Here is a 72,089-nt window from a genome sequence, read left to right on the forward strand (position 1 = left end):
TGTGCACCACATCACATTAATGATATTAAGTCACACTAATAAATGAAGCCATGTGTAAATAGATATGTAGTCTGCTCATACATGAAAATATGAAAGCCAAAATTATGCTACTCCAGTTTGAACCCACATCTTATCAAACTGTAATCAGGATATCTAATCAGCTGCATTCTAATTTCCTTTAAGTAAGCCTATGTGATCCCTTCTCCCTCAGGACCAGATCCTGAATGCAGGGGAGTCATTACTCTATTGGCTTTGTTCTGTTGTCTGGCCAGAAGCATTGCCGTCTTCATAAAGTTTTGGAGATTTCCTTTGTCAATCATCCCATTTGCTTCTGCTACTGACAACAACTTGTGTCCGATTTCAGATTGTGGTATGCATGTGTTGTCAGGAAAAGCAGAAGTAGCCATTGCAGCTGTGATTGATGTTACTATCTGGGAAAGGTCCATTTATACAGTCTGAAGAGAAGCAGAGTATAATAGGAATTGCAATCTGATTTTATTTGCTTGCTTTGACTTTCTCCTTTTAAATATATATTTGAAGTGTTAATAGCCTTGCAAAATATTTTTAATGTTTCCATAATGTTCAACTGACCTATTGTTCTAGCCAATCACGCTTAACCACTTGAAGTATTTCCTTGAAGAACCTAGTTATAGGAAATAGTGGCCCAAGAACATTTTGCTTAGAATACAAAACAGGAAGCACTATTCTACAGAAGCAAATGCTTTGTTGGCATCAAAGAACAACAGGGTAATTGGTTTGCGGACACTGGTCATAGAGGTTAGAATATTGTTGAGTCTACGTAGATTCAGGTTAGTAGATATGGCATGAAGTGGGATTAGGGATGGACTGAGTACCCAAACTAGCCTGGGCAAATTTTGTCAGACCAACCCTGTTATGGTGCATAGACAGTACTGCGAGTTAGCCTGGCCACTGAAAAAAGGGTTGGTAGGTTCTCCCCCCAAGAAAATTTGGGTAAAATTGGTGCATTCTACAACATGTTTCATTATGTATTTCATTGGACTACCTTTTAATGCATGGTAAATTATGAACTTAGAATGGACAAGGATTCAACCATCTTTGTTGGGTTCTTTAAAGATTCCCTCACTATCACCTTACAACAGTGCCTCTCATCTCTCCATGGACCCTCTCTCACATGATTTAATTTGCTGTATAGCACTCTCATACCAGTGCAGGGTGTCAGAACACTTTACATCAAACACAAATACAGAGATAATGAACAATAGACGTGTACATTACGGTATAGAAAATGTTACAATGACAAAGGGAAATACAAAGGGTAGGATTCAAATGTCATCCATACTGGTAGGAATTTTTTAAGAAGGATGGGTATGGAGAAGCACAAATCCAGGATTCAGAATGTAACACAGGGGTTATGGTTGGCTTTACTACTAAGAATGTATTTCTACCCAAACAAACCCTTTTTATCAACATAAGGGTAATGAAAGACTTGAAAACAAATATAACTTTTCAACCTGTACCATGTAGTTTGCATGTAGCTCTTTGATGACACATAATAGCCTAATGTGATAGATATGATTGTCATGTTTTAACTGCACAGTAACATTTGAGTATCTTTGTCAAAGTAGTAATCGACTCTTGGAAATTAACCTTTCTGTAGGGTCACTCTCAAAGTTTTGCCTTCCTCCTCTCCTATTTTGCTGAATTCTATTTTATTGGCTTTACTATTCTGGACACTTTACCACTGTTAACCAGTGCTAAAGTACATGTGCTCTCTACTTAAAACATGATAGCATTGGCTTGTCCACAATTGACATATTTATTTACTCATATGCTCCCTGTAAAATAAACTACATGTTCCCCAGGCCTTTAAATTAAATGCTATTTGAGGGCCTGCAGTACTGATTGTACCACCCAATTCAGTAGACCTTTAAACATGCCTCAAGCCTGCCATTGCAGAGTCTGTGTGTGCAATGTTAAACTGCCATGTCAACCTGGGAAGCTAACAGTCTTGCCAGGCCCAAACCTTCAATTTTATTACATATAGGTCACCCCTAAGGTAGGGACTAGGCAGCACCAAGGGCAAGGTGCAGAGTATTTTAAAAGTTGGGCAATGTACCTTTGAGTTGTACATGTCCATGTAGTGAAAAACTCTTAAATTAGTTTTTCACTACTGCAAGCCTATCTCTCCCATAGGTTAACATTGGGATTACCTTATCGCTTTTTATCATTGTAATTTTCATTTGGGAAACATCTATATTTCCAGTTTGGTGTCTCTGGATTCACAATTTTCAATCACAACTTATGGTAAAGCTGGATTTTAGGTTGCAAATCCGAAAGTGGCACTTTTAGAAAGTTAGCATTTTCTTACTTCAACTATTTTGTGCCTTCTGCCTGTCTCGGAATACACGTCTGGGCTGGGTGACTTTGTACATTCCCTCTAGACTGCCACACACAATGGGTGCTTAAGTGTGACTTGATGAGCGTCAATGGGCCGTTACCTGGCTCGATGGGGGCAGAGCTAAGCACTACCTCACTTACAACTGAATAGGCTATGTCCTGTCCATACACAATATGGCTTATTGACCCTGCATTGTCACTCCGGCCAGCTTGGAGACAAGACAGGGGAGGCAAGGCATCTGTACACTTCAAAGGCATGCCTCGAGTAGTTTCTCCTCACTTCAAAGGCAGAAACACCTCGAGACCACCACTTCAAAATACTTCTGGACCTGTGGCTACTCTGCCAGGAAACAGGACTGCTGTGCTGCTACAAGGACTGCTGCTCTGCCAGACTGCTACTTTTATGGACTCCTGTTTTGCTGTGCTGACATGTGCCTGCGGCCCTCTTGCCTGGGTGGGAGAAGGCCTGAACCTGCAGCTCTACAACCCAGAACCCAGAGTGACTCCAAGGGTCAGCTGGCAAGCCACCTGTTTTTGAAGTCTCAGGGATACAAAAGACTTTCAACCAACACACACCTGGATGCTGCCATCTGGAGTCTGCCTTGCCAAGTGGTACTACCCCAGTCCTGAACCCTTGGAAAGGAGTGTAGGGTGCTCTGCCCTCTGTGGTCCTCATCAGAACCACCGCGAAGACTTGCAAAGTGCCACTACACAGAACACACATCAGGATTTAAGGTACTGCGTTCAGCTGCCCTAATGGGTCCCTGTAGCCAGTCCGTACTCCATCGTGATCAGCCTGAACCTTTGACTTTGACCCCGTCCGGCACAACCAGATAACCACAGTTGACACTTTGTGCTTTTATGCACTATTTCCACCAAACCATTACAGAAATCACGTTTAGAGATCCACTTATTGGATTTCTGCATTTTGGTCTTGCTTTGTTCAATAAATTTAGCTCTATTTTTCTGACCTGGTGCAGATTTGTTTATTTTGGTGTGTCTTACTGTTTTTCTGTAATCAGTGCCTCCTAAGTTAAGCCTGACAGCACTGTGCCTAGTTCTGACTTACATTGACTAGAATTTTCGTTCCTGCTTGGACGGGGTGCTACTTCTGCCAACCAGAAACCCAATTCTAACATCCACTAAGCTATGCACATAAAATATTGTTCTGTGATCTGCATGGTGGAAGTCCTTGGCTTCAGGAATATTAACCCTCTGCGCTACCTTAGATGAGTCAAAGTTGCCACTACACAAAAGTCCACTTTCTATCCAACAGTTCCATTAATCACCATAGTTAACTTGAAACTTTTAATGTGCCCTGAAAATTACTGAATATACAAGGAACTCTGAAGCGGCAGTTTGCACAACTGCAGCACTGCTAGAAAAACTGTTCCCAATACCAAAACCGACCTTCCACCCTTCCAGCTTCCCGGGGAAACATCTGATGTAAAGTACAGCCAGTCCAGCCTGAAATGCGATTGGTCTGTTGGGGTCAATTTTGTCAATCTATGTCTATCTATGGCCTAGGATCTTATGAATATTAGGTGATCCCATCAACAATTCTCCCTTGGTTTTCCTTCCTTATGAATTAATACAATCGTCACTGCTCTCCCATCCTTAGGAAGGATCCCTAATTCTCATGACTTTAAGAAAATGTTCCGTTGTGGTTTTGTTACTTAATCTGCTAGTTGTTTATGGCTATCTTTTGGTATTCCATTGAGACCAGGTGACCTACTGGGTTGGATATGGGTCAAAGCAGTCCTTACTTCCTGTACTGTGAGCATCACTTCTAATTTGTGACCCACAACTACAGTCAACCTATGAGTTAGGTATCAATGAACAATCTAATGTGTGAAATTGGGTTGTTGGGTGAATAGGGGGTGGCTCCAACAGCCACAATCCTTGTCAGGGGACTGTTCTGGACCTACCTCCGTTCCTGTCTCGGCCCGGGACTGTTGCTGGGGGCCGGCTTGGGTGCCTTCATCATTTGCGGAGCGTGGGGAGGGCTCTGTGCCCGCGACTCCTGTTCTTTGCGCCGGCTGCTCGCGGGGTCGCCCTGTGCCTAGGGACTCCATCTCCCAGGTTCCCCCGAGCAGCGCACACCACCAACATCAGCACAAGCGCCTGGAGGCACTTAAATCACACCGGCACCTCCCGCAGCGCGGTACTCTTCTGGACCTACCTCCGTTCCTGTCTCGGCCCGGGACTGCTCCTGGGGGCCGGCTTGGGTGTCTTCATCATTTTCGGAGCGTGGGAAGGGCTCTGTGCCGGCAACTCCTGTTCTTTGTGCCGCTGCTTGTGGGGTCGCCCAGTGCCTAGGGACTCCATCTCCCAGGCTCCCCTGAGCAGCGTACACCACTAACGTCAGCACAAGCGCCCGGAGGCGCTTAAATCACACCGGCGCCTCCCAGGTGAAGCCTGGGCCAAGGGTGGGCCTGTCTGCGCCCGTCAGAGGCCAGAAGAGGCCGGGCTGGGCCACCTCCTTAACATCGCCTAGCAGTGTCTGGTTCTTGAGGTACTGTTGACTCTCTTTTTCAAGAAAAAGGAACAAAAAAAAAGAAAAAAAGGTCATATTGCATAGACTCCAGTACCCTACTGTACTTGGGCTATTACATTTTTTATTGGTTCATAAGTTAATAGTCTATTCATTTTGATATCTGGTCGGCCCTAGGGATTACAACTGTTTAATACAGGGTCCATCTAGTCTTTGCCCCCGTTAGATGATTATATCAGTAGAATGGGAAAGAGGGCCTGTGCTGGGAAACAGCAAAGTTCAGTCTCATCAATAACCAATTCTAAACCTACTTCCATTGATATAATGCTAGAGAAAGCACACTGGGAGTGGTGGCATCTGAAATAGAAAGTACAGAAAGGCGATTATCCATCACCCCAAACCTAGCACCAAGCCCATTAGTTTGTGAGTTATATCCCGATATAAGACCAGTAAGCTTAGATTCCACAAAAAATCAATCTACAATGGTGGAATCTTTATGTCTAGAACCTCACAAGGCTACTACTTCTAGGTGCCCAGGAAGAAAATGCAAAGCAAAGCAAAAAAAATTAAAAATGCCTGCAAAAAAGAAAAAAGCACAGGAATTAATCATGGAAATAGGTAATCAAGGGGAGAACCCCATTGAGGCTAGAGTAGAACACACTAAAGATCAGCCTGCGTGGGTATCACTGTTGGTGACAAATCTCCAGCAGCAAATGAGACAGATTGTTAAGGAAGAACTATCCTCTGTACTAGTTAGGTTAGATGGGCTATCAGCAAAACTGAACGGATGGCTAGACAACAGAGAGACCACCAAAGCCCCAATTAAAACAGTTAACATGTTGTGCCCACAGGCCACTATTAGTACTCCACAAAACAGCACTCAGGCCACTACGGGCAATCCGAAAGACTGTCCCCTCCCAATTCCAAATGGAAGTGACCACCAGACAAATGACCATAGGAAGCAAAATGAAAACTCGTTACCGAAATAATATTTAGCGTTAACTAATTTGGCAAATTTGGCACCCCTACCACCAGTAAATAGAGGGGATTCTAGGAGTAGCCCCAAGCAGAGGGAGAATGTGAACTCCCCTAATCAGGATCGCAGTGATTTTGAACGTAAAAATGTAACATATTGTCCCCCAATTATAAATCTAGCTCCGGAGTCGGCCCCATATGTACTGGTGCTTGCTGGGGTCCCGGAACTAAGAAAAGGATCATCAGAATCACACCAAGAGTTAAAAAACAAAACTATCCATTGGTTGGTAAATCATAGTAACTTTGGTTACAACAATACGCATGAGATTCTAACCACAAGAAGGGTGGGATGGATAGGCGAACGACACAAAGACATCCTAGGAGACTGCGTGGTAATCAATTTTAGAAATCCAAGTATAATTAATTATGTTTTAGCTTCTAAGTATGGGAGGACTATGAGTAGTACTGTATTACTCTCCTTAGGGTTCTTTTATCCCCCAAGTAGACCTTATCGAAAAGGTTACTTTTACGAATCAGGACGGAGATTTGCCCCCAATAAAACGGCATCTCCCTATCCAGGCCAGCTCCTGCAAACCCTTCCCATTATTAATATTCCCACTTGTAACAGGTTTAGCCCTCTCGAGGGAGTAGATTGACTGAAGGAACCAAACTTAATCGATAAAGAGGTAATAACCCCTATAACATCACCCCCAGAAAGACAGGGTAGCCCTGTAGATTTAACTAATGAGACCGAGGACGGTACAACCAGAGGGAGCATGAGCGGCTCCCGCTGTATTAACCGCCTCAAGATCATTGAACATACATTGGACCCAGCACAAAAATAAGCGGACACTATTGGATCCATCAAAGAGCCCCTAAAACAGCCAACTGTAGAGCCCCCAAATAAGAACCCACCGAACCCCCAGGTAACCAGGGTGCTCTCCTGGAACATTGCAGGTCTTAACAGTAAATTAGATGATCCGGAATGGGAAATGTTTATTAATCAATTTGAAATCTGCATGTTCCAGGAAACGTGGGTAAGAAGAGAGGTCCCCAAACAGGGTTATGCAACCTTTAATATTTTATCAACATCGAGGGGAATTGGGAAACCATCTGGGGGTCTCACTACTTGGGTGGGGTCACACCCTCCCATAGTCTTAATAAATGTATACTCAAAATCTACTGCTAAAGGCAACAAATCCAATATGGTGGAAGAGTTATCTACCTTTCTGTGTTCTATTGTTGATAGTTATTTGCTTATAGTAGGTGGGGATTTTAACTGTCAGTTTGAGCCACTAGAAGGATTATCATTTGATAGCCTAGATGATGAGGAGCATTTTCTGAAAATCCCTGAGTCTTGATGTCCAATAGTTAACAAATGGTCTCCATTGGTAATCCAGATGAGCTGCCTCACATTAAGGCATGCTTTACGAGCTTGCAATGGGAGAGCCCAATCTGGATCATCAAATGGGTATACGTTCTACAGTAAAAATCGTGGGTACATACAAGACTATATGTTTATCAATTCACATTCCTGGGATAGGATGTTGGATTTTAAAATTATCCCACGATCACCATTCGCTAGTAGTAGAACTTAAAGCTTTGACCACGGGAGGTATGTCTCCTTTAGATAATCCTTCCGATTCTAGGGTGGTGGTCTACAACTGCAGGAAAAGAGTGAGATGGTCTAATTTTAGTCAATCTGAGGACAAAATGAGTAGTTTATACGAAGTCTTGGTACCTGTTCTCGTTGAGGCGTCCACCTTATGTTGCCCTAGTGAGGACGGTATAAACTTGTTGCGGGCAGAAATTATCAATTATAAATTAGGGAAAGCCACATTTGACGTTTTTTTATCCAAATAGATGCATGAAGCAGGATAGGTGGCCCTCCCACCCATGGTATAATGTTCCTTGTCGCACAGCCAAAAAAGCTCTAGTAGCATCCATCGAAGCTAAAGACCGCCCTCTAATAAGGACAGCTAGAGCAAATTACAAAGCGGTCATATTATAAGCTAAGAAGAGATGGGAAGATGAAAATTGTACCACACTGAAAAATGCACTAGGGAAAGAGATATGAGGACTTTCTGGGGAGTGGTAAATACAGGATCGCCACCCCCCCCGTAGTGCGACTGAACCAAATCTGGATGAGGAAGTCTGGCGGGAGCAATTTGAATCCCTATATGCCAAGGAGCAATTGCCCGGAGCTGCTCTTGCCAATAGCTGCGATATGTTAGTGCCCTACCCTACAGTTAAAAGGGGTATAACCTTTCTGCCTGACAGTGCGGTGGGTCCTAGCATAAGCTTAAATGAAATAAAGGGCACTTTGGAGAGGATTGCCCTGGGTAAGGCTCCAGGCTTAGATAAGATACCTGGAGACCTTTTTAAGATTGAACCATCCATTTGGGCGCCATATTTTTGGATGCTTTTTAATGCAATCATGCAAGGTATGAAGATTCCCCCGAGCTGGCTTGGTGCAGAAATAATTCCGATTTTTAAAAAGGGCTCCCCACTCCTCCCTACCAATTACAGACCAATTAGTTTAATAGATATTCCGCAGAAAGTATTTGCACGTGTTTTACTCCTTAGGCTACAGTCTTGGATGGAAGAGAAGGGGGTACTGTCAGCTCTGCAGGCTGGGTTCAGGGAAAAGCTGTTGACCCTGGACCAAGTACTGAGATTGCAACTGCTGTACTGGAAGATCGTTATCTTGCAGGGGGGCAGTCTCTACCTCATCTTGGTAGACCTAACGTCTGCATTTGATCTAGTGCCCAGGGAGAAACGTTAGATGGTCTTGAACGAGATGGGGGTCCCTGTATATTTAATTCTACTTTTTAAACGTCTACATGAATCTAACTATGTGTGCATTAGGCATAGCAAGCACGGTAACCTTACAGCACCTATAGCCATTAATCGTGGGGTTGTGTGCTCGCGCCAACCCTTTTTTAGCTTCTACATTAATGGCTTGATTGATGCCCTGCTTGCAGAAAAGGATTTGGATGCCCCAAAACTAGCCTCCCGTAGAATCTCAGCAATGATGTTCGCGGATGACACTCTACTGATAGCCAAATCGCCAACTGGCTTACAACGGGTTTTGGACAAATTTGAGTCGTTCTGTAGGGAAAGAGGCCTAGAAATAAATCTACAGAAAACAAAATTCATGGCATTTAATTGCCCAAAAAGTACACAGCCTAACCCATCTTTAAATGGCATCCTACTCGAGAGAGTGTCCTCCTTTGTGTACTTAGGAATTACAATTTCCGAATCTATGGAATGGGGGCTCACATCACGAAATCCACGCTAAAATTGGCCCAAACTTCAGGTGGCATCATGAAGGTCCTTAACAAGTCTAGCAAAAGAATAGTTAGTCTGGCGATAGAAATGTATAGGGCACAGGCTAGAGGTGGGGCATTATATGGTGCAGAGTGATGGGGACATTTAAAGCTTGACAACTTAACTCAGGTGGAGAACCAATTTTTACGACAGTTATTTAGATTGCCACGCAGCACCCCGCTGGTCCCACTACGTCTAGATATGGGAATTTCACCAATTGCTGATGTGGCGATTCTTAAACCTATAATGTGTTTTGCCGCCTGTGGACCACCCCCAAACTTACATCTTACATGGAGGAATTGTTAGTGGTTTTGAGGGCTAGGGCCGCAGTAAAGGTCCCTTGGTTCAGCCATATCAAATCCTTGCTAAATGGCATGGGCCTAGGAGATTGCTGGTCAGAACCAGAGTCAGCATGTTTTTTAACATATAGTAATAAAATGAAGGCACTTTTCAACGAGTATAGATTGGCCCAACTCCATATTTCCTCCAGTATTGGAAAACTTACCAGAGTCTTTTTAGAAATAAAAGATATCCCCTACTTTGAGTCAGTAATAGACTTAATCAATCCTCTGGCGGCTAGGAAGCTTTACCTCCAGTATAGATATGGGGTGCTACCTCTTCTCTCTTTCACATCTAAGTGGAGAGATCAGCAAATGCTCCAGTGACCAGTGTGTGCCCACCTCGAGGAATCTGAGCTCCATGTTTTCTTTAGCTGTTCAGGCTATCAGAAGGCAAGGAAACGCTGGTTGGTTCAGATCTGCAGAAATCTTGGTGATAGGTGCTGCCTTGAAGTATTTAGGATACTGAAATCTGATTCGAGTATCCCAATAGTTTATTCAGTTGCTGGCTTTTTGTTCTCCATGTGGTGCACCGGAAGTTTTTTTTTGAAATCTTGAAAATGCTGTACTGATCCCGCCATAACGAACTAATAGTGTTATTATAGCAAGCTGGTTTAATCAGTTGTAGCCTCCTTTTTATATTTTTTTAATTGGAGGTTTATTGTACTCCTTGTTTTATCATGTTTGTTTTAGATAAATTATATATTTACTAATGTACTACGCACTTTCCAATATTAACTTTGTGTCCTTCGTCTAGTGGCAACACACCATTAATTTGGATGCTCTGAATGAAAAATATGTGTTAATTACTAATGTGATTCTTAATCATTATTGAATTTTCGATGTACTTTAAACTTGTGTGATTACTGTGTATTGTACTTTTTAGGTCATTCTGACCGAAATAAAGTTTATGAACTGAACCATTAAATTAGCCTGTGCTTAACCCTTCGTAGCTTGGCACAAAAAACAGTCATGCTTAAGTTAGAGGCAATGTGTAAAGTATTTCTTCAACACACAAACAGTATAAATGTGAAAAAACAACAGAAGAAAAGTTGCACATCAATTTAGAATAATTGAGTAAATTTTAATGAAATATTTGATACCAAAACTACAAACATCTTATCATTAGAACTGGAGTTAGGAATTCTTAAGGTTTAAAGTAAAAACCAGTGCCAAAAAGATCAAAGCACCAAACACAGGCATCTATGTGGACGAGACTGGCTCAAAGTTAAAAAATCATGGCCGACCGTGATGGAGCACCGGTTGCCTGATTTAGATTTGGCGGACAGGTTACTCCGTCACAAGGTGACCGATATTCTGCCTGTTGAATTATTAATCCCATAGGATATATGTGATTTATATTTTGGCGGATAGGATATCAGTCACCGTTGTGACGGAGTTACCCGTCTACCAAAATCTAAATTAGGCCCTTAGTCTCTTTTTTGAAAATTGAAAATCTGATGAGGCAGAAGGCTGCAGATGATCTCCAGGAGGCCAGATACCCTTTTGGCGAAAGACTTCTGAAAAAGATTTGCTGCTGTAGAAAAGAATGTAGCAGGAGCTACAGCAAAGTCAGGCTGACCGGTGATCCTCCTGGTGCAGATAGATCAGCAGGTTGGTCTCAGCCTTCTCTCTGCTCTCAGGGCAGTTCTTTGCAAAAAACGTTTTGAATTTTTGCTATCTGGGCACTTTTACCATCAATTCAAATGGTCCAGAACTAGAGGGGCACCACTTGGGAGACAAGGCTCACTCAGGCTGGGTCCAGTTTAGGTTCAAGATGGTGGAAGCCTTTTATGTACCTGAGGCTCTGATCAGGGGGCCAACAAGCTAGCCATTGGATTCACTCTGGCTATCATGAGTTCAAGTGAGGAAGCAGGGCTCAACCAGCAGTGTTGGCCTCTGAGGGCTTAAGGCAGGCTCCAGGTAGCAAAGCAGTCCTTCCAAGTGCAGAAAAAGCAGTCTTGTGTAGTACACAGCAGGCCAAACTGGCAGACAACCCTCTGAGCATTCTTACACAGGTCCAGAAAGTGAACTCAAGAGTGGGTCTGAGGATCCTCGTTTTAATACAAGGTGCCTTCTTTGAAGTAAGAGAAATGTCCAGAGAATTCACTCTGAATTGCTTGAAGAATCCTGACTCCCCTACCCTCTCTTCAACCTGGCTGCATGAACAATGCAGGGGTGTCAACCTATTCAGTCGCAAGTGGACTTATGCCCAACTCGCCCCACCCATCTTGACAGTTGATGGCCCATTCTGGGCACTCCTAATCCCTTAATTGTGTGTGTGTATGGGAAGAATAAACAAATCCCAACTTCTAACAACAATCTGTCATATGACTCAGGACAGGCTGCAGGCACCAAAGACCTTAATGCAGGAAATTGCCAAATTTCTTAAAGTGCTACGTAAACAACTGATGGACGGAATGCTGAATAAATAATACATTCACTACCAGTCAAATGATCTGGGTTAAATGCATCATTCTTTTGCTCACCATGCCACCCCAGGTTAGACCCAGCCATATGCAAATCAGTCTTGACCCGGTGCCTCATGGGAAAAGTCCAGAGGGAACTGCTAAACAAGGTCCTCCCTGGACCGGAAACAAGCATCCTGGGACCGGTTTCTGGGTATTACCCTTCATCAGCCAGGCTGGCTTGAATCCAGTGTCAAAGTGAGCAAGGAACCCACGTCTGGGCATACCCATCCAACTTAGCATGAAAAGTGCTACACAAACAAATGATGGACAGAATGCTGAATAAATCATACATTCTCCCCCAGTCAAAAGATCTGGGTATAATCCATCGTTCTTTTGCTCACCATGCCCCCCCAATTTAGACCCAGCCATATGCAAATCAGTCGTGACCCTGTGCCTCGTGGGAACAGTCCAGAGGGAACTGCTAAACAAGGTCCTTCCTGGACTGTAAACAAGCATTCTGGGACTGTTTTCTGTGTATTACCCTACATCAGCCAGGCTAGCTTCAGGCTGGACTATTCCTATTGGCTGCAGGGGAAGACTGATTTGCATATGGCTAGGTCCAAACTGGAATGGCATGGTGAGCAAAAAAACAATGGATTTGCGCCCGGATCTCTGGCCTGGGTGAATGTATGACATTGTTCTGCATTCTGTCCATCAATTGTTCTTTTTGCAACTTTCTTAAAGTGGCATTTTCAAATTTTTAACTTGAAAGTCAACTTTACCATTAAAGAGGATTTTTCATTACAATTTTCCAGACACCATACATGAAATGTTTATCTGTTCTCAGTCAAAGGATAGCTGTTATTAAATGTAATAAGGAAACCCAATGTTATCCTAAGAGAGAGGTAGGCCAGTAGTGAAAAATGAATTTAGGGTTTATCACTACCAGGACATGTAAAAATTAAAAGTATATGTCCAATCTTTTAATTACCATGCACCCTGGCCTTTGGGCTACTCAGGGCCTACTTAGGGGCGATGTATCTGAAATAAAAGTTGAGTTTAAGGCTTAACTAGTGTCTTAAAACTGCACTCAGGCTGCAAAGGCAGACCTGAAACATGTTTTAGGAGCTACTTAAGTGGGTGGCACAATAGGTACTGCAAGCCTACTAGTAGCATTTAAATTACAGGCCCTGGGTAGATGGTATGCAACTCTACAAGGCAAGGGACTAATAAGTATTTTACCATGTTCAGGGGAGGGAGCACAAGCCCTTTAGCACTGGTTAGCAGTGGTAAAGTGTACAAAGTCCTATGACCAACAAAACTAAATTTCAACAAAAAGTGGAGGGCAAAAAGTTTGGTGGAAGACCACCCTAAGGCTGACAGGTGTACCACTCATCTAGTTCCTAATTCTCACACTCAGCCCTAGCTGTATAAAAGTGTTCAAAGTGATCAATAAATGTCTCTGCAACAGCAGTGCTATCCTATACAACTAAATTATTATTTGTGCGTGTGTTTTTTATGTATATTTTACCTTTCTCTCATCTGCCCAACATGCAAGGAATTTTCCAGCTATACCACGTGTTTCACAAAGTATATCATTTTGGCCCATGTGATAGGTGTGTGCCTTGTTAGGCAATATTCTTTTTAATTACACCCTTTTTGCCTACAGCTCCCTTGTCTTTCTGGTGTCTGGCTGATGCACACATTCCGGTTTGAGCTCAAATATGTGCAACTCAAGTACTCTGCTTTGCCCTCTCTCACTCTCAGCTGCTGACCCTGAGATCAGATGCCGCTGAAGTATTGTTTATCTAGCCTACCAATTGTTTTCACTGCTTTTGATATCCCTGCTGGCCAACAGTTGATTGTGGGTATATGCATTATACCTTTAAAACAAATGCTCAGAGTTGAATCATAAGTACTGTTTATATGCCCCCACACCATCTCTACACAGTCTTTGTGCCTTTATTTATTTTTAAAGCAGGATATTGATCCTGTCTGCAATTCATCTAACACCTCTGGGTTCTGTAGGTGCTATGTGTCTAGTTGCCACTCTAGATTAGGTCTCCCAGGGTTCAGTTTTAGTCTTATCATCAAGAAGGAATGATCACGGAGCCCTCTAGCAATACTGTGGGTATTATTGAGCCTCTACCTATGGACCTATTGGGCAAAGATTAAATCTATTCTGGAATAAGTATTATGGGCCTCTGAGTAAAAAGAGTAACATTTGTCTCTGATATTGAGTTCCATCCAAAACATCCACCAAACCTATCACCCCAGTAAAACCCCTAGTTGTTTTAAAACGTAAGGAAGTATACAAACCGCTCAGCTCTCCACAGGGCTTGGTCGCCCCACTCACTGCTGCCGCTCCTGCCTGCCTTTGCCGCCTCCTGCCTGCAGATTCCTTCGCTCGCTGCCCGCTGCTCCTGGGAATTTCCCGCTGCTCCTGGGAATTTCCCGCTGCTCCTGGGAATTTCCCGCTGCTTCTTGGAATTTACCGCCGCTGCCTCCCTGCGGCCCTGCCCCCCTGTGATTCCATTCGCCGCCCCGCTCCCGCCACCCAGCTGCTCCTCCCTCCCGGCTCCTTACTTATGACGCCCCCAGAGCGACCGCGCAGCGGACGGGCGCAGCGGGAGCGCCGATTGAGCGCCGAAGGTGCGCCATAGGTAAGCCCGTCTGCGCCCGTCCGCGCCTGGCCCGCGCCCAGTGCCAGGACCCCTGGCCCTCCCCGCTGAGGCAAGACGACCCGACTGACCTACGACGCCGCCACTCTCAACGCACTCAATGCCGGCCGGACCCACGCCTGCTGCCGAGCCACCCCGAGACGCACCCACGGACCCTTCACCTGCTGCACCTGCAAGTTCACCTGCCTCCGAACCTGCCCCGCACCCGCCAAGACAAACACCAGCAGCAACCACCTCAAGTGCATCCTGATCAACAACCGCTCCGTCCACAGACACGCCGTGGAACTCTGGAACCTCCTCGATGCTACATCACCGGACGTCGCCTTCCTCACGGAAACCTGGATGTACGCCTCCTCTGCACCCGACATCGCCATCGCCATCCCGGACGGGTACAAGATCATCAGGAGGGACTGCATCAACCAGACCGGAGGTGGCATCGCCATCGTCCACAGGAACACCATCCGCATCACGACCGACGCCAACGACTCCTTCGCCGCAGCCGAACATCTCCACTTCCAGATTCACACCGACCCTAAGACGACCCTCAGAGGCACCCTCATCTACAGACCCCCGGGACCACGCACACAATTCAGCGAAGACATCACAGACTTCATCAGCCCGCACGCCCTCCCCTCCACCGACTACATCCTCCTCGGGGACCTCAACTTCCACCTGGAGAACAACAAGGACTGCAACACCACCGCCCTGCTGGAAAACCTCACCAACCTCGGACTCAAGCAACTGGTCAACACCCCCACCCACTCCGCCGGCCACACGCTTGATCCCGTCTTCTCTTCCAGCAAGTACATCACCTTCAGCCACGCCACCGGACTCCACTGGACCGACCACAGCTGCGTCCACTTCAGCTTCAAAAGATCCACGACCCACCACCACCACCCGCAACAGGTACCTCACAGGAATTGGAGCAAGATCACCGCAGATCAGCTCACCAACTCCCTCAGCCAGAGCCCACCCGCCAACACAACGGACCCTAACGAAGCAGCCCGCAACTTCACACAGTGGGTGACCGCCTGCGCCGACGACCTTGCGCCACTAAAGAACCCTCCCAGCAGACCCAGAAGCAAGAAGGCATCCTGGTTCACCGACGACCTCAAGGACTCCAAGAAGACCTGCCGCACCCTCGAGAAAGCCTGGCTCCTCGACCGGACCACCGACAACATGACCACCCTTAAACACGCTACCCGCAAGCACCACCAGCTCATCCGCACCACCAAGAAGAAATCCCTGAAGGAACGACTGGACAACAACGCCCACGACAGCAAAGAGCTCCTCACTATCGTCAAGGAGTTCTCCAACCCCAGCACCGGCACCAACGACATCACTCCGTCACAAGACCTCTGCGACTCCCTCGCCTCGTTCTTCCACCGCAAGATCGCCGACATCCACAACAGCTTCGGCGCCCCACCCACGCACCCAACCGTCGAACCAACGCCCCCCACGCCACCCTTCGCACCTGGACCACGGTGACCACCGAAGACACAGCCCGCACGATGAACACCATCCACTCCGGATCACCCACCGACCCCTGCCCACACCACGTCTTCAACAAGGCCGACTCCACCATCGCACCCCAACTCCGGAACATCATCAACGCCTCCTTCAACACCGCCACCTTCCCGGAGAGCTAGAAGCACGCCGAGATCAGCGCCCTCCTGAAGAAACCTACAGCGGACCCCACCGATCTCAAAAACTTCCGCCCCATCTCGCTCCTCCCTTTTCCTGCTAAAGTCATCGAGAAGATCGTCAACAGACAGCTGACCGCCTTCCTCGAGACGAACGGATCCCTCGACCCCTCGCAGTCCGGCTTCAGAGCCAACCACAGCACCGAGACCGCCCTCATCGCAGCCACCGACGACATCCGGACCCTGCTCGACAAGGGGGAAACAGTGGCCCTCATCCTCCTGGACCTCTCCGCTGCGTTCGACACGGTCTGCCACCGCACCCTAGTCCAGCGCCTCAGCAACATCGGTATCCAAGAGAAGGCACTGGAGTGGATCATCTCGTTCCTCGCCGGAAGAACACAAGGAGTCCGCCTCCCCCCGTTTCGCTCCGAGGCCACCGAAGTCATCTGCGGCGTCCCGCAAGGATCTTCACTCAGCCCCACCCTCTTCAACAACTACATGAAACCTCTCGCAGCCATCGCACGCCAGCACAACCTCAACATCATCTCCTACGCCGACGACACCCAGCTGATCCTCTCCCTCACCAGTGACCCCGACACCGCCAGAACCCGCCTACACGAAGGGATGAAAGACGTCGCCGAGTGGATGAAGGACAGCCGCCTGAAACTGAACTCGGACAAGACGGAAGTCCTCATCCTGGAATCTTCGCCCTCCGCCTGGGACGACTCCTGGTGGCCCCCAGCCCTGGGCACCGCACCCAAGCCAACCGACCTCGCACGCAACCTGGGCTTCATCCTGGACCCCTCCCTCTCGATGACCAGACAAGTCAACGCCGTCTCCTCATCGTGCTTCAACACCCTGCGTATGCTTCGCAAGATCTTCCGCTGGATCCCGACCGAGACCAGGAAGACTGTCACCCAGGCACTCGTCACCAGCCGACTGGACTACGGAAACGCCCTCTACGCCGGAACCACGGCCAAGCTACAGAAAATACTCCAGCGCATCCAGAACGCCTCCGCCCGACTCATCCTGGATGTCCCCCGACGCAGCCACATCTCCAGCCACCTGAGGAACCTGCACTGGCTCCCCGTCGACAAGAGGATCACGTTCCGGCTCCTCACCCACGCACACAAGTCTCTCCACGACCTGGGCCCCAAGTACCTCAACGACCGCCTGACCTTCTACACGCCCACCCACCAGCTACGGTCCACCAGCCGCGCCCTCGGAGCCGTACCACGCATCCGAAGAGCCACCGCCGGAGGAAGATCCTTCACTTACCTGGCTGCCAAGACTTGGAACTCCCTTCCCATCCACCTTTGGCTGACCCAGGACCATCTCGCCTTCAGGAAACAACTCAAGACCTGGCTGTTCGAGCAGTAGCATACCCCTCCCCCCAAGCGCCTTGAGACCCTCCCGGGTGAGTAGTGCGCTATACAAATGGCATGATTGATTGATTGATTGATACAAATGTGGGAGCCTTCTTGTGAAGTTCTATGTGGTCTGTCTTTTTCCCCATTCTTTACAAAATTATAATTCACTAATAACAGAAATGCAACTATTTGTTCAGCGATTAGTGACACAAAGGGTTTCAGCGTGCCAATTGGTAGACCAGCAGGTAGACACGCATTAATAAGAATAACATGTTCCCCTTTCCAATATTCTGGATACAGCTACATATTCTTTCAAGTTATCTGTCCAGGTGCACTCCAGGTGGAAAGTTATCAACTTCATTAGTATTACCACTAAAACTCTGGATCCAGTTATGCGCTCAGAGTAACATAGCACCATAAATCTTTCTCACCCAATAAACTGATAGATAGATCAGCCAATAAGTGGGTCTCTTGGAGGTATAGCACATCTACCCTGTGCCTGAGAAGTTCCTGTTGTACCATTCCCCTTTTAATTTTATTGTCTCATCCATTGACATTCTGTGTCTGCATGTTGATGTCGTCGCCAAACACTAAAATATGAAGAAATCAGGTCACCATCCCTTTCAACCTGTAAGCCATTTCTAGCACTCCCATACTATCTAGACAGCTTATTAATTCTCTTCAAAGTCAGCTTCTATCCCTCCTCTTTCATTCAGCGTGGGCTAATGCACCCTTCACACCCCCTGAATTTTCTATAGACGTCTTCCATCATATGATGTGCTGCCATCTGGTGTGAAAACATGGAGTATCCCTTCAATATTTCTGATGCTCCATTTGTCTTGCACATAGGGCAGGGAGACTATGGGCCCTTTGATTACTTAGTTATCTGTTCTCTATGCAGATGCGGGAAGGTCTAAGTCTGAGTTACTTTCAGGTGTTCCATCAGTCCAGCCAATGTCACATATCGTCAGTGCAATGGTTTCCTTTCTGCTACTAAGCACAATTGCACATGAAAGAGCACCATATATTACAAGTCCCTCTCTGTCAGGACATGTTTTACCAGATCAAAGAGGTGTCTTAGCTTTTGAACCTTCAATGTGATTTATGGAAATATGTGGATGGTGGATCCCGTGCACTGCATTGGGCCATATTTCCTGGCTACATTGAGTATTTCATCTTTATCTCAATAACTGAATAGGCCTACTATATTTCCCCTTGAGGAAGCACACTATTTTGGCAGATGGTGGGGTGCTTTATGTGCTCTTTTAACAGAAACGAAACTAGAAAGTAAGTTGGGATTGGGAACCATTTTCATTCACTCTTCTACAAACAATTTGGCACTCAGCACTTCCGCTCTTTCCGAGAATCCAATTAGTCTTATATTAATTAGTCTTGAGCTTCCTTTTGGATCTTTCACTTGGGTATGTAGAAGCATATTGTCAATTTTTCAACCACTGTCTTTGGAGATTTCACCTCACTTGTAGTTCCAAGGAGTATTATTTCGAGAGTATTAATTAATTAGTTTTCACATATCAACCCTCGGTAGGCTCATTTCCATGTTCATGGAGTCTAATGAATTCTCCATAGTGCTTTAGTGTTGTTGTTGTTGTATGTACTTTATTCGATAACATTTTTATCATAAAAGTATGCACATCCTCCAATCATAAAAACAATCCAATTATTCATCCAACCAGTATACAAGACAATAAAATACAATGAAAAGAGTATATACAATAAAAACAAAGAGTCCGAAAGTGCCGCTACAGTATATTAGAGGTACAGCAGTCTGCGTAGACCTGCAGTCTCCTAACTCATATTTTTCTTTAACAACTTTGTTCGGGTCTGCCAGGCACTACCCAAGTACTTTGCTACCCCACAAACAATGGCCAAAGACGTAGTGTCAGTTGTTAAAATACGTTGAGCCATCCTGTGGTGTCTAAACCCTAGTTCTCTACAGATTGGTTTCAGCCATATTCTTCTCGCCACCCTATATGCTTTACATGCAAAAAGAAAATGGGCTAATGACTCCGTAGGAGCTGTACACCCTGGACAGGGAACTGGTGGAGAACCAAACTTTTTCCACTCTGCTGCGATTTCATTAAGCGGGAGGGTCCCGAATCTCAGCTTTAAATAGAGTGTCCTGTCTCTGGGATTTTGAATGAAGTCGACAAACAGTTCGAGCTTCCTAACAGGTTTATACTCCAGAAACTGCTTGGTAAGGGGCCCCCATTTGGAACTATGTAACTCCTCCGCCTGCACCCAATCCCAATATATTTTCTTAATTGTTTGTTTGGGTGGCGAGCAATGGCTGGCCCATGATTCGCTCAACCCTATATTTGAAACAACCTGTCTCAATTTGCTTATCCACTTGATCTTATTACAGATGTTCAATTTAATGAGTTCGTCTTAGCCAGCCACATAATTTGCAAGTTCAGGCGTCCTTCTTAAACGTACCCAGAATAATAGTGGGCGAAGACGAACTATGTCTTTAATCGAGCGTTTACCCATGTCCTGACAGAGGGGCTTTAGAGGGGTAGAGACTGGTAGGGAAACCAAATCTCTAAGGAACTTATTCTCAGATCAAACCAGGTTAGTGGTGTTCTCAAACCCCCGTAGTTCAGACCCGTATACTGCTGAAGACAATTCTTTCCCCTCGTACACCACAAGGGCCGGCGCTATTGGTTTACTAGTAGACCCCCGCTGTTCTCTTAAAATTGCTCCTAACGCTCGCTTGTGGTTGAGAAGCCTTTTGGCCATGTGGGAGTTCCAATTCATCATGTTGTTAACCCTGACTCCGAAATAGTCAAACGACTCAACCACCTCTAGTGGAGTACCATTAAGCGAGATAATATTCCTGAATTTTTTTGAAGGTGACAGGGTCATCAGCTTTGTCTTGGTGGTATTGATGGTTAGGCCCCTTTCCACACAAAACAAGCTAAACCTATCCAGCAATTTTCGGAGGCCTGTTGAGGTTTTAGACATCAGGAGGGTGTCATCGGCAAAGAGCAGGGTGGGTATTTTCTCCCCCGCCAGGACTTGGGCATTGGCTGGGTCCTCTCTCAAATGGTCTACCACCTCATTAACAAAGAGAGAGAACAAAGTTGGGGCCATCACACAGCCCTGGCGAACCCCCCTGTTCACAGCCACCCTCTAGGTCAACTGTCCCTGATCCCCCCATCTGATTGATAGTGCTTTAGTGGCTTTTACTGACAAGAGGACCTCTCTAAGTTTTAAGCGCCTGTCACCATTCAAGCTACTATCTGGCAGGTGGTCATACCACTGTTTCAGACTTATCTTGTGTTTTGCTATACAGGAAAACATAGTTGTAAAGTTTGTGTTATTGAGGGGGTTTGGCATTCTCTCTGCCCACAGTCTTTTGTTGTTTGTCCAGCACAGCTGATGTCCCTGAATTTTGACATGGAGTATTGTGTTGACGCATTGGGACAGCTCAGGTGATCACCAACTTCCTGCTTACCCAGCTGTTATGTTGGTGATCTGCTCAATCGAACTGATCAAATGTGCATCTCTATCATAGCGGAAAATCTGGGTAGTACTCACTGCTGGCTGTCTGTGCATGTCTAACTTGACCCTGGCGGTAGTCCCACTAGTTTGCCACTGGAATAACCTTTTTGGTCCTTGCAGCTGATGAATCTCTGGCAATGTGTCTTGTCTTGACACTGGTGGGCACATCATGGATTCATAACATTGCGGCGGGCGGTGTTCACACCTGCACCCGCCGCAATGTTATTAATGCATGGTATGCATTTGCATACACAAAGCGGCAGGCACCGCGCGGTGCCTGCCGCATTGTGTATGCAAATGCTGGGGGGTACCACAGATGTGCACCCCCACCTCGCCTTCACCATGGGGGCCCACAGGGGGCCCCCAAAGTAAAGACCGCATGCCTTTCCAGGGCGGCATTGCCACCATGGAAAAGCATCTCCCAAAGCCCATCCTATTATGCCTGGCGGTGTCTGATAGACACCGCCACCAAGGCGACCGGGGCGGAAAAGTTGCAGACGGTGGTTCCATCCACCGCGGTCTCCCCGCCATAGTAATATGGCATGGGGAAATGGGTGTCGGGTGGGCAAGGATGTCGGGCGGATCGCCACCACCTGCATGGGGTGGTGATCCACCTGACATCTTAATGGGCCCCTAAATTTCTGTCTTTTAACCCTCAGCCTCTCTTCTTTAGCTTACTTTCACAGCAAAACTTGCATTTGCTTTCTAACTGATGTTGCCCGCGGAGTTCTGTCTAAAAACATATCATCCAATCCAATGGCTTCCAGATATTTCTTGACATACGCTATCCAGGGGATCAGAAGACACTTATCACGTGATAACCAGTTTAAAATTATCTCTCTAGTTAGTTTTGCTTCTTCTGAGCTCCAGATAGATAGCCACAGGAGAATTTGCCAGCTATGAATAAAATCACTCACAAATTCTAATCTTAGTTCATTGTGGCAAATAAAGCTAGCTGTTGACCTGGGGCAACAGAATCGATTTTCCTCCCTTTGAAGGGTAGTCATTCACCCAAGTCCCATATACCTGCACCATAAGTTGCTAAGGGAACACATTGTACTGAATATATTTGCAAGAGGGGTCATAGTAAAAAATCAAGGACTTAGAAGGAATAAACCATGATGATGCAAAACACACATTCTGAGTCAATGAGTCCTCAAGAAATTTTCAGGCCCTTTCGGTCAAGCTAATGGAGGAGTTCCTGCTTAGAAAGCCAAAGCAACTGACCCGAGAGGTGGTAAAACCAAGGAATATGGGCCAGTCAGGCCTCTAGCGGTTGCTAATGGGTGCCAGATGGGCCTGCCCATGGCCCTGGCTTCTCCTCGATGTTGCCCACTTGAGTCCCTCGCAATGGAGCTGCGAGGATCGTTTTATAGAGCTAGATGGAATGTAGGTGGCGAAAGCACCAGAGAACGCCTCCTGGGACCCTGATCTGCTGGATCCTGTAGTCCCCCAGATAATGCTGCAGTGAACAGTATCCTGTGCAACAGGACTGTGAGGAGTGCCTTATAGTGCTAGATGGAATGCAGGTAAAGGAAGCACCAGTGACTGACTCCTGGGACCCTGAGCTACAGAATCCTGTAGTCCCCCGGAAGAAATTACTGTGGACACTATCCCGCATGACAGGACTTCGAGGAATGCTTTATAGCATTAGATGGAATGCAGGTGAAGGAAGCATCAGGGATCGCCTCCTGGGGCCCTAGACTGCTGTTTTCTGTTTTCCCCAAGAGAAAGCTGCTATGGACGGTATCCAATCACTTTAGTAAGCGAAGCTTTCTTCTCACTGGCATGGTGCCATCACCGTGATAGAGTAAACTATGATCCTGCCTAGACAGGAAGTTTTTGGAACCTTTTAATCTCTCTTAGAGGCTCAGGAGTGGACATTGGTCTTTCCTTAAAGTCACTATTCTTGGAATACAAGTTTAAACCATATGTTTGGGGTGAAAGCAAGCCCTGGCATTGACAAACTGGAGCAAATTCGATAGAGGGAAGGATCCATGTGGTCTGGCTTATAGTAACTGGAAGAAGCTGAACATTCTTGCCATGGTTACTCCTATTTTATACTATAATATAACACTTCATTTGTTGAGCAACTGAATAACTGATAAGTAAATGATCAACCTCTTTCTGGCCCTGCCTTTTTTTGCAAACGTGCGCAATGCTTTCTGCGCAGATTAAGACCTCTGTTCCTGGTCTTGGCAGCAGTAATGACGTTCCATACATCTGTGTGTCTTGCTTGATCACCTCTTTTTTCCAAATTGAACTTAATCATTCTCCTCTTGGACACATTTATACAAGATTAAAGCATACAAATGATAATTGTACAGGAGTGGCAGTATCAGGGGGGCAAGCAGGGGCACTGTGACCCACTTGACCTTGTGGGGCGTTCCTAGAGAGACCCCGAGGCAAAATGTAATATATTTCGATGGAACACCGGAGCATGCTGGCTTTCTGCAAGAGATCCTAAGGATCAGAAAAACATGTATTTTTTGTAAAGGGTTATTGGTGTCTTTGGTGGATTGGCTGCATACTGTTGATTAGGTGCAGGGCCCGGAGTTTGGCCATCTCGGCAGTGCAAGCCTGCCCCAGGGAGGGTTGACCAATGTACTGCATGGTTGGCATAGCGACGTATTGGTAATAAAAACATATATTACTGTAAAACAAACCTCACTGAATAAAACAAAGGTTAAAGTGTGGTTATAGCTAGATGCTTGAATAATTTTGTACTTTCCTTTAAACAAAAACCTTAGAAATTCACAAAAAAAACTAGGGTTAAAGTGGCATTATAGTTACGTGAAAATGTCAGTTTAAACATAGCATTTCAAAGTTAAAAAAAAACAGAAATTCACCGTTATGGTTAAGTGAAGTACTGTAACTCACACCCGTGCCATGCACTGCTTTTGACGTCACATATTACAATCATGATATGTTGTATGACACCGTTGATAATATGACTGATGACATCTGACATTACATCATGGATGCCATACGTGTCTATAGCGATGGTGCGCTTTGTATTCACAGCTTTCATCAGTTGAAGCCCCGAAAATGTCATAAAGAATAACAAGAACCTTTTCCGATTTTTTTTTACAAAAATAAAAAAAATCTATTTCTGATAGCTTGCACCTAGAAGACACAAATGTACCTTTCCTGGTATATTTTCCCGTGTGTGAAAGCTATGCAGCATATCGAAACTGGTAAAAGTAGATTATTCCACAGCCCTGCTCATAAAAGAATTGATGTGTTTTATGCAGAAAGCAGTGCTTGTATTTTACAATTTCCATCACCCCGCCAGCACAATGCTTGGCAGGGCGATATTCCGAAGCTGTTGAATTATTTAAATGTGCTAAATGATTTGTGCAAGTCATTTTGAAAAGGCAGACAATAGAACAGTCCCCTTCCAGGAAAATAAATGCTTAGCATGTCATCATAATTCGCGAAAGCTAGCATTCCTCAGTGAGAAAATTCTTGCACAGTAAATAATCACCACCTTGTGATAACATCAACAAAACAACTACTGTTTTGGCAAAATATTACATATTCCACACACATTATCCAATGTTCGTTTACTTTTCCACATACTTTCCCATAGAGGCAAAGAAACACAAAATGGTCTTTATTCTACTGAAACATGATTTGTATCTTGGAGACATAGGTTGGAAACGCATGAATATTTATGGAGGCTATTATTATTGAACATTTTGCATGCAGGAGTCCTGCGCCATTTTAGATCAGCTGGTCTCTCTTCGCTCAGCACCGTGCTGATGATATTCATTTGATGACCATGTGGAAGGAATGAAAACCCGTGTTCCACAGTATGATTCTAACAAATTCAATAGTAAACATTCAACGGCAGCTTGCAAATGTATCATCTTTCTTTTGGGGGGGTAGCCTATCGTACAGGTGCATACGTTTGTCTGTTCTTCTCCATGCCCAGTGTTTTCAGTGGAGATAAATATGTGGGGGGGGGGGGTCTAAATGAGTCGTGGCTCAGAAGCCTAGCCAGGAATCCATTAACAGGGATATCGCCCATCCAATGACTTAAAACAGGTATACTAACATTGTGCTTCTCACAGTGTGCCACCTGACTAGTGGCGGCCTTTAATGCGAGGTAGAGGTGGGGCAGACATACACAAAACATGAACACTCACTCACATCCATCTGTTCACAAGCGTGCCCAATACACCCATCATTCACAAGTGCACACACACACACGCACAACCCATTCATAGCACACATACATAGTGAGAGTTGCTATCTCTGTGACATGGTGTCATGCTAGACACTCAGCCCTGGGCAGTTCACTGCTTAAGCCAGGCACCCAGGACTGAGGTTATCAGTGGCACTCCCCCTCCTCAGGAAAGGGAGGATCTTGCTGTACTTTGCTGGGCAGAGGAAGTCAGGCCCACAGGACTGTGAAATGTTCAGCCTGGCAAAGCGTGGCTCAGGCTGCCAGGCGTCTGTGCATTTACAACATGTATAGCTCCTGGCTGCCTGTCTCGACCATGAAGAGTATCTGCCAGGCTGACCTTTGCTCTAGCAGACACTCTATATGCTTTGCAAAAGGGTGGGACCCTCCGCCCTTAATGAGAGGCTGCCATTGCATGGAACAAATATTTGGGTGTTTCTCTTTGAGGTTTGTTTTTGCACCAAGGCAGTATTTATGTCTCCCAATATAAATACTATCACAAGTGATTTCACACTCATTACTCAACAGTATTCTCCGAGCTGCCTTCTTTCCTAATCCGCCTTCCAACACATTGGTCATGCACACTATCATGCACTGTTCTATAACACCTTCCACACTGTCCTTTCCCAAGTACTTTTAAACTGGGATGGAATATACATGGCTTACTGACAAGTTCATTTGTCCAGCATTGACATTTTGCAAACTACTGTCCATACTTTAGTATTACAGTTGATTCTAAGATAATCTGTGTTTCAATTTGAGGGTTGATACTCTTCGAATCTGTGTTACACTCATGAAGCTACATAATACTCTACCTAGGACTTGGGTAAAAAGCTATATTTAACAACTGGACCCCTGAGGATTTTGTTAAAATCAGTAGAAAATTATTTGAATGGATCCCACCTAAGATCAACAAGATGCCTTCAGAATTGAATCCATACAGATTGACATCAGCATTTTACTATTCACCGACAGCAATACTCTATGGGGCACATGGCTCAAGCTAATTACCAGTCGCAGATGGACCGATTCGCAGAATCGGCCCCTTTGTGACCAGTAATTAGCCATTTGGGATGCATCAAGCCCAAACCCAATCGCAAATAGGTAATTGCAAAATATGAAATTACCTATTTTGCGAATGCCTTTAAGGAATCGCAATTTGTGATTTCTAAATTGCAATGCAAGAAGCATTTTGAGATTGCGACTTAGCATTAAGGAATCCCAAATTGCATTTTTCTAAGTGCAATGTGGCGCACACACATTCCCTTATGGCATGTGTGCTGCATATATGCACACATGCCACTTTTGGGGGTGAATGAGGGTGGCCTTTTGGCCCCTATAACCAATGAAATTGCAATCGCAATTTGCGATTTCCTATTTGGTAATCAAAAAATTGCGAATGGTTTCCCATTCATTCCCATGGACCTCTAGGCTCATAGGAATGAATGGGAATGCATTTCCTAATAGCGACTAACAATTTGCGAGTCAATATTAGGAAATGTGTAGGAATCGCTATTTCTTACATGCAAAGGCAATTGCGATTCATTAATAATAGCGATTCTTTAATAATCACTATATCAGAAAATACAATCAAAATAGGAGACACAAAAGAAAGCGTAGGAACAAAAATTCAGAAAACAATAAACCATACTACTTGTACGTGATCAGCAAGAGCCTACATGGAATCTAGGGCATTCTGAGGAGGGGGAGAGGCATGAGACCTTACACCAATGGGACGAGCTGATCCCCAAATGAGAGGAGTGTTCCGAGAGCAGAAGAGGTGTGGCATGAGAGGTGGGCCCACCCAGCAAACTGACAAGCGAGCATGTGGGTGAGTGGTTCTCAAGCCCCATGCTCACCATATCTTGGTTTGCTGCATGCTCTGGAGTCCCTCCAGTGTGTTTGCGACTCTCTAGCTCTGTGCCCCCGCGGCTCTGCAGCTGTGGTGCTGCAAAAGAGCAAGTGTGAGCATGAGTGGAAGCACAAGGAGAACTGCAGCTGTGGCACACGGGGCAGTGCAGATGGGGCAATGCAGGAGTGACATAGATACTAGACAGGCACGCTTTGTGAGAGGAGGCAGCTGACACTAGGTCGATGCATCTTGCTTACCTATGGAGGCCTGTGGTTCTAAAGGATGCTCTCTTTTTCCAGTCTTATATCTATTGATCTTCCAGCTTCAGCGCTTCATACCTCCATTTAATTTGTGCCAGTGTTGCTGTACTGCTGTATTGTGCTATGGACTGCAGTGTCTCTTGACATTCAAGTCTATGCAGGGAAGTGTTGGGGCCCTCTGGACAATGAATTCTCACAGTACTGGCTGGACAGCAAGAAAGAAGGAAGAGAGATTGTACTCCTGTGAATTGCTCCTAACCCTTACTGCATCTGTGTTCTCTTTGAAAATTACTATTTCCACAACAAGTCTTCATATTGGATAGTGCATACAAATACTTTTGTTTGCCACAAGAGCAGGGTATGTCTACAACTCCATCCCCTGCTCTTGGATAGAGAGCTGCCATTCCACAAATAGGCCTAACTAGCATGCGCATGCTGGTTTCCTGTGCAGTTAATGGTGTGGTACACAGTGCCTAATAGGAGGTCAGGTGGTGTTACGACTTACAGCTCTAGCATTCTGGACACACAGGGGCCGATTACGATGAGGCTCAGAAAGCCTCATCATGGTTTCAAAAGTAACAGCCTCATTACAATAGATGCTGTCAGTTTTGAAACTATCCAGACATTTTGTCTTGCTTCCGACTGGCTCAAGGAGCCTGCCTGCCAGTTAGAGCCGGCATGTAATACCTTTGGACGGATTTCACACCGACAGGATTAAGATGATCAGTTTCCGACAGGTTTTCCATGCCCGGCTTTCTGACATAGAAAGCCTGTTGGAAAGTGAGTTTGGGGGCCACTAGCAGGGCCCCCTTCTTCCTGCGGCCTCCAGTTAGCATCAGAGGGGGCACGGTTGATCCCTCACTGGCACCTTGAGGCGCCTGCCACACGTTGCAGGGATGAACACAAACTCCCTTTTCTTTATGAGAGCTTGTGCTGCGGCCCGTTTACGACTGCAGCACAAGCTCCAATACAGAAAAGGGAGCTGGTGCAGTCGCATCATAATTCAGGTGTCAGGACAGCCGACTGGAGGACAGTCAGACACGTGTACACAATGACACTTTAATATGGCCCCAGTGTCTAATATCGCACTAAGTTCCCTTCTTGAGTTCCATAACAAGGGAATTACGGAATCCTGGTGTTTCATAGGCTCAGCAAAAGCTTTTGAAAACAGAGGTCCAGTCGGAGTTAGTGTTCACTAAATTGTAGGGTGCAATGACAATCAGGAATAGACACGCCAATGGGAAGCAGGTGATACAAAGATGCTCCCTGAGAGTTTACAGTAGACTAATTATGACCATTCCAAAGAGAAAAAGAGTACCCCTGAAGAAGACTATGGCTCATTTATGGACCTCCAAATGCTCACAGTTTAATTCCCAGTTGCCCCCAATACCACACCTAAGCATATAACAAGTTTCTTCCAGAAGATTGTTAAAGAAGTAGCACCCCCCTCTAACATCAATCCCGACTCAGCCAATTACGCATTGGCAGATATTCTATCTGGTAAAGAGAGGAAGCCATTTTTCCAAAAGATTATATATAATAGTATCTGTGACAACTAAAAAACTGGGTGGAAATCACACATATTTTGTACATCTGCCACTATTAGTAAAATTGTGGAAATCAACTACAGTATGTCTATGGGAGCATCAACCAATGGCTCCGCAGGGGCGAGCGGCGCGAGACGTCTCCCCCTGCGGATTTTTGCGCAGATGGTAGGGTCCAGGAGCGCGAGGCAGGGAGAGCGTTAGGGCAGATTAGACGGCGTTTTTTAGTGAGGAGAGCAGGCGTAGGTAGATAGAGAGGGCGTTTTTTCAGTAAAAACAGAATAGTGAGCGTAGATAGTGTTTATATTGATATTACGGTAGAAAATAGTGTATTTAGTGAGAGAAAGGGAGGTTTTTTGTTGAAGGGGAGAAATGGATATGAGTGAAAATTTAATAGCTGCCTTAAGGGTAATACAGCAGGAAGGCAGGGAGGACATGCTGACACAAGCAGCACTTGAGGAAATGCTTCCCCCGAAGCGCCCACCACGGAGACAAGCGGCAAAAGGGGTTCAAATTGCCATTGAAGCCTGTCAACCGGCTTCTGTCAAGAAGAAGAAGGTGAGAGCTCGGTCTTTGAGCGCGGGTGCGGAAGCTGCCTTAAGAACTGTGGAGACAGAAAGGGGTACAGAGGAGCGAAGAGCGTCTTCCCTCACACGGCAGAAGGCAGCAAGTGACTTTGGAGCTGAGGTAAATGTGCAGGTGGCGGGGGTACCTTCAGGAGCGGCGACGAAGGGTACACAGGTAGCACCGAAGAGAAAAGGGAAAGAAAAAGCGATTAAGAAGGTGGCCCTTACGCAAGACAGAATAGGTGAACAGGGGTTGGCATTACTTTCCCACCCCTTTAGCTGTCTTCCCGTGCGGGATGCGACGGGCAAGGACTATATGCAGAGTTCTGCCAGTCAGAATTTCATCATGAGAGGTGGGTTGGGTTCTTTAGTGGCGTATTCAAGCGACAGCGAAGAAGAAATAGTTTATGACACGCAACCCACCAGTGCCCCCCTCATTCAGCTGATTCCTATCCCTATACCTCAGAATAGTGCCAGGTTGACAAGAGTGGTGGAGACTGGAGCGAGGAAGCCTCCATTGGATTCGGCGGTGGGGCATCAGACAGGTCAGCGAGATGTCTCAGGTCAGGGGAATCAGGATGTGAGTGATTCTGAGGTAGAAGAAGAATATTATGAAGAGACTGACTCAGAAGTAGAGTGCGAGCAGGACCAAGGACATGGACTTTTGTCTAGGGATCAAGACGCCGGGCAATGGGACACTCGATATGTTTTTCCATGTGCACGCCCTTCACCATATGGTATTCCACACAGGAAGAGCGCGCGGGGCGAGAGCGGAGACGGTCAGTTGCTTTGGGTGGAGCGCCCAATGTTCACTGACAAACAAGATGTGCGCCATGTTTCCACACAGGTGGCTAACTCGAGAGCACAGAGCGACATGGTTGAAGCGCAAATGGTGAATTCTTTGAATGGGCCAGTTGTTAATGCGGCTGCCCCTATAGTGTCAAGGTATACTGGGGAGCTTGATCAAGTTTACTCTAGCGAATCCAGAGCGGATTTTGTGCGATCAGATAGGCCTCAAGAGCGGAGTTCAAGTCTGATTTGGTCACAGTTTGATGGGGGGGGTGGGAGACGGGGCTTGCCCAGGGACTAGTGCTGGTTTTCAAGGGAGTGGTGAGTTGGTGAGTTTAGTCAGGCATCCAGGAGTCAGGCTAGGAATTTCAAGAAAAGCAAAAAGAGTGTAAATTCAAAACAAAGTGTTGTGGGCAATGTGGGGAAAGAGGTCAGGATTGGGGAGGGGGCAACGAATTCTTCTTTGTTGTTCCAGAGGTCAAGTGCGGACTCTTCGGTTCAAAATGTGACACCACGGGACTATCAAGAGCGGATGGCTCCGATGGAATTACAGCGGCGGACAGGACAGCTACCATGCGGTAAGCATCAATGGTGGGCAGTGTGGGATGAGGGAAGGAGCGACAGAGTGAATGTCAGGGAACTACCTGTGGTGGAGTTAGTGGGGGGAGGAGAGGGCAGAAAGATTGTGGTACCGCGTGCCGCGGCAGTTCCAGGTAAGCTGCCGTCCAGTGCAGCAACAGGCACGCTAGATTTACCCCAGGAGTTACCGGTCGTGGTGGGAGGGAATACGAAGGAGGGTCAAAGAGTAACTGTTAATGTTAGGCAGAAGCTTCCCTATATGGGTCTGGCGATGCCTTTGGGTTCCCACTTATCAGGTAAAACTAAACAGCGAATTTGGAATCACGAGTTTGTGGACATATTCAAGTTGCTTCACCGAGATCTACAGGCCAAAGAGGGGTCAAAAGAGGAAGAATGGGAGTTGGCGCGACGTCCCAGGGTGCCTCGCACGATTGAGAACTGGACCTCAGCTTTCTTGATTTATGCGAGCATCTACTGTGAAAGGTATCCTGAAAGATCTGTGGCCTTGTACAAATATATGGACATAGTTAGGAAGGCACATTCACATTTTGGTGGATACTCTTGGCTGAATTATGACGAGGAATTTAGAGCTCGTATTAGCATCTGTGTAGAAAAGCCTTGGGGTGATGTGGATTCAGAGTTGTGGCTTCAATGGATGTCCACGTCTCATCCATCAGCTACGACGCATACAGCGAGTGGCTTGCCAGTCCCATACCGGCCCTTTCTATGGCGTCCCGCTCAATTCGGAGCGGGTACAGGGGGAAGAGGTTTCTCTTCAGGTACAGGAGCCTGCTGGAATTACAACAGGGGCATGTGCAACAGGCCATTATGCCGTTTCAAACACGACTGTTCCCATTGTGGGGGACGGCATCCGCTTACGCAATGTAATGCACCGGCAGGGAATTTCGGTGGGTACAGAGGCGGTGACCAGCAGCGGTTCCCAGAGCAGGGGGGCTGGGCAACAAGAGGCAGAGGTGCCCCTTTCCATACTTTCCCGAAAGGCGCCTACTCCAATTAAATTGAACAACTTAGTGCCCTGGTTGAAAAGATATCCTGATACTGATTCAGCAGCTCGATTGTTCTGGGGGTTTCAAGAAGGTTTTAAACTGGGATACCAGGGACCCAGGCGCTAGAGGTGGGCTGACAATTTACGTTCGGCGAAGGAATTGCCGGAGGTGATCCGTAAGAAGCTTGCGACTGAAATCGAAGTTGGTAGAATAGCGGGCCCTTTCCGGCATTGCCCTTTGCCGAATCTGATGGTCTCCCCTCTTGGAGTTATTCCCAAGAAAGCTGCTGGAGAATATAGGATGATACAGCATTTATCCTGGCCAGAGGGGGGATCTGTCAATGATTTTATATCAGAAGTCGACACATCAGTATCCTACACAACAGTAGATGAGGCAATGGAGCTTGTGACGAACATGGGCAAGGGAGCTGAAATGGCCAAATGTGATATTCAATCTGCTTTTCGTTTAATGCCAATTCACCCTACTGACTTTGAACTATTAGGAATGTTCTTTGAAGGACATTATTTTGTCGACAAGGTATTGCCAATGGGCTGTGCGGCCTCTTGTGCGATTTTTGAAATGTTCAGCACATTCATACAATGGATTTTTTCCCAGACGTGTCCTGAGAGTGTCAGTTGTCACTACTTAGATGACTTTCTGTTCGTAGGAAAAGCAAACACTGGGCAATGTAAACAGGCATTGATGCATTTTCAGAGATGGGCCGAAGTTTTGGGGGTCCCGTTAGCACCAGACAAGACCGAGGGACCGGATACAGTCATAACCTTTTTGGGCATAGAGTTGGATACCACACAGATGTATGCGCGCCTACCACGGAGTAAAATTTTTGAAAGTAAGGCTTTTCTCCTCACGATTATGGATACCAATAAGATTGAAGTGAGGCAGGTGCAGCGTTTGTTGGGTTATCTGAACTTTGCTTGCCGGGTGGTGAGGGCAGGGAGGACGTTTTGTCGACGTCTAGGCATGGCTTTATCGGGAGCGTATCTCCCACACCACAGAGTGCGAGTGACGAAACACATCAAGGAAGATTTGCGAGTGTGGCTGTGCTTCCTGGACAATTTTAATGGTGTACCTTTACAGTTTGTGGATGACAACTTCATTTGGCAAGTTCAGATATACTCAGATGCAGCGGGATCCAATGGTTTTGGTATCTTCTGGGAAGGCAGGTGGTGTGCAGAGGGTTGGCCAGTACATTGGAAGAGTCAAGGCAGGAGCATAGCCTTTTTGGAGCTCTTTCCACTGATTGTAGCATTGCTAGTGTGGGGCAAAGAATTTCAGAACAGGTCAGTGTTATTTCATGTTGACAACATGGCAGTGGTGAACTTGATAAATAACCAAAAGGCTAAGGATGTTAGAGTGTTGCAACTACTGAGGATGTTTATGCTGTTAAGTCTGAGTTTCAACATGATGTTTAAGGCTAAACACGTCCCAGGGGTTAATAACTCCATCGCTGATGCTCTTTCCCGATTTCAGTGGCAGAAGTTCCGCGAGTTGGCGCCAGGGGCAGATTTCCACAAAACATCAGTGCCGCACAACATATGGGCCCTAGGGGAGTGAGGATACGTCAGATAGTCGAGCAGTCCATTGCCCCTTCGACAAGAAGAAGCTATGTGCAGGCGTGGCAAGAGTTTGTACAGTACACACAGAGTTTGGGCAGAGCTGAGTCAGTGGGGAAGGTCAAAGGTAGTATCTGTGATTTTGTTTTGACTCTCATAGATAAAGGTTTGTCACATACAACCATAGCAGGAAAACTGTCAGGTTTATCATTTTACGGTCAGTTGTTCTGGGGTTTTGACCCGGTTGAGGACAGTTTAGTTAGAAGAATGTTGAAAGGGGTACAGAGGGGGTCAAGTGTTGTTCAGCAGCCGCGAGCTCCCATCATGTTTGACTTATTGCAGAAGTTGTTAGATCAGTTAGGTTTAATTTGTTATGATCTTTGGGAGGTGGGGCGTTTTAGGTTAGCTATGATTTGGATGTTCTTTGGGGCTTTCAGGGTGTCGGAAGTTTTGGGGGTGGGAGAGGACACAAGTTTATCCAGTGCTGAGATTTCGGTAAGAGAACACAGATTGGAAATTTGGGTGAGGAGGTCGAAAACAGATCAGCTAGGCCGAGGGACGTGGGTCTTTCTGAGCAAGAGTGGGGTAGCAGATTGTTGCCCGGTGCAAGAGTGGGTTCATTTTGCTTCTGGGGACAAGTTTCAGAGGGGACCGATTTTCATACATGAATCTGGGAGGAAGATTACAAGTTCTCAATTCTTAGCGGTGTTAAGAAAAGCGCTGACCTTTATGGGGGAAAACCCGCAGTTTTTTGCCACACACTCTTTTAGGATAGGGGCGGCTACAGAGGCTGGCAGGTTGGGTTTAGGTGGGGATGTGCTAAAACGCATAGGCAGATGGAAATCTAGCAGCTACAAACGTTATGTTAGAAAATGATTGTGCTGTTGTTTTAAAAAAAAAAAAAAAAAAACTGATAGGTTGTGTGGGTCTAATTTTCATTTCATTTCAGGTACAGTGCGGGGTGCAAATTCGAAGTTTAAGAAACAGACCTGGATGGTGGGACATTCGTTTATAAAGTGGGCAGCCCTGTTTGCGGAGAAGCAGGTTTATGGACGGTCATTGGGTATCCCTAGCGCGACGCACGAGGTAGTATGGAAGGGTAAAGGAGGAATGAAGTGGGTTGATTTGTTTCCTACTCTATCGCAAATGTTCCACGTACGAGGATGCCCGGATCAACTGGTAATACATCTGGGTGAGAATGACTTGGTTAAAAGGTCAGGACTCACGCTCATCAAGCAAATGCAACTTGACTTGACAGTTTTGAGGATAAATTGGCCGACCACTCGTGTGTTTTGGACTGAGTTTGTTTACAGACAATCGTGGTGGCAGGCCAGGTCCCATGGAGCAGTCGAAAAGGCCAGGAGAAAACTAAATGAAGCCATGCAAGTTTTTTGTAAGGTTATGAAGATTGGGGTTTTGCGACATGAGAGCATCTCGGGTAGCGAGAGCCACCTTTTCCGGGATGACGGGGTCCATCTGTCCCAGATAGGCATGGCCTACTATTTAGTGGAAATAAGAGACGTGCTTGCACAAGAACTACAGGTCAACATTTGGTGCACTTCCAAGTTATAAACAAGATGTTTGTGCTATTTTAGGTGGGGACAGGAAAACTCGTTGGTTTTCCTGGGTGGCATAAAATCCACAGGGAAGAGAAGCCTAGAGCGGGCTCCTCTAGTTATTAGTTAGATAGGGGGAATTAGACACAACAATGGAGGGGAAAAAATGGAAGGAAAATGTTGGGGAAGTTATTGATGATTAGTTGATGGTTTCGGTATAAAGTCCAAATTTTGAATGAAGTGAGATAAATAAATAAATAAATAAATGGTTTGCGTTCAAATGCCAAAGTTACATGATTGATGATCTGTTGGGAAATTTTATGATTATTTATATCCTGAATAAAGTGGCCTTTTCTGCTATAACAAAGCGAGTGGTCTGAATTCATGGGCAATGGCTCCGCAGGGGCGAGCGGCGCGAGACGTCTCCCCCTGCGGATTTTTGCGCAGATGGTAGGGTCCAGGAGCGCGAGGCAGGGAGAGCGTTAGGGCAGATTAGACGGCGTTTTTTAGTGAGGAGAGCAGGTGTAGGTAGATAGAGAGGGTGTTTTTTCAGTAAAAACAGAATCCCACCCGCCCACCCCTTTTTAAAAAAAACAACAAAAAAAACGCATGATGTACTTGTTGGAAGGCTGGTACATTCATGAGTTAAGAGTTCTAATCTTAGTTGCCACTTGAGGATGCGTTTCCCAAACAGATGGCTGCGGCATAAAATCCCCAGGGAAGAGAAGCCTAGAGCGGGCTCCTCTAGTTATTAGTTAGATAGGGGGAATTAGACACAACAATGGAGGGGAAAAAATGGAAGGAAAATGTTGGGGAAGTTATTGATGATTAGTTGATGGTTTCGGTATAAAGTCCAAATTTTGAATGAAATGAGATAAATAAATAAATGGTTTGCGTTCAAATGCCAAAGTTACATGATTGATGATCTGTTGGGAAATTTTATGATTATTTATATCCTGAATAAAGTGGCCTTTTCTGCTATAACAAAGCGAGTGGTCTGAATTCATGGGCAATTGTATCTTTCGAACACTAGAAAGATCTGCAGTAGAATAGACACTAGTCCTCTCTCTGTTTCTATGACCTAGCATGAGAGAATGACCATACCACGGACGTGAGATACTTTAGAACAACTAAGAATATAGTACGCCGTCTATTATTAAAAAAACTGGTCACGCAAACATAGTCCAGTCACTATGAAACTGAACATTGCAGGAATCATTTCATAGACATAGAGTAGATCGCTATCCAAATATATAGAGTAGATCTATATTTTATACAAGTCCCGACATTTTAAACAATTTTCCTTTAACCTAGCAGACTTAATTTTCCCGAGCATTGGAGATTCAATACCTAAGACCACTAAAGACACCGCTAGTCCAATTTCTATTACGATGGACACATGCGGTAAAAAGACTCCCGCTAGCCCGCTTCCGTGTCCGGGGGCAGAGCCAGCACAAGACACGGAGCAAACTCCAAACGCGGGTAAGATATCGCCGGTTAGAGAGAGATTCTAAATGATTGCAGATCTTATATACAGACTCATATTTATGATCCCTTATTTACAGCCTGGGATCAGAGAATACACAAGAAACCCCTGCTGATTTGCGCCAATAAGACAACAGAGGTATTTAGAATCAGACGGCAATTGTTTACCGAATGTAAAACAAGTAATTTAAAAATGAGTAAAACATCTAGCATGAAAACCCGATATACCGGGGACTCTTAACCATATTCTACCATTCGATAGAGAGAAAACACGACATTGAGGCAAAGCAGCAGAGTCTTAGAATAGAATTTCCAATTATAGTTGAAACATCATGGTCTCCATACAGAAGCTACCTTAGTGTTATAAGAGGGTCAATAAAACCCCAATCATACCGCACTCTAATTGAAGATACAGATGTATGTGAATGAATATTGTGCTGTGCATGTACCCCACATTGTTTGTTTTGTTTCCCCAATTACAGGTACACTTATACCTCGACAGAAACATAGTGGCCATACTAGGACCACACTTATTACTGCACAAATCGTGTAAGTATTTTTATCTAGTCCTGACGAATGCCCCATAGACCCGGCTGGACCAGGTGGGCCAGAAAGATGTTGACTGCTCTTTTTAAGTGGTATAATAGGATCTGGTAATGCAATCTACGAATATACCCATTGATACTTTTTAATAGCAAACCCATTCCAACTTCTCATTAAAAATTACTTTAGGATGTAGTATTGCTTTTTAGAATCAAACTAGTCCCCTTTTTTTGTGGGCGCTTACTTATCTCTGGACACTACTGCGCTTTCCAGAGGTTGCCTCAGGCTTGAGGCAGGCATACAGCACATTAACAAACCCAATGATAATGCCATAACGCATGTGTGGGGCGGAAAAACAAGATACACCGAAAAACGACTTTACCATCGTGTTTATGAGGATTTTTTAAGACAAACTATGGTAACGCAGTTACAAGTGTCCATTCCAAACCTGATTTTTATCGAATGTCTATAAAGGGGAACTGAATGGACAAGATATTCCTCTTCCCTACCCGGTGATTAGTACTATTAAGCAGCGTGCAGCTGCGGGAATTTCATTTGTCCACTGTAAATAGTGGCAAAGGTAATTAAGAAAAAACTCCAGGAGAAGCAAGTACGGAAGATAATTGTGGATTAAGCTATACGAAAAATGATATTAATGAGATTCTAGTGGCCCAGCCGCTCCTGCAAAACAAAGACCTTACACAAGCTCTGGCACAAACAGATGATTGGGAAGTGCTAACAGAGAAAAAGAGAGAGCAAATCCGGACAGCCATCCACGGAATAATCATGACATAATATTGAAGATCCAAAACGGACCCAAGGGGCCTATGGGTAAATAATGTCCCTAGCATTTTTCTACACGACCAGGTGTTTCGACGAGACTGGTCATCAATATCCTGGAAATGTAAATTGGATTACTTAGTTCTAATAGTGAAAACAGCAAAAAGACTATCTGATGAACTACTAGCGCAAATACAAGTATGCGAAAGTGAACTTAAGAAAGGAATACATATCTCTGTTTATAAAAATAAGTTGGAAGAAATAAACAAGGACATGAATGAAATGCAGGAATATATAATGCAAAACAAACTACAGAAATTGGGAAAGGACCTGAAACGATTCAGCCAAGAAAAAATGCACCCCTATTCGAAGGAGGAATATTCAGCACCAGAATTTAACTCCGACAATGAATTAGGAGGTGAGAATTCATCCGATACTTCGGAGGGAAGTCTAGAAGACCTTACGACAAAGCGAGGGAAATATAACTACCGTTATCAACGCCCACGGAGAGCCAACAGATGGCCAAAGCAGAACTTTACAGGACACCAAATGCCATTCTTCCAACCGTACATGCCACAATATTCGGGATGGATAAATCCTTATAATCCAGGAATGACACCAATGCCTCACATGATGGGGCAACATATGCCAGGAACAGAAATTAAACAACAACAACCTCCTTTTTAGGGAGGGGCCAAAATCAACAAAGAGGACGCTGAAAAAACCTAACGTGGCAAGACCAACAATGGAATATGCTGACTCGAAGTATGTCATCAGAGAAACCAGGAACGAGCAAAACGGCTCATTAATTATGAACTTAACAGACACAATACTGTCAGAAGATCAAATTAAAGTTTTGAACAAGGGGCTAGGATTTGTCCCTACACCAACGCTAGGAACTTTTAAATTGAAAAGCGAACTTGCCGAGTATTGCAGAACACTGAAACTGAAAGCATACTTTGCAGGTACAGAACCTCGGGAAAATGAAGGTGATACTAATCTCAGACGCAAATCAACGTTTAACCCCCCGAACAACACTATTACAATAGAAATACAGACATTCGAGCAAGCCCTTATGAAAGGAGCAGATGAACTGAAAGATAACAAGAAAAAACCCTTTCAGAACCTAACGAGAAACAAACGACGAGCCATAGAGACACTACAGAAGAACGAGGATATAATCATTAAACCAGCCGACAAGGGGGGCGGCATTGTGATTTTAGAAAAAGAAGGGTACAATCATCAATGCCTTACCCTCCTCTAAGACACCAAATTTTAAAAGAAGATTATAACTGATCGGACACCCAGACTACAAAACACCATAGGCATAATGGTACATGAAGCAGAAATTAATTCATGTATATCAAAAAAAGAAGCTGTACATCTGATAGCACGAGAACCTAAGATACCATTCTTTTACTCACTTCCAAAAACTCATAAGAACAGACTACCTCCACCTGGTCGCCCGATAGTTTCGGGGATCGATTCAGTGTTAGAGCCTTTGTCAAAGTTCGCGGATCAGTTTCTGAAACCGCAGGTACAACGAACACCGACATATTTGAAAGACACTCGAGATTTGCTAAATCTTCTAACAGGAAAGAGTTTTAATCAAGATACAATGTTGTTGGTAGGACTAGACGTGGAGTCACTTTATACCAGCCTCCTGCAGAAGGAAACGCTACAGACTTTGGAGAACATCTTATTTATGGAGGAATGGAACCACCACACACCACGACACTTTGTACTAGAGTGTTGTAGGTTAGCTCTAACAGAGAATTTTTTTGAATACAACAGAACCTTATTCATCCAAAGCCATGGTACTTCCATGGGCAGTGCATTTGCTCCTTCGGTAGCAGGTCTTTATGTGAGCAATTTCGAATCCAGATACATATTTAACAACTCCAATCCATTGGTCACCAATATATTGTTTTGGAGACGATATATTGATGATATTATTATGTTCTGGAAAAATGACAAAGATCTGAACCTATTTATTGAATGGCTCAACCAGAGGGATGAATGTCTGAACTTTACCCGAACGGCAGACTCGAAGAGCCTTGACTTTTTGGATATAGCAATCTTTATTGAGATTGGCCTGATTGAATCTAAGACATATCACAAACCTACAGCAAAAAATAGTCTGCTGTCATACAACAGTTTCCATCCGAAACCATTGCGAGAGAACTTTCCTTACAGCCAATTCCTCAGGCTGAAAAGGAATTGCAGCAAAGTGAGCGATTACAGAACACAAGCCAAAGAACTGAGCAACACATTAAAGAACAGAGATTACCCAGAAACAACAATAACAAAGTGTCGAAAGAGGGCAACACATCAGCCCAGAGAATGCCTCCTCCAAACAACTGTTAAAGAACCTATCCCAGACCTTGTAACATGCGTGACAACATACTGTCCAGCTACATATGCGGTAAAAAAAATCGTAAACAAGAACTGGCGAATCCTAACATCAGGGATACTCAATTGGCCTAAACCAAGATTCGCAAACAAACAAACCCGGAACCTAAAAGATATCTTGGTGCACACCCGACCACAAAAATATCAAAAAATGGCAGTGACAAGAGACATTGGGATGGCCCCTATAACCGGCCACTACCCATGTGGAACATGCTTGGTCTGTAAATTAACAACAATCACAAAAACACTACAACTCACAGATTCATTGCTCTGGACACAAAGACAACACACTAACTGTAATTCAACGCATGTAATCTACATGGTCGTATGCCTTTGCGGGAAGAAATACATTGGAATGACGTGCAGGAAAATAAAGACAAGAATTGGGGAGCATAAAAGTAATATCAAAACAAAAAAGAACACGACAAAACTATGTGCTCACTTTATAGAACAAGGTCATAAAGCTGAAGAACTGAGATGGACTGTAATAGAAATGTTACACAACAAGACCCAGAATGCAGAGAGAATATTATTCGAAAAAGAGCAAAGATGGGTGGACCGTTTGAGAACCAACGTAGAAGGATTAAACGACATTGTACCGTGGCATCAGTTCTCAAAGTAAAGACCCCATATGCAATTTTTCCAAAAGATTATATATAATAGTATCTGTGACAACTAAAAAACTGGGTGGAAATCACACATATTTTTTACCTCTGCCACTATTAGTAAAATTGTGGAAATCAACTACAGTATGTCTATGGAAGCAACAACCAATTGTATCTTTCGAACACTAGAAAGATCTGCAGTAGATAGACACTAGTCCTCTCTCTGTTTCTATGACCTAGCGTGAGAGAATGACCATACCATGGACGTGAGATACTTTAGAACAACTAAGAATATAGTACGCCGTCTATTATTAAAAAACTGGTCACGCAAACATAGTCCAGTCCCTATGAAACTGAACATTTCAGGAATCATTTCATAGACATAGAGTAGATCGCTATCCGAATATATAGAGTAGATCTATATTTTATACAAGTCCCGACACGTTAAACAATTTTCCTTTAACCTAGCAGATTTAATTTTCCCGAGAATTGGAGATTCAGTACCTAAGACCACTAAAGACACCGCTAGTCCCATTTCTATTACGACGGTCACATGCGATAAAAAGACTCCCGCTAGCCCGCTTCCGTGCCCGGGGGCAGGGCCAGCACAAGACACGGAGCAAACTCCAAACGCGGGTAAGATATCGCCGGTTAGATAGAGATTCTAAATGATTGCACATCTTATATACAGACTCATATTTATGATCCCTTATTTACAGCCTGGGATCAGAGAATCCACAAGAAACCCCTGCTGATTTGCGTCAATAAGACAACAGAGGTATTTAGAATCAGACGGCAATTGTTTACCGAATGTAAAACAAGTAATTTAAAAATGAGTAAAACATCTAGCATGAAAACCCGATATACCGGGGACTCTTAACCATATTCTACCATTCGATAGAGAGAAAACACGACATTGAGGCAAAGCAGCAGAGTCTTAGAATAGAATTTCCAATTATAGTTGAAACATCATGATCTCCATACAGAAGCTACCTTAGTGTTATAAGAGGGTCAATAAAACCCCAATCATACCGTACTCTAATTGAAGATACAGATGTATGTGAATGAATATTGTGCTGTGCATGTACCCCACATTGTTTGTTTTGTTTCCCCAATTACAGGTACACTTATACCTCGACAGAAACATAGTGGCCATACTAGGACCACACTTATTACTGCACATATCGTGTAAGTATTTTTATCTAATCCTGACGAATGCCCCATAGACCCGGCTGGGCGAGGTGGGGCAGAAACATGTTGACTGCTCTTTTTAAGTGGTATAATAGGATCTGGTAACGCGATCTACGAATATACCCATTGATACTTTTTAATAGCAAACCCATCCAACTTCTCATTAAAAAATACTTTAGGATGTAGTATTGCTTTTTAGAATCAAACTATTCCCCTTTTGTGGGTGCTTACTTATCTCTGGACACTACTGCGCTTTCCAGAGGTTGCCTCAGGCTTGAGGCAGGCCTACAGCACATTAACAAACCCGATGATAATGCCATAACGCATGTGTGGGGCGGAAAAACAAGATACACCGCAAACGACTTTACCATCGCGTTTATGAGGGTTTTTTAAGACAAACTATGGTAACGCAGTTACAAGTGTCCATTCCAAACCTGATTTTTATCGAATGTCTATAAAGGGGAACTGAATTGACAAGATATTCCTCTTCGCTACCTGGTGATTCGTAAAGAGAGGAAGCTACAAAATAAAGGTGAAATGAAACCATGGATAAAGCCGATGATGAAGCGGAGAATAATGTTAAAGAAAAGAAACACACTGAAAAAGATGAAGAGAACAGTAAATTAAAACCAGGGAGCTGAGCTGTGCTTTTTGGATTTTGTAACCTGCTTGTTGATGCAGTAGCCAAGCTAGTATAGTCAGCCAACTGTTATGTCTGTGCTACCAAGAAGTTTAGCACAGAAGGCGAAACCATGAATTTCAAACCCGCTAACAGCGTCAATGTGGTGTGTGATATTCACAAGATCATCTAAGCCCACAAAGCTTACAGACCCCTAAGTAATGAACCACTGAGTGCCAGCTCCCCAATCTTATTTGACTACACTATTCCAGATGTGCCTATAAATACTATTAACCTAAGGAACCCAGACAAAGTTGGGACTGGTAATACAGAAGAAGACACAGAACCTGATAGGCCTGGTGAGCTTGATAAGTTCCACACGGCGAGTAGCAGACCCTACATCAAGGGCCTACAATTAGACAATTCAATTTTCCTGGACATTCCGGTCAACAATTATGTGGAGAACACTTCTCTTACACCAGAACATTCCAAAGAATTCATTACCTTGTAAGCTATGAATGCCCTGCATAGGGTACTTTCGTCTGTACTCCTGTTGATGAAGACATTTCTAGGTGGGTCAGAGCATATAGCATATTGGCTGACCTCATCACTTCGTGGTTTAATGTCAACAAAACAAAACATCTCCACACTCTCACAGATGGATGAAGGAAGAGAAACAGTGGTTAAAGTGAACAAGAACACAGCATTTAGTAATTCATCTGACACAAGTATAGCTAATAATGTTAAAGGGCTGTCAGCTAAGAAGTTCAAACAAAAAGAGGAAAAAATAAGTAACATGGGTAGTAGTCACACCAGCACTAATAGCCCAAGGGTAAACCTTGTCATAAGTGAAAGGAAATGTAAGATCGAGCCAGAGGCCAACAAAGTGGAGACAAACGAAGATTGGAGTGTAAACCTTGGGAGTTGTGTAAGGAATGCTGAAGGAAGAGGGAAACATATCAAGGAAGGGGTTAAAGTACCCTGTATACTCACTGAAATGTCTTTTTTCTAACCGTAATATGCACAAGGATAGAACTGACCCTAAAAGTGCTAGGAGACCTGACGCGGTAAAGTGGAAATGGTCAGGTATGAACATCCATCTATCCCATCATACGGCCAAAGGTTATGAAGGGATTTTAGAGCATACCAACTGTAGAGCAAGACAGGGAAGTGAGCTTCGATGAATACAAAGGTCTGGCCAAAAAGCCAACACTGCTCGGAAAAAGGATGTTTAAGAAGATACCCCGTCTTAGGAGAAAGGGTATTAGGAGAGCAGAAGCAGAAATCACCCCAGAGCCCAGGTGTACAACACCTCCGAATGAAGGCTCCTGTACCACTCAGAATGAATGATTTGATGCTAGGGCTCTTTCCTAATGTTTGATGTACGAATCCCCTGAACCGATTGAAGCTATTATCCCCCTTCTAAACCGCCCCTGAGTTACGGATGGTGTCATAAAGAGAGCAACACTCGTTAACCTGCAAACTCCGCCAGGACTGAGCACTGTTCAAACATCCAAAGAGAAGTTTACAGCACCTAGCAAATCCAGGCTAGTCCTAAACCATCTCGCTGGATTCCATGTAATGGTAGTTGATGTTCTCCCATGTATCCATCAAGTACATAGGGATAAAGTTTCACCATGGCGAAATTGGCCCCCCAAAAAGTTGCCTGGGCCGTCATGCCCCAACAAAAAATGCCCTCCAAGGAGCACCAGAAAGAACGAGCAGCTAGGTTCTAAAAAGGATATCTATGATAAACTTTGAATTACTATAAATGATCAATCAAGGGTGATTAAGCCACCAGACTCAGGAGAAACAGTGGCCAAACCAGATTGTCAAGTCTGACAAAGGATAGTAACTGTTCTTACAAGCAGTAGTAGAAGCACTACCAAATGAGGGCTGGAATGGTTAATAGGAAATCAACTATTACCTGATCCCTGTAGGGCAACCGGGGACAATAGAATGATTGCACCAATGAAGACTGTTCGTACATGTTTTCCTGGAACATTGCAGGTTTAGCCAGCAAACGGGAGGATGAGGACTGGCTAAAATGTATAATCAACCATGCTATATTCTGTTTTCAGAAAACATGGGCCTTATCTGGAAGTAATGTAAATAGTTTCTTGGAAATAAGCACACTGGCAAAACTCTATAGAATGGGGTGCCCATCAGTGGGCCTCTCTACATGGGTGTCCTGCAAGTTGAACAGTATGATCGAGTAGCTGCAGTGCAGCTCACTTCTAATGTTTTGCATGTGAAGGTTCAATTTACTGGCTTAGAAACTGTTTTTAGTTGATATACTGAATGTCTATATCTTGCCTCACTGACCCTTTGAGGCCCAGGTTGTTTGGTTAAGCTTTGACTACATAGATTGTATTGGAGAGGAATTTGACGACTGTAAGGTATTTGTGGTTTGCCAAATGGCCTAAGCATTTACTATTAATATGCGATGAGTTGAATGTGCAACAATCTAATGCCGTTACCGACAGAGAGGTATTGATTGAAGACTACTGCTTAGCCATTCTCGAACCAGACATTAGCCACTTCAAAACAACCATGAAGGGCAAAGCCCTCGCATCACTATTGACAAACCAGCAGCTATGCTTCATTTATTGTCCTACATACTCAGACTGCCCTGCCCAAGTGACATACAATAATGGTAGAAGGGTTTTGTTAATAGATTGTATTATAATTAATTCTGAATGGAAGAGTGTCGTTTACATGACTGTTATTTATCTATATAAGTTTTATCTAGCACTAGCTAGACCCGAAGATATCAGAGTGCTTTACATAAAATGAAAAATAGAATAACGTAGCTTTATATATGATGCTGGACACTTAGATTCAAGAGCAAGGATAAATAGAGACAAAGAGAATGAATAGGAAAAAGGGTGGATACAGTATGCGAAACAATTCAAACTTATTATGAAAATTATGTCTTACCATTATCTTTCATCAAAGCTCTTCAAGGGGATGCTGTCACACCCCTACCCACCATTGCCCATGCCTCCCTCACTTGAGGCATTTTCCCAGAAGCTCTCAAGACTCCATAGAGCCTTTCCCTCCTAAAGAGTCCTACACTAGACCCTGATGACCTCACCCACCCCTCACCTACCCTTCATCAGCAAGACCAATAAAGAAACAATTTATGTTCAATTCCAAGAACAGATCAACACTAATCATCTCCTGCCCGACTACTTAGCTTCAGTTCAAGCTGCAGCACGAAAACAACCACCTTGAGTATCGTAGGCAGTGTCCTCTTTTGCACAGATGAAGTTGACCCCTGCCTCCTGATACTGCTGGACTTCTAAGATAAGTAAAGTAAAGTCCACATTTGTAAAGCGCACAATCACCCGTAAGGGTCTCTAGGCGCTGGGGGCCGTCGGGAAGATTAAGCGAGCTATTGCCCAGAGTCACATGGTGCGAAGCTAACCTGCCGCCGGAGCCGGGGATCGAACCGTGGTCCCCAGATTCCAGCGTCAGTCGCACTGGCCGCGGCACCACACCTCTCCCCTTCAAGATACCTTCAACATAGTTGCCCAGCCCACCCTCATATGCACCTTTGAGTCACAAATAGGATTCACCAGCAATCTCTTACTCCTACCTTTCCAAACAATATCAGTTTTTTTCAGGAAGAGGTGTGGCTCAGCGGCCAGGGTGATTGACTCCAAAGCATGGGGTTCACTGTTTGACGCCCGGCGGCAGCTTAACCCAGCACCATGTGAGTCTGAAAAATAGCTCGCTTAATCTTTACAACGGCCCCCAGTGCCTTGAGACTCTTAAAGGAGATTATTTTTTTGCATTACAAATACCGGATTTTCACATGGGCACCTCTAGGACACAAAAGATTTCAATCATGTGTTGAATCCCCCATGGTTCCTTTCTGCCTCCTGTCAATTTCAACCTTTAAATTGAGCCACTCTGTGCTCTACTCACAGATGACAGCATCAATATGCACCAATATGCCAATGATATATACTACTAATTGAAAGTCTACTCTGCTTCAGACTTCCAACACCTCAAGCACTGCTTGCACATCCTCCTGAACTGGATGTCCAGTGCCTAACTGAAGCTCACTCAACCAAAACAAACTCTTGTTATTTGCCAATAACAACAAACATGTTACAGTACACAACTGGCAAAATGACATGAAATTTGATGTCTTTGAACCTCAATTCTCACCGAATGACAAGTTACTTGGATTCACCATGAACACCGAACTCACCCTCTATGAAAACATTGCCAAACAACACAAAGATGGTATGGTACCAGCTCTCTCATCCATAGTAAGTTAGATCTCTTCTTCCTAAAAATGACTTCAAAATGTATCTTCAAGCCCCTAAACTCGTATGCCAGGATGGTGGTAATCCTTACTCCATGTCCTTCCAGATTCCACACATGTACCCTTTTAGAGCATTCTACATGCCGCAGCATGTCTAATTGAGGGCCTAAAGAAATATGATCATATCATTGCCAAACAGCTGGAACTCCAAAAGCTCCCCTTGCCGGCCTCCGTAATCCTCAAAATCAGATGCCTTGCATACAAAGCTGTCAAGATCAGCAGTCCTGTTAATCTTGAAACAAGTTCACCATCTATTGCAATTCTCGACACACCTGCAGTAAAGAAACTATCAGACTTTAGACTCCAAAGTGTAAAAAAGATAAAATAAGACAACAGGCCCATTCCATCTATATGCTCAGAATCTTGAACAACATTTCCATATCCATCTGGACTGCCCCAAAGCTTCTCCAATTTAGGATAGCGATGAATACTTACCTCCTTAAAGAATACTACATCACAACAGTTACGTCCATGGCTGCAGCACAGGTGTGCCAAGTACATAACCGTTACGTCCATGGGACACCAACGCTGAATCTCTCCTGTTTTCAGCAGAGGGATTTCCTTTTTTTTTTGCCTCGGGCCGCTGACTTCATTACATATAAAACTGAAACTAAAATGAACCGATTGGCTCATTTCAGTTTCTGGGCTTTGGTGCTCTTAGGGCTATCTCAGCCTCACAAGCACCAAAACACACAGGAGAGTTACTATTGGAAAAGGGAGAATCTCCCCTTTGCAATGGTACCTTTCCCTAGTGGATCACTGCTTGAGATGCCTAGGGTGGGGAGATTATTCCGCTGCGCTAGGCATAGGTTATTGGTGTCTCCTTTCAATGGTGTTGTCTTACTCTGTTTCAGGACCCCATGACACCTCTTAGGTCATTAGTTGTCTCTTCTTTTGTTTTTACACTCTGGTTTATAGACAGGACCCCGTGGCTCTGTCAAGTGACTTCTAATGGGTCCAGTGCAGGAGGCGCCCGGGTAGCCTATTAGGGTCCCCATTGCCAATATGCCTTTGATCTACAGATATGTAGACAGCGATAACTGAGACCGCCGGTGAGAATTTTGGACAAGTAAGGGGCAATACTGGTAGACTCCTAATCAGCTGATCTGTTTTTGGTTTACATGTTAATTTGAATACTCAGTTACATCGACATACTTTCACCGTTCCAAACAGGGACATATAATGTTTTCAGTATGACGTTCTATAACTATCTAGGAAGACCATCATGGCCGCCACCTTAACGTGCCCCTGGGAGACTGGAACCACTCGTATGGGATCCGTAGACCATGGAGTCATGTGGTACACTAGGTGGGGGAGGTTCTTGAATTTAAATAGTAATATGGCCACCATGCTTCTTTCCTTGTGGCTGTAGGGATGCACGGATCGGCTGCGGGCTACGGATATTGTTAGGTGAGTGTAACGCGATTGATGCGGAGAGGGTCTTGCGCCTTTCTTTGTAACTTGAAGACAACTTGATTTTAATTGAAACCATTTATTTGTTTATATTTTTGGGGTGTGCGTTAGGTCTCAACGTATCATGGTTGGACCCGATTAAGTGGCGTTGTGTGCTTAGGATATATCAGAACGAGCACCCCTACAAGCGGTGCATGGCCACCACCAGTAGAGTCCTCATAGACTAGGAGAGGAGGTCAGCTTCAATGTATAAGTTTTTAATGGTGAGTGTCCTGCATTAGGGGGCATTCTTGTGTCAAAGGGAGGATTTTAAAGGGTTGGTTTTCTTCTTATCTGTTGTGGTCTATTGCTGTAGGTAACAGCTCATATTGGAGTAGTAACGCCAGGGAAAAGTGTCTGTTTACAGCTACCAACACTGGATAGATGGTGTGCTTAGATTTGACTATACATCACATGACTGGACCATATATATTTCACTTTTAGAGGAGGCAAATAAGCCAAATGGTGAGTGTACTAGGGCTACTAGATACAGACTTAATTGTGAACTTGATAGGGATATGAATTATGTGTGACACTTGTATTTCAATTCTCTAGGCAAACTAATTGCCTGTACCGAACTTTGGAAGTCACTATATTACCGGGACAGAACTGACGGATATCAAGACTGTGCTCTTTCTTCTTATGTGATTTGGGTGAGAGGACCGTTTTGGGATTTTTTGAACACCTATCTATAATGGTCATCCCAACAGAATAGCGGGTGTAGTAGGTGGATCTCAACTAGACAGAGAGTCATTGGGTTTTATGTGTGATTACATTTACTAAAGAACAAGGAGAAATGTGTTGGGACCTGTGATGTGGTCAGCATTCATAACAATCACTGCAGGACACTGATGTATGAAGGAATAACAATTTTTCTGGGTCAAGGGACAGGGTTATGAGGATGTCAGTATGGTCATTACTGGTCTAGCTATGCTCTGTCTGTTACTGCAATTGGTGTGATCTTGCCCTATTGTGATTCTGTGTTTTTTTGTAGAATTTACTCGGAAGAGCACATTGGCAGATTACCGATTCCGACCTTTACACTATTGCGCAGGACCTGGCTTGGTCCATATACAGTCCTGTTTTTTTATCTCAACATCCACGGTGGGTTTTGCATTAATTGTCTATTTGACATAAGCACGGATCATTGTGCATGCTCACCTACCTTGTTTGGAAATTGGGTCTATGATATTTGTTCTACCGCCGACTTTCCTCCTGCACAGCATTGATTCTGCTTATCTCATCATTCACCTTGGGACTCTACTCTGGTAATCTGGGTCTGTTTGTTTGTCTGTGCATCTGCACAGGTTCCATGTGATTACTTGCACATCCATGCACAAACATTGTTCTGATCAGTATGTTATAATGTTACATGTGTTGTTATGTGGTATATCTTTGTGTGCAAATTTGTTCACGTGTACATATTGGTATTGTCTGCTATTGTAATTTGTACAAATTGTGATATGTTCAGAGTATACATTTTGTCTTTTTTAAATGTATGTAGTGTACACGGTATATTTATTGTATCATGTTTTGAAATTCCACCTTGAAAAAGTCTTTGAAAGCGAAGAAACACGTGTCGCAAATCGTGTGCTGGGAGTTTTTTTTAATATCTATGTAACACTAATAAAGGCTACTGAACAGCAAGAAGACTGAACTTTCTGGATTCCCCGTTCCGATCACTATTGTTGAATTGTCTCTAACTGTAGTAGAGGGGGTTACTCATACCCACAGATGGGATATACTTAATCAAGACTGAATAATGATAAGTGGTGTGATGCAAAAGCCCTAGTTTTCTTCGCTAGTAAACATTTTTAACAGGTTAAAAAACCGAGACCTTTGACCGCTAAATACACATTTTCTTTAAACCTTTTTTAGTTTTTATTCTGTTACCATTGGATCAATATCAGCAAGAGTTGTATTATCGGACTTGTCAAGAAAAGTAAAAATAATTATTGGTTCAAATTGTTGGAGAGGTCATATTTTTTACCTCTATTTGCACTTATTGTAAGTGTTTCGAGGTGTTTATTCTATTATTGTCAGATCATTTTTTGCAAGTATTGCAGTGTTTGAATTATCATGATAAGGACTTACATTTCGGTTAAATTGGTATGGGACATGTGTCTTGACCTTTATTTTCACTGTTCTAAGTGTTTCATGATCATTAATCCAATATTGTTTTGTTACAAAAGAGTCTTTATTGGAATTATACTGACAAGTACTTAATTCCTATTTATTTACTGTGTTGGAGGAGGTTATGCTTTTTGACCTTTGACCTCTAATTATATTTGTTTAGGTGCTTAAAGGTTGTTATTGCACTACCCTTGGATCATTTGTTACTAGTGTTGCATTGTAATTGTCTTGAAAAATACTTCCATTTTCATTGGTTTATTTTGTGTTAGGGGGTCATGTCAGTAGACCGTTGACCTTTAATTTCTCTATTCAAAGTCTTTCAAGGTCATTATTTCATTATGGATGGATCTTTCCTGCCCCTACGTCCCACTACACCTCTACTTACCTCTGCTGTCATTGGTCTCCTTCCTGCCACCTCCGGAATTATGCCTGCAGCCGGTTTGGCAAAAGAAGAAAATCCATTGAGAAGCATTAGGTGGCCAACACTGAAGTGGTACTCTGAACCCTGCCCCCTGTGCTGCTGGGGTGTATGTTTAGTGCTGCTTTGTCCCCCTTCCCGTGCCAATCCCCAACATTAGCCTCCTGAAACCAGTATAATTACCTGTAAGTAGTGTGGCTCCAGGCACCCCAGTTTCCATCGAAACGCACTGGGCCGAACTCCAACTTTGACCTTCTCACCCGGCTGCCCCTGTGTACTGATGGTGCAGGTTTAGTAGACTATAACTGTAAGTGTGGTACTTACCTGTTTAACCACAATATTGCTTTCCCCATGGGAAAACAATGAACTGTTGTGAAAATATTCTTATTGCCTACTTTTGAAATTGAAAAGTATTTTTATTTAACAAATCTGATTGTGAAGATCTAAGTCTTAAAATAAAATACAAACTATATGTTTCTAAATTGGTGTGGCTCTTCTTTTTGAGTCATGTGTCTATTATTGATCAAGGTTGAGCAATCAATGCCCAACACTCCTCGCACTACCACTAATAGAGCGTTTTGGGTTTTACATTGAGCAGTGTACACTTTTGGGGAACCCCTGGACTCTGTGCACAGTATTACCACCTCGTGGCAATATCATATACAGAGCCAGCTTCCTACAGTTTTTCACATAATTCACTTTAAAAACTCCTCTCACTTAGCAGTCAGAGAAGAAAGGTAAACACCAATGCTGCAGCAATTTGTCAGAAGACATAGACAGATATTTGACAGCTGTTTGTGAAGCACCTTTAAATGTGAAAAGTTAAACACCAAACTTAAAGCCATCTTTATTTTTGTTCTAGGACTTTTCAAACCCTCAAAAAGGACCCAAAGTGTGATTGAGAATGACACCTTTTCATTGCACCATTCAGCTATGCCTACAATCAAACACCAATGTGCCCAGAGTCGTGTTCAATCATGCTCTGCTGCTTGAATGCAAGTGTAATGCTGTAATGGCGCCTGTATTGGTGGCACCTTTAGGAGAGAGTGAGCATCTCCTGAACGGTTTTTGAGGGGGACAAAGCTCTCACATGCTCAGCTGGCTCCAGTGAAAGGGTGCGGTATCAATGCTCGGAGAACCAGAAGCACTCAGCTAATTACTAGGAAAGCTTTTGAAACCTGCCTGCCCCAGTGAGATGTGAGCATTGATCGGGTCACAGTTTCCTCCACTTTCAGAAGGTTTACCAGCGCGTGAGGTATGTGATGGCTCTGAGGGTTTGAGCGGCGGCGGCGGCTCCTCTGTGCCTCTGTGGATTTTTGAGCACGGAAAAGCCTACATTGGTGTCCCCTGAAGCTGTGCCGGTCCGCTGCTTTTGGAGGTAGCTCACGTGATATTGAGGTAACGCAAACTTCGCTCTGCTTCGCCCTGCCATGAGGTAAACGGCTTACCTGCAGTGAACTACCGGCTCCTGGCTGCTATTAACCTCGGCAGTATCTCGCCGTGAGGGGAACGGTTGACGGATTCTTTTTGCAACCCTGCCTACATTTCCCAGGGTGCCTTCCTCTGGATGCTTGCCAACGCATCAGGACAGGGCGCCGGAGGCCCTCAAAGGACGCCCGGCCCTCACGCAGCGCAGAAGGAGCCAGGCCAGGGCCACCCGCCTTGAGTTTCCATCTAAATCGGCTAATGAGTTGGGGGCATAAAAGCTGTCTTCTACTCAAAGGTACTGTCATTCTCTTTGGAACATTTGTCTTGTTCTTCAAGCCGGGGGGTTCATTCTTCTCCATTTAATTTTTTGGACACTTAGTGGACTTTAAATTAAGTGGTGTCTTCCCGGTTTTTATTATTGTTGTTTGTTGTGATACGATGGGAAAGCGCAAAACAATGGCGGGGGGTAGTGGGGGGCTTGAGACTCGAACTTTTTCTAAATCACGTAAGGGCAAAAAGACAAGGAAGGTGGCTAAACTGTGTCCTCGATCGCATTGACAGTCTAGTGGAAGAATGCGAGGCAATTCTAGGTAGTGATCACAATTCTCAAGTAACTAGTGTGGTCTCACAAATTGTCACAGGTGAGATGGGGACAGAAAAAAGGGGACAATGTTTTGCCTGCTATTCCTGCCATGTTTTGCACAAAACACAAGGGTGCTACTGAATCTGACCCCGGCACAAGAGAGTCTCTAACTGCCCCAAGTATGAATATTATAGAGAGTAATACCGATAACTTGAATTTAGTAGATACTAACCAGCCTTCTCTAGCTAATCAATTTGTCCCACGTGTTAACAGGTTCTCTGTCCTGGCCAATATACATAGTGATAGTACTACGATAGATAATTGCTTAGGCGCTCCTGACATCTCTATTCCTAAGCTCTCTTCAAATGGAGTGCATCAATTTCTCTAGTACAACCTGGCTCTAAGGGCAATAATGTCTCGCAGGAGATCTGTGCGCTAACAAGTTTAGTTTCCCTCTTAAGAGACGAAATTGCATCTATGAAAACCTTAATTCTAAATTTAACAGCGATGGTTGGACCACAGACAAGTGAGATGCTACCTCCGTCATTGAATTTAAGCTCGACCAATGGTAATGTGTTCCCCTTGAAAAGCAGCAGTGCTAGGCTGAGGTCTCAAGCTGAGGGTCTTATAGCCAGGGGTCGGAATATAACGCAATCCACAGTCACGGAACAGGCTAGGACAAGTGAATCCACCACACTTAGGAATGGTCAAAAGAGATTTCCAGAACCATTGGAGTATAAGCTGACGTATCAATCGAAGACATCAGTGAGAGAGCACTCCATACCCGTCAGTGGGGAGGGTTTTGCTGACACAGTGCACAATAGAGCCAAAATCCCATGTAGGATAGAGGGTCCGGAACCTAGTGGGTTACATAGCTCTAATAGAATCTACATGACAAATGTCCCCAAGTTAGGCAGGGGGGTTAACTTCGAGAGTGCAGACTCCCTCACCAACAAAGCCATACACTGGCTACGTTATGTCAGAGGCTGCCGATTAGTAATCAGGGAGGACATTACTAAGGCAACTAGGCTAACCTTGGACGTAGGCCAATATGATTGTATAGAATTGGTCTTAAGAACGGAGTCACTGGCCAATAACCTATTTGCCTTAGAATTAAGAACTAGCCCCCCAGCCCCCTCCCGTATCCAGCTGAGGAAATCTCCCCTAAATCCATCTTATGAGCAGAAACCACGGTATAACAACTGGGGATCGGGCTTAGAAAGCATTGACTGACTCCCGGTTGTTGTTCCTGCGAGGACTCTCCCTGGTTCAAGTTCTGCGGACCTCGCTGGGGGTGGTGTTGACATAGATATGAATTTGGGTTATGGCAGCCTATGGTCAAGTAAGAGGCTAATGGGACTAGTGGGTAACGATAAAATGGCCAACCACTCTATTAAAGTAAAATCTTGTAAAGGGCCTGATTCCCCCCTTGATGCCTGTTCAATTACTGGGGCAGACTGTCAAGCTCAAATTAATATATCCCCTCTCACTGGTTCTAGTCTGGATATGCCTATTAGTTTAACCCGGCTATGTACTTCTCCGGACATAGAGACGGTCGAGGGTTCTAGGGCAAATGCTGTGAATAATATTCCTTCACCTGTGGATGGGGCCCCAAGGGGGGGACACTAATTCCCTGGAATATTGCAGTCTTAGGCGCTAAAGTGTCATCACCGGAATGGTTAGCGTTCATTGGAGGTTATGATGTCTGCCTCTTCCAGGAGACTTGGCTACTTCAGCTGCTTTATTGCCCTGGCTTTTTAAACTTCTTTGTCCCTGCAACAAAAGGGGCTAAGGGGCGTCCAATGGGTGGGTTAACTATTTGGGTGCGCCAGCAACTCCCTTTAACCATCAAAGAACTACCCTCAGGGAGTAATGATATTCAAGTCCTAAGACTGGACTTAGGCTCCATGGGATCTTTGGACATTTATAATGTCTATGTGATGGGGGCACGTGGGGGTAGATCACAGGTTATAGCGGCCTTGGATTCCCTCATCGAGCTCCACTCGCAGGACACTAATGTGATCGTTGCAGGTGACCTTAACTCTACCTTTGAGCCCTTGGTAGCTACTGATTTGTATCCAGCTGATGATGATGAAGATAGCCAGTGGGGGATTCCTAAAGTAGAACTTGACCCTGTCAAGAAGTGGTCAGAGGTAGTCATACAGATCAATACAGTCTGTTATGAAAGGGGCATTAGGGCACTTAATGGCAGGACTTTGAACGATAGGCTTGGGGCTGCGACATTTAATAATGGGCGTAGCAAAAGCAGAATTGACTATGCCCTCTGTAGCCTGAGGTTTTGGCATACGATTGCTGACATGGTGGTTATAGACCGCATGGAAAGCGATCATAATCCCCTGTGTGTCGTACACCACTGGTGGGAGCAGGGCCTACCTCAAGTAGAACGTGTTGAGCCTGGTCCTCCTACTATTGTTTCCACCAATGATATGAGGCGTCTCAACTGGTCAAATGTAGTCTCCAATTTAGAGGTCCTGAACCAAATAGCTAAGGAGGCAGACAGCGCTCTATCGTTATTAGAAGAGGCAATTGTTAATCCTGATTTGATTGGTGTCACTCCAATCCACTATAGCCTCTTTAAGTTCATTAGTGCCCGTTTTCTAGTACCTGCCAAAACCAAGAAAGTAACTACCTCAAAAGCACTAAGGTGGTATAATGACGATTGCAGGAAATCTAGAGCCAACTTCGGTAAGGCCATAAGGGATGGCAATCTGGATGCTGTCCGTTGTGGAAGACAGTTGTATAAACGAGCTATTCTTAAGGCAAAAAGACAATGGGATGAGCGCCGATGGCTGGACCTTAAAGAATCTAGTGACAAAAAGAATTCCAGATATTCTGGAACATCATCAAGTGGGGCAGAGGGGGCAAGTCTGATCGGCCTGAAAATTTTGTCTCTCAAGAAGGGTGGATTGATTACTTCAGACCGCAGAATGCATGTAATCCAGTAGGAAACCAAGTGGAGGACTTAAGTTTTGTTTTTTCGAAGATGATGCTTTTAGCAGTAACGATGTTTTTATTGCTCTCAATGCTGTAACAGGAGTTAGAGATCTGGGTCCGACGGTGTTCCTGCCGATGTCTTTTTGTATGATAAAGCTCGCTCGGGTAGATATATACTGCTGCTGGCAAATGCTACAGCTCAAGGTACCCTGACTCCGGCCTCCAGGAAAGGGGCGGTGATAATTCCTGTGTATAAAAAGGGTGACAAGACTCAACCTGGAAACTACAGACCTATTAGTCTGATAGACACAATTCAAAAAATAATCGGGAGGATGACCCTGAATAAGATTTTGGACTGGATCGAAGAGAATAATGTACTGTCCCCCTTTCAAGCGGGTTTTAGAAAATATACCAGTACTATCGCCCAAGTCTTTCGTTTTACTCTCCTCTATTGGAAGTCTGTGATTCTGGGCAAGGGCAGTCTTTATGCTGCCTTTGTTGACCTCCGTGCAGCCTTCGACCATGTCCCTCGCTTACAGCTATGGATGATATTAAAGCAACTAGGTCTCCCTGTGGAGATTTTAACTATAGTGATGCGGCTGCATGAGGCCAATTATGCCAAAATCCAATGGGGAGGCCATGGCAGGGTCACCGCCCAATTTCCGGTTGAGCGTGGAGTGAGGCAAGGTTGTGCTATGGCCCCAACTTTGTTCTCTTTGTACATCAACGGAATAGTTGATTGTTTGTCACCTGTAAATACCGACGCCCCTTTGTTAGCTGGTGTTAAGGGTCCGATTTTAATGTTCGCGGATGACACGTTAATTATTTCCAAAACTCCAAGTGGCCTTCAGCGCGCTTTAGTTATCTTTGAAGAGTTTTGTTCCGCGAGGGGCCTTGAAGTTAACGTGGCTAAAACCAAAATATTGATTTTTAATCCGCATCCTAATTTCAAGAGGAATGTTTTTATGAATGGGAAACCGGTCAAACGTGTCAAAGCCTTTACTTATCTGGGTGTTCATTTGGGCAAGGACCTCAAGTGGGAACACCACATAGATATAGCTGCCTTTAAACACTGCCAAATTGCAGGAGCTCTCAACTTGGAGCATAAAAAGTAATTGACTAAACCAATCCAGCCTGTCTTGCAAGTCTACGAATCCAAAGCTGTTAGCTCCGTGCTTAATGGCTCTGAATTATGGGGCAATGAGAAGCTGGCACCATTGGCATTGTCTGAAAATAAGTTTTTCCGTAACATTATTGGTCTCCCACAGAGCACACCCCTATTACCATTAAGATATGACCTGGGAAGAAAAGCTTTTGTTGACATCGCCACGTTACACCCCATTTTATATTGGCGCAGACTCTGGTCGACACCCGAGCTCTCCGCATATGCTGCCGGGTTTATAGACGTTATGAAATCAGACTCATTCCATAAGATTCGCTGGTTTTGTCATCTAAGAAATAGTCTGGCAGCCCTGGGTATGCAAATGTCCTGGGATAGCCCTACAGAAGAATCGTTCCCGTCTAAGAAAATCCTCAAGGAAAAATACTGGGAACTGACTGCGCACCAGGCATGGAGCAACACTGATTCTTCCACTATGGCGGTGGTCTTTTTAGGGGCAAAACTGGTGCCCAAACTTGAATCTTATTGGGACACCATCACCAAGCCTGGGGATAGGAAGCTCTAGTTTCAGCTTAGAGCTGGCTCCTTGCCCCTGAAGGCTTTAACCTCTTGATGGACTGCTGCAAGTATTAACATCTGCCTGGACTGTGGGAACCATACGGAACCCCTCGCACATCTTCTTTTTGTTTGCCCAGTCTACATGATCATGAGCCCTGTTTGGCTTACCCCAATGTGCAAGTTGCTGGGCCCCAACAGAAGCTCTGTAGCGGAGAGGCTGATACGCACTAGCACCACACCATTCCTTTCAATAGCAGTAGCTAAATACCTGGGTAGGGATTGGGTGCTAAGGCAGAATTCAATTCGAGGCAAATTGATTGTTTCAGAATAATGTACAATTGATGTCTTTGACTATGTATCGACTATTTGTTAATTGATTTTATAATTTTTTAACCTTCAATCAATTGATTCTATTTATTGTATTCTATGAAATTGCTCACCAATCCCCTCCACTTGCTGTTTCTAATTCTATTTTTAAATTACTGTTTTTTTATCCTACTTCTTAATCCAGATTTATTTAATCATGTTTGCACTATGGATAATTTGTTCTGCTTTTATGAGTTTTTATCTCGAATAAAGCTAATTTGACTGACTGACTGTAATGCTGCAGACCATGGTTAGTCTATGGCCAATTAAAAACAAGAATGGAACAAGACAGCATGAAATAAAGAATGCCATGGGAGAATGGGAGTGTCACATGTAGTCATAGCCCTTTTTAATCATGTTCAAGTTCTTGTCAGCAAGGGCAAAGCTGGATACAATGGAGAGATTTGAAGCGATTAACTATCATGAAATGGAAATAGGGCCATCCTTACAGTAGAGGTTAACATTACAATCAAATTCAGTCACCAGTATTAAGAGTAATAGCAGCTATTCAAAACTAACAACTATTTTCTATAAGAAGAACTAGCAGAGGAAAAATAAGTCATTTTGGTAATATTACATTTGTTTTTGGCTATCTTTTTCAGTTTGTGAAAAATATATATGGCTGCGATGCTTTTCCAAATTACCACAAGCAGTTATTACACAATGGCAGCATGGATGTCCTGGAGATAAATGGTGCAGATAGAGCTGGATTTAGCTCAACCTACGTTTTGACCATATGGCCTCCAGACTTTACAAAACAGAGTCCATCTCCTCTTTGTGATGCATGATGACATTAAGGATGTGAGTTCTCCTACTAAATCATCATAGCCATTGGTATATGCTAAAATAAATTGTGGAGCTCAAAGACAGACATCACAGAGACAACCCATGCTGTCCTGAGTGCCCGTGAACCAGGAAGGTATTGACATGTTAGCCTTACTTACCCATTTCATACAAATCCTCACAAACTTCACATTTGAGCCTCCCCCAGAGTTCCAACAGGCTAACAGGATCCATTCAAGACACATGACAAGTATGGTAGGACTATGTTTAGATAGTCGCTTGTTTCCTCTGACACCAATATGTGCATCTGATCCTCACAGAATTAAGGAAATGGAGGCACTTCATCCACACAGAACACATAATATTCACATTCAGAGAATACCCGCTGGAAACTGTGCAGAGTCACAAAAGAAACATGAAGCAAAAGCCCTGTCTCCAGATGATGGACCTCCAATATGGCTTGCAAGACCCTAAATCAATGTTAATTAGTCATGTCAATAAGACAATATATTATGTCGACCGATGCCTGCTGGAAAGTTTTTTGGCCTCTGTGTTTGATACAGACATGGACACTTCTGATAGAAAATCTCGGCCAGCCCTCAACCTAGCATGACAGATTACGCTCTGATCAATCAGTCTATTAGTGAAGTAGCTGGGAGAAGTAACAAGGCAATAATCCACTGGGAACAAATAGAAAAACCAGCATAGGCCTCCTCTGTCCAGAGACAAGTCATGATTGTAGTCGAAATCTACATAATATGATGAAAGGGGTACAGCAACTTGATGATCACGATTCATAAAACATTGACCTTGGAATGTCACTAATGAATGAGACCTATATCCTTGTCAGTACCTTACTGGTCTCCATGACCACCATACATGCAAGCTTTACGTATGGCAAAAGAAGTGAAATGCTGGGAAGAATACTGACTATGCAATTGAGAAAACAGGTGGCCTGCCATTACATTCCTGCAATTTTAAACACGCAGAACGTCTAACTGCACACCATATTGAAATCTTATACATGTGTCTGTGACTTTTATAACGCCCATTCTACTCCTTGGAATTCCAGAATATGCATTTAGAAGCAGACAGGATTGTGTACAAAAGAAGAAATAGTGAAAGTGACAGAGGTCATCCTCACAGTGATAAAAGGTAGAACTTGTGTGGCGGCATTCCCTAGTGGAAACATGGTGACCTGATACTGCAGCGTGACTGGAGCCCGTCAAGGTTAGATATCTCTTAGAATTTGCACTACTGCCCTACATCATATACGGAGAGGTATCTGAGAGGGGCAGGCCTAGACCAGGAGGCTGAAGGAGGGGCATGTGGCAGCAGTGATGGATGGACGGTACACACCTGGGAACTGTTGCTTTTGGGAGGTGACCTTTGGGCAATGCAGTCTTCGTGGTAGTGAAGACCAGATACCATAGGACTACACTGAGGTTCTACAGGAATGGGCCTGCGTGTTTGAATGTTACTGGGGACTTCTGCTGGAGGTGGCTATTCTCTTACTGCTGTGCTCAACCAGACTACCCACTGTTGTATAGTGAGAAACTTTGACTACAGAAGGTGCCCAAGATCAATGGAGGGATGACCTGATCTGCCTGCTAAACAGAAACAGAGCATTTCAGTCATGGGGGCCCAGGGAGATGGGAATTTCTTACAGTGGACCAATGGCTTTAACTGTTCCCTGGTGTAAAAATGAGTGAGAGGTACTCTACTATATTGTTGTGCATTGGCAAGGGTCTGATTATTTTGGTATTGTACCCTCCCCCTTACTCCCCATTATTGTACAAAGTTGTACCACAGAGTTGGTGGAGATCTGCTCCCTTGCTGGCTCGACTCACTGCCCCTTACCTAAAAGGAAATTAAAATCTCCTTGCCTAGTGGAGAACACTACTGCCGACCCTGAGCCTACTCTATAACTACAAAAACTTGTGACAGCGCTACTATGGGTTAGATAAGGTCCAAACAGCCAACAATGCAGCCCAGTTCTGAGAAGTCCTACCCGCAGTGCTGGTTACGACATCCATGATACACCGGAGCCTTCTATGCAACTTCACTTCAACAAGGTGCTCGCTGCCATCATGGATACTAAGCTAACAGGAGATCAGTGCTGTGTTGACGGGGTTGGGATTGATCCGGGCCGAACACAGCAAACTAGCAGATCAGATGGACACATTGAAAATTCTCTGAGGGAGGTACAGCTAGAACAGAAGGCACTGAACCCTATTGTAGGGCACCTCTCAGAGAGAATGTGCGTCCTGGAACGGCGCGCAGAAGACGCGGAGGGGCCTAACCGGCGCAAAAATAACAGGTGGACCTACTCTGCTTTTACACCAGTTTGCGTAAAATGGACAATGTTATGTGGCTAGATAAACATGTACAAACCCAAATCAAGGAGGCCAGGGAACTCTAACGAAACAATGGAGGGTTTGTGGTGCCACACTTATAAAGAATACATAGCGTGGGCGCATGACGAGGAGGGTAGAACTGGAAGTTGTTGGCATGGCTCATTAGACCTGAGTCCCAAGGGATGCCCATCACCCAAATCAGTTTGGATGACAATACCCCTGTCTGTGTCCCTGGTGAAATTAATATGGCATTCAAAGTATACTATGAATCCTTATATGGACGACCAGACTCTTTAGACCAGCATGGCCTGGCAGCATTTCTTGAGGGGTGGTGTGGAATGGTGGTTGACAAAGGGTGCCAATGGAGACTCTTCAATGCTCTCCCATTGCCAGGGGCTTGAGAGCCCCGTACTTTGAGTTTTATGATGTATCTGCCCAATTACAGTGGGTGGCACAGTGGCCGGTTGTATCCTGCTGGGGGGAAACTGGCCTGACGGATAGATTTAGTCCTCAAGAAGTTTTACTAGAGAAGCTTCTGGCTTGAAAGGCTGACCTCCCGTGGCTGGGGATTCTGTTGCCTGTGGCCTGGAGTGTTGGAAGCTATTTATATGACAAGCAGCTGAGAACCCACTATACGGCCCAGAATTACCACTGATAGGATTGTTTGTTGTTATAAGTCTACCCTTTTTTTGTTTTGCTGAATGACCACTGCAATGGTTCCTATTGTAGACACATGTGCAGCACTGCAAAATGGCAAAACACCTTATAAAGTTTCCTGGTATCCTGGAAACTCCCTTAAAGGTATTTTACACACAGTGTTTTGTTTTTTGCGGAGTTTTATATAGCGCAAACTAGACCCGAACCGAATCGGGTATCAGAGCGCTTTACATAGCACCAGTTATGTTACATGAGGACACACATTCATTTTAGGCATGGGGTGATTAAGTGATTTGCCCAGAATCACAGGAGTTTTTTTGGCGTTGTTATCAGTAAACCATGGACATATGTTGAAACCCTGCGGTACCACCAGCTGGGGATGCATGTGGGGTCATATCTCAGACTGGGAATAACAGTAAAGGATATTGCTTACATCCTTGAGAAGTGCTATGAATATATGATTGGAATATATGTTGTAAAATGTCTATAAAGATATGTTAAAAAAATAACATTCTTGGCAGAGCCAGGAGAGACAAAACAAGAGCGAGTTTGCCTTAAACCAACTGTACAAAGTGGTGCTGATGCTCTGCAGGCAGCAAACACACCTCAGTAAGGGCATTAGCACAAGGCAAGCTGCCATAAACCTACAAGCTGTCCCTAGGCTAAACATGTGTACTTGATGGTTGTTGAAGACCTGGTCCACGTAGAGGGAAAAAAGAGAGAGTGTGTGCCTACAATCTGTCCCTGTACTAAACATTCATGGCAGAGCAAGGAGATACAAAACGAGAGGCAGGTTGCCTTGAACAAACTATAAAAAGTGGTGCTGTAGCTCTGTTCGCACCAAAAACACCTCAGTGAGGGCATTATCTCAAGGCAAGCTGCCATAAACCTACAAGATATCCCAAGGCTAAAAATGTGTACCTGACGGTTGTTGAAGACCAGGTCCACCTAGAGGGAAAATAGAGAGAGACTGTGCCTATATTCTGACCATTTAATAAACATTGTTGGTACAGCCAGGAAAAACCAAAGAAGACAGAGGTTGTCGTGAACCAACTGTACAAAGTGGTGCTGTGGGTCTCCTGCCACCAAAAGCACCTCAGTGAGGGCATTAGCACAAGGCAAGCTGCCGTAAACCTATTAGCTGTTCCTAGGCTAAACATGTGTAGTTGTCAATTGTTAAAGTTCATGGTCCACCTAGGAAGAAGAAAAGAGTATGTCTATAACCTGACCCTATGCTCCTCTTGTTGAAAGAGTAAGAACTAGATCTGTATTCCTAGAGCGTATACTAAGATGCTTCACAGGAGGCCCTCAGATTTGATATACCTTCTAGTCACCGACTTACCTGAATGATGTTTCTTTGGCAACATCCAACAGTCTTGTCAGCGTGGCGTGATTGTTCATCTTCTTTTCCTTCATCACAGACACCTACAAATTGTTCTCATGAGTACAGTTTCCACCATATGAAGAAAAAATATTATTTAATGATTAAGTACTACTATCAGACACATTCATTAGTTTTATACTCACCCTCGTTCTCATGAGTACAGTTTCCACCATATGAAGAAAAAATATTATTTAATGATTAAGTACTACTATCAGACCCATTCATTAGTTTTATACTCACCTTCTTACCACGCAGAGTTGGATAGTAAGTGGCACTTTCAGAGGCGAAGCATCCCATCAGAAACTCTCATGCAGAACATGATTGATATTATCTAAACCATGTAGTGCTAAACCAAGGGCAATCAAATCACTACCAAAAAGACATAGGGCACCCTCTCTCACACCCACATCAAACTTGACTGACTTGCCACTGGTTTCTATCCACCCATTTGTCAGTCAACACAGTAAGCTTCTCTGTATCCTTTTCTGTTAAGTTAGATTGCTATTTCTTATGCAGAGTAGAGCACTTCTATTAACTCTGCACTCTCCTCAAGGGCATGCTAGGCTAAGCTCATTGTTTATCTAAAAGAAGATCAAAAGATAGCCACAGAACAGGACCCTTACCTCTAGACTAAGAACCCATCTGACAATTTCCCATACAACAAGATAATAAGAGACCAATGCTTGCATCAGGTTCACCAAACAAGCCATGTAGCTGGGGGCACAAAGTCTATGGAGGATATCAGATATCCATGTTATGTCATGTTATAATGGAAGGGTATCCTGGTGCTGAAGCAGGAAATGTTTAGGCCAGAGTAGGGGCTAGGTGAAGAGTCAGGTATTCAGTGTCTTGTGGAATTCAATACCCGAGGAGGTGGGTCGGATGTGCTGGGGCAGATCATTCCAGGCTTTATGAGTGAGGAAAAAGGCATGACTGCCAGATCTGCTTCTGTATATGCATGTGTGTGCGAGTAGAAGTGTGGCTGAGTAGAGGTTTCTGATAAGTGTGTGGGAGTTTTTGGTTGTTTAGGTATGTGGGGCTGTACCCCTATTAGGCACCTTCGAGTGTAAGGACTAACTGAAATAAAAGAAGACATTTAGCGCATTACTTTGGAGCACAGTAGATCACTTTTAAGTCTGGTGGGGAGCAGCTTTTCATATCATGAGCACAGAGCAATGCAGAAGTTATTTACTTGGAAGTCATTCCAGTAAAATCAATCAACACCCAAATGCCTTAGATGTCAGTCATCAACCCTCACAAACTCACCTCTCTCCCAGACACTGACAATACACTCAGACACATTTACAATGCAACTGATGCACCCCCTAGCTCATGTTATGCTTATACATTCTGAAGTCTCATGACCTCATAAGATTTACATCACTCAAGACTTCATGTATGACATCATTGATAATATTACTGTAACATTTGCAGTAGCATTATTGATGAGAAAACGGCATGGAAAGGGTGCAAGTTATAGTTACCTTAGGGCACTTGCTATGGTTACTTGAAATACCTCTAACTATCCCACCTGAATTTCTATGGTATTGTGTGTATAACGTCACTAGAATCGTTGCTTTTCAAGTCAATATATATATATATACACATACATAGACAATCACAGACATACACGCATTCCAACAGACACCCACACTCACAATAGGCAGGCATCAACGCATGCCAGATAGCCCATAAATTACTTCCAAACATTCATAAGAAAAAGCAATATAACATCATTAAGAAAAAGCTTTACACTTACACTCAAGTAGCAAGGACCAATATTACAATAAATACCTGGTAGTATAGAATGCAGGGTGTGTGTGGGACCCAAGCAAAAGCCATGATCTCCCGAGGTCACATGCTGCACTGTCTCTGGGGTTTACACCACTGCCTGTGAATGCAAGCTGCCAGTGTGCCCAGTTGTTGCAAGTACTGCAAATACCAATCTGATTGCGATCATAGTAACAAATACAAGCGTTTATTGTTGATTAGGATGGGTTTAAATGGTGGTTGCTCTCATGATATCAGGCTTGCAGTTTTAAAATGGATATGCAATCAGTTTTTACTAAGAATTCAATGAACGAACAACAGTGTGCAGATTATGGACTGAGCTGGCCAGCCCAGCACACACACATCTTGAGGATAAAGGCATTTATCAGTAAACACTACTTTATCTGCAGCTGAGCTGTTACAAAGTGCAAACAATCCAGCAATTACAGTACCTGATCGAGTGTGTCTTGGTAGCTACTCTCACTTATGTAAGGCTCTTGGGTCACAGAAACCGAGTGCCAGGATCAAGTCAGGCCTTCCTCAGCTCATAAACTGGATCTAAAACTTGGACCGGCGACATGCATTCAAATATACCTGCTAGTCACCTTGTGTTGTCAGAAGCAAAGGTGGGTTGAATTTGAATAGTAGCAGTATAGACTGGCAGATGTCAAAATCAGGGTTCCTTTCCACCAAGGGGCTTCAAATGTAACCATAGACTACAAGAGTGGAGAGTAAGTTGGTTATATCAATTGGAAAACCAAAGTTAAATACTAGACTTTAATGACAGATACCCATCTAAAATGTTATGTGGCCTTTGACAACCACAAGTCCCTCTAATGCTGAATAGTTGAGACCATGGATTAGTTGCACAGTACTAAATGAATCATGAGGGAGACTCGGACACATAGCGCCACTACCCCAATCCTGTAGATTGCACATTTATTTCCCTTGTATTCCTCGGCCTACCTTCGCCAAACTCTAGCCGTTCCTCTCACCCTAAAAACATGAGAATCGTACAGAGCACCCCACCACTGTTGGCAATAACCTTCCCTTGCTCTAAAAATATTTTGCAAAAAAATTAAAAACACTTTTTTGTCCTGCCAGTCTTCACTGCTTGCCATCTATTTACATCCTTCCATCTTCCTAACCAAACATATTTTCAAATATATCCTCCATAATATCTTCATGTGGGTGGTGGGGGGTTCAGTCTTCCCACCTGACTGTCCTATTCTCTCTTTTTAATGTACATGCAAAAAAACCTTTGCCAGGCTGACAGCAGTTTTGACTGAGCTGCTGTCAGCACAGAAAGTTATTCCCTGCCAGGTCAGGGTGCATATAGAACTGCGGCTGAATAGGAAGACCGCCACACAAGCACTCACTGCTAGGAGGCTAAACTACGGTAAGGGAACACACTTTATGCTGGAATCTCCAGACAACTCCTACACAGTCTCCAGACCATCCACGACACTGCTGCAATACTCATACTCGACCTCCCCCATCACACACACCTAAGGAAGCTTCAATGGCTCCCCATTCACAAACGCAGTCAGTTCAAACTTCACACGCACACATACAAAGCCCTACACAATGAAGGACCAATGGCTCCCCATTCACAAATGCAGTCAGTTCAAACTTCACACGCACACATACAAAGCCCTACACAATGCAGGACCAGAATACCTGAACAGCTGCATACACTTTCACCAATCCACCAAACACCTACGCTCTGCCTCACTTGCACACATTCCCCGTATCTGCTATAGCAAAACTGCGTGGAAAGACCTCACACAACACATCAGAGCCTCCTCCTCACTTCTTAAGACATGGGTCTTTGTATAAGCACTTTGGGGCCCACAAGCCTACACACCTGCCCAAGCTCCTGGGTACCCTCTCAGGTGATTAGTACATTGTACAAATCAATATGACATAACATACCATGATAATTGAGTGTATGCTGGATTGCATGTGCGTGCCTGTGGATGATACATAACATAAATACATAGGCCTGTGGGTTTATTTTGGAAACCCATGGCCTGGAGAGGACTACAACCCTCAGATTGGAGATGTGTACTGCTGACATTCTGGAGAGCTGGGATGGGGGACCATGCACACACACACACACTGAAGAAAGAGGAGCAGGACATATGCTGTGCACATCGACTGGCTGTTTGATTCCAGGAAGAGATACCAGGCAGTGGGGCCTGGGCTCATTGTCAGGGATATGGTGGCACTGAGAAGGCTGGGATTACCAGGGATTCGGATAGAGAAGGCAGCTTAGTTCTTTGAACTTGTAGGTGGCATATTTCATGTTAAGGCTGGCAGCCAGGGGCGATCCCTGGTTGCTCCCTTGGCATGTGTTCTGGATCACTCAGAATTAGAGCCATGTCTTCTGATGAAGACTGTCCTTTTGACAAAGGCAGTGCAGAGGAGGAAGCAATTTAAAGGTGTTAACACCCCAAAAAGAACTCTAAAGGTGAGTCACAAAATCACATGTGTGTCTGAGTATAAAGTTTGGAGCCCGTGCCCCAAACTTTTTAGAAAAGCACCCCATCAACAGGAAAGGAAAGAACAACAAGACTTCTTGCGATTGAAATCAGGACCAAGGTGTGCCAGTCTCCCATATGGGTGGAGGCCACCTCCCATGAACCAAGAATACATGCCCTCTGCATGGAACACCAGCAGTCTGCCTGCCAAGACCAGAGGATACTGTGAGGAAAAGGAGAGAGCCTGGAGGGAGTGAGAACCAGTTGGCACCCTGGCAAGTGGATCTAAGTCAACAAAGTGTGATGCACCTGTTGCAGTCAGGACCGGTATTGTGAGATAACCTTCTGTTCTCTTGTGGAAGTCAGCAACCACACAATCACTGGTGCAGTGAAGTAGCGGGCAGTTACCCGGTAGCACTCATCTTGTTATGGTCATTGCCTGCATCTGTGACCCTGTGTGGTGGACCAACGTCCATACAACTGAGATTGTGGCTGTTGCCCATTCAACTGAGACTGTGGGCCATTACATGTGTCTGTGACCTCTTATATATGAGGAGGGGGCAACAGTCTATTGGGACTTTCACCCTGGGGATGTGGTCTGATCAGGAGGGCCATCATTATCTGTGACCAACAAACACCAGGAAGGGCCATGACCACCTTTGGGGCCATCGCCATGTCAGAGGAGTCCCCACGGCCAGCAGAGGTGTTCAGGAACAAGTCCAAAAGGCACTGATTCACTGACTTACAGGCAGAAATTGTGAAGGTGGTAGAGCCTTTGCATCTTAAAGCCATTGCCATTCGCTTCCACCCCAGGATACTGAACCAGCTGACTGTGGGAAGGAAGGAGTGCGAGCCTCTTGGTGTGGAGCACAGGCTCCTTGAATCATCGGAAGACCACGGTTGGTATCAAATGGAAGCAGGGCCATAATGAAAGACTTGTTAGTGCTCGCCGATGATCTGCAAACTGTCCAGGGCAAAGCTATCCTTTGATGCACATCACTATTGTGGGCTGCACCTGGAGTTACCTCCTAGAATCTGTTAGAATATAGAAAGAAAGCACAGTGAGAGTACCCATGGGGGAAGCACCTCTCTAACAAGTACCAGCGAACTAATGAGGACGGTGAAGAGAGCACATTAAAAAGACTACCGGGAACGTCGAGGGTGGGGATCAAAAGCGAGAGGATTTGCTTCGAGGAATCAAGAACCGAGGAAGAGACAGCACCTATGGGGAAGAAAACTCAGGATCGGAGTGCAGACCACAGCTCCACCGGGGTGTGGAAAACCCGAACCTGAGGGTGGAGAGAAGACCGAAAGAACAAGAGCTCAAATGGCACAGAAGAACACGGAGACTTCTTGCCATGGCCCCAGAGGGACGTGGCTTTCCCAGGTGCGGGGGCACCTACAGGGATACTGGAAAGGGGGAGGGGGGTTAAAGGAGAGACGTGAAGGGAATGGGGGTGAGAAAAGTGACCTAAAAAAGGGACAGCATAATATAATTAAAAAAAGGAAAAAAACTAGAAGAGTTCAAAGGAATGTGAGAACTTTGTCGCTATTGATTATTTCTTTCTTTTTAGTTACTCCATCCACCTATTCCCCTCACATTATACTAGTTTTTTTGTCCCCCACACCCTCCCCTATATAATCCAGAATACGCAAAATCACTTACCTGAGCTTGTCTTTTGTCCGAGGGACAACGGCGTCCAGGACTCCACCTCAAAGGCCTGAAGCAGAAGACCCTGCAGAAAGAGGAGATAGAAGAGAAGCAAAGAAAGAATGATATATTAATGCCTCATTGTGCCAATAAAACTTAATTAAAAAAGTAAAATCATTCGTTTTGTGTCCCCTTCATTGCCAAAGAGTCTACAGCTATCTAGCTTGCGCAATAGACACTGCTTTTTACTCTAAAGTATTAAAGTTTGACTGGATAATCATCATATTAGACTCACTGGTGAATTTTTTTAAGATATGAGCCTTGGTTTATCCTGCATCTACTGCCCAAAAAGAGCGTTAGACTGCTCGGCCAAAGCGATCACAGAGTCAAGTGCTAAAGGAGTAGTGATTGACCCAGTTACTCTGGACCCATAGGCACTGCCTCCATGGTTGGGCCCAGTAGCTCATGCTTACCCCGTGGCCCGCTGAGAGAGGTTCTGACAATAACAAAAAGGATATAAATAAATAAAAAAAACACAGTCACACACACACCAAACAATAAGAAAACAGAATATAAAGATTGAAGCAAGAGAACCAATAAAGTATATATTATGACAACTAAAATATAATGGTAAAAAATTTCAAACAATGAAATGGAGAGGATGTTCTACCACATAACTAAACAGTACCCAATCACTACTAAAAAGTGAAGGTACATTAAAAAAATATTGCATATTAATTTATTAGTTTTCACCCAGTGTGGAACAATTCAGAAATTATAAGTGGCTGAATTCCCTTCCAGAATTCGATGTAATAATTTATGTTCTCACTGCTTTTATACTACACACCTTACTAGTTTTACCCAGCAGTGTTCACATGACTCAAAACTCTAATAATGAAATCAAATAGTCCTTGAGGTAAAATATTCTATGTTAACACAAAAGTTTTCAGTTGTGGAAAAAAAGGAGTTTTTGACCACCTTATTAAGAATATTGCGACATAATTATTTTTTTCTGGTTTACGTTTCAAGTATTGGTGTACTTTTTGGCAATTGTGGTCTCAGTGGTACCTGTACTCTAGACACACAAGACAGTTATGATTCCACACTCACCTTGCATCAAGCTCACCCTACCAACATAGACCTTAGCCTCGGTTAGCCTTACCTCTGTCTGCCATTGGAAGCACTAAGCTGTCTGGGACTGGGCCATTAAATGACACTGGTCATTATAAAAAGATCACAAGACATTTACAGCTAGATTCATCAAGCCGAAAACGGCTCGCAAAGGGCCAGATTCTGAGAATCTGGCCCTTTGCGAGTGCAATTTTTGCATTTGGGATTCATCATCCCAAATGCAAAAATCGCTAATTGCGAAATCGCATATTTGCGAGGAATTGCATTTAAGGAATCTCTATTTGAGATTCCTTAAATGCAATTCATTAACCATTTTCTATTAGCGAATTCGCTATTTCTGGCCGCTATTTACCACGAAGTCAGACTTCGTGGTAAATAGCGAAAACTCAGAAAAATGCACTTTAGTGCATTTTTCTGAGTGGTATGTTACACACACACATGTCCTTTGGACATGTGTGCGCAACATCTGGCTACATTTGCTTTTCAGGGGTGCTACAGGGTGTCCTTTGGACACCCCTGGCACCCTTGAAATCGCATCATTATTTGCGATTAGCAAATTGCTAATCGCAAATAAGGAATAACTCCCCATTCATTCCTATGGGCCTTTAGGCCCATACGAATGAATGGGGAGTTATTCCTTATTTGCGATTAGCAATTTGCTAATCGTAAATAAGGAAGATGTAGGAATCGCAATATTTTTTGCAATTCCTACATGAATCCTGTTTTGCAAGTCCTTAATAGCGATTCCTTATGAATCGCTATTACAGACTCGCAAAACGGGACTTTGATTAATCTAGCTGTTTCTTCCTTGTCCTTCCATGATGGGCAGTATGCCTCAATTCTAGACCGAGAATGGAATCGCCAGAACCCAGCATTTTGAATGTTATAGCTGGCAAGAAGAGGAAGTCATCTCGATCTATGGTGGTCCTAGAGGCCTTTCAAAATTGTAATAAATTTTCAGAAAAACTGTGAAAATTAAAGTGCTTCAGTCACTTTGTCAAAAATTACACACTGCAATTATCGTGTCACTCGTAGTATGTGTCATTCTTAGGAAAAGCAGTCCTGCATACCAGTAAGACAGGCACCGCACTGCTGTTCACATTATCTGTGTAGACACATAGGCATGTGGCATAAGGGAAGCTAGGAAATGTAGATCTGCATACCACTTCATAGATAACAGATGCATCATCATTATCAGTCCATTTTCTAACAGACATATCACACAAGTGTCAGGTATTAAAACTACAATGTTCAGCACAAATGGGGTCGCTTCCAGTAAGGGGACCAGGGTGCTACAGTGTTAGTTTGTGAGTGCAGGCATCTCACAAAAAGTGAAAGACTGGTCACACACACACCTGGTGTCATACTTCATCATTGACCAGTCCTCGCCCTCTAAAAACTTGGTTTGATGGAGAGCGGTCATACACCTGACGACAGGGATGCACTTCTAAACTAAGTGGGGGCCCTTATGAGAAAAAAGTGAGGTTAAAAAGCCAATATAGATGTCAAATCATCTTTAATATTGGTGGCATCTATATGGTAATTAAATCAAGTGATCAGTGTGTTGGGGATTTTATTGTCCCCCCACCGTAGTGAATGTGGTCGACATGTTTCTGCCAGTTGGCCCAGTAGGGTCCATGGCATTCATCAGGACCTAAAGGATAAATCTCCTCTCTTCCAGTCTTTAGTGTTTACTGTTCGTTACTTGTTTGTCTAGGACGCAGTGATCTGCCAGATAGAGTGTGGTTTAAGAAGTCCTTAAAATTAAATACATGAAGCCAGAGATCTCCGTTGTTTTATAATATAGTCCTACATTATTACTTACTG

This window comes from Lissotriton helveticus, chromosome 1_1 (assembly GCF_964261635.1).
Source record: "Lissotriton helveticus chromosome 1_1, aLisHel1.1, whole genome shotgun sequence".
Taxonomy (NCBI): domain Eukaryota; kingdom Metazoa; phylum Chordata; class Amphibia; order Caudata; family Salamandridae; genus Lissotriton; species Lissotriton helveticus.